Source organism: Furipterus horrens, unplaced genomic scaffold (genome assembly GCF_987537825.1).
Source record: "Furipterus horrens unplaced genomic scaffold, mFurHor1.1.pri manual_scaffold_5, whole genome shotgun sequence".
NCBI classification, from domain to species: domain Eukaryota; kingdom Metazoa; phylum Chordata; class Mammalia; order Chiroptera; family Furipteridae; genus Furipterus; species Furipterus horrens.
This window is the reverse complement of record NW_028327175.1, coordinates 31,819,772-31,891,860: the sequence shown is the minus strand read 5'-3', so window position 1 is coordinate 31,891,860 and position 72,089 is coordinate 31,819,772. Positions and strand designations below refer to the sequence as shown.

The 72,089-nt window shown below is 37.0% G+C and overlaps 1 long non-coding RNA gene and 1 pseudogene across 1 annotated transcript; both read left to right on the top strand.

The window, feature by feature from the left end:
• Nucleotides 1-38,966: 38,966 nt before the first annotated feature.
• LOC150008335 (uncharacterized) lies at nucleotides 38,967-45,576 on the top strand. The gene is made up of 3 exons (XR_016511295.1): nucleotides 38,967-39,077; nucleotides 45,138-45,364; nucleotides 45,444-45,576. It is a non-coding gene; the product is annotated as an uncharacterized LOC150008335 (long non-coding RNA).
• Nucleotides 42,044-43,515, top strand: LOC150008336 (rab GDP dissociation inhibitor beta pseudogene; annotated as a pseudogene).
• Nucleotides 45,577-72,089: the final 26,513 nt, after the last annotated feature.

Here is a 72,089-nt window from a genome sequence, read left to right as displayed (position 1 = left end):
GCTTTTCAAGTATTTAATTATCTCTAGAGTAAGTCCCTGAGGTAAATACATATTATTGTTCCCTTTTTATTAATGAGGGAACGAAGGCTGGGATTTGAACACACTGTCCAGTACCATGTGCAGGGCTCTGTGCACTTTTCCACACTCACAAGAAGGGGGGTAGCTGCCCTGAGCTCTTTCCTGAGCTGTCTCACAGCTACATGAAGCAGGCCCACAGAAACAGACTGATGCTCACCTGCATATCAGCAAAGGCCCGGCTTTCACTGCTCCCCACCCAAATGCCTCACATAATTGTACCACTCTTGCACACACATGGACCCATCAACTACGGTTTTCCAAACCAGAGGCTGGGCTTTGAAGTGACCTGTGCAGGTCCACAGGTGAGCACCCAGAGAGGTGCTGCAGTAGATCATGGTGGCAGTGAAGCCAGGAGGGCTGTGAACTGGACCCATCCTTACATTGGTTTTGGAATCACCTGCAGCATAGAAATCTACTTTTCAGGAGACATGTGAAAATTAGACTGACTATTATCTCCCTGAAAACAGTGTGTTCTTTAACTTTTGTTTGAATTTGAACCTCATCCTCCCAGACTAGCATCTGCAGGTCTAAGAAGACGGGGTGTTGGAACCACAGAGAGAGCTCTTGCCTGCCCGCTGGGCTCAGCCGCTATCAGCACCGCGGGACCCAGCACCCTGCTCTCCTCAGTTCCTGCATCTGTACAACAGAGGGCCTGGCCTGGAACATGGGGAATTTGATCCCCAGCCATTCTTTCCACTGAGTCTCAGTCTAGATTGGGGTGTGTGCCTGCGTGAGTTCATCAAACTGGAGAGACACCCCTGCACCCCTTATCCATGGCTGGGAGCCACGGTGCCCCGCATGCTCTCCCAGGACTCCCAGTGTGATGATCATGGGGTAATCACCCCACTGTGTGCTGGGTTCACAGCTGCAGCTCAAACCTTATAATACCCAGGAGGAGCGATTATCTGCTGTCATGCTTTAATTCTTAATTAAAACAAGACCCAGCACTAAAATAGGATTGGGGAGCAGATTATGCTCCTCTCTGGTGAGACAAGAGGTGTGTGGGCTCCCTGAGAGCTGGGGTCAGGCCCCCAGCCCGCACAGAGCTGAGAGGCGCTCCAGCTGAAATCTTGGTGCCGCATAAACCACTGAGGATTTCCCCCAAAAGCAGAGGTCCTGGGACTTTGCAACGTCAACAGCACTGCAGGGCGCTTACAGGTTCATACTCTTTTAACCTTTTAAGTAGAATTGTGAGCTGTGTTCTCATTAGCAGGTTTCTGTGGAGAATAAAAGGAGGGGCTGGGTCTCATCACACTCATTACAGTAAATTAGAATAACCAGTGTTGTATTTAATACAGGCTGGCCAAACCTGCAATTAAAGAAAGTAATTTTAAACCGTGGTGAAATATTAATATTAAAAGTGTTTCAAGGACAGAAATCTAATTAACACAAGTTAAAGAAAAGCCTTAAAGATTCTAATTTTATGATCTTCTTAAATAAAAATTAACCTGATTAGAGTCCTCTCTTAAAGGTTACATTTATTAAAAAGTTCCAAGCAATTTAACTACAATGGGTTTCGACAAGACAGCTTCCTGTCTGCACAGCCTCTCTATTTTTAAATTTTATGAGGCTCTTCTGGCCAAGTTTTGTAGCAGTTAGGATGAAAATCCAGATGCATAACACCCTTTAAAAAGAGGAGAAAAAAAGAGGAAGAGGAGGAAGAGAGAGAAGAAAGGAAAGTAATCAATTTGGTATCAAATTTATTCCAAAGCAGAGTAGTGCATATATAATTTTATTTTTCTGAGGGTGGAGAAAAGACATGCAGAGAGGTCAAAGGTCACACAAAGAGGAGACAGTATTGTGCAGAAACTGTCACGCATCACCACCTATTTTGACATGCACGGGGCCGTTTGTTGTCTGTCGAACATGCAAATTAAGTGCCTGCTGTCATAGCCGGCCGATATCTGAAAGTGGAAAATGAGACCACCTGTAACCAGTGAATGGAGTGATGGACAAGCATTCAGGGCTCGTCATCTTGGAGGCCATTCACTCCACCTTCGAATTGCATATGACATGTAAAAATCTTTTCTTAATATTCACAACCGGGAAGTTTGGGGAATTATGGAGGCTTCAACTGCTGCATGTAATGGCTTCTCCAAGCAGACAGCTGTGACTGGGAGCCAGCTTGATAATTAGGTGTCCAGGAAGATTTTATGCTACGAATCAGTTAAAAGGAAGAAAAGAAAAAGAAAATAATGGCAAGCAAAACTCGCTGGGATGGAAATTGCATTAACCCTTGTGTGTCTTTTTCTGCTTGTAAGCTTTCTAGGAACCAGTATTAATTTTCTAGATACAGTGTAGTCACACTTCTCTGTTCAAGGCTTTAATTTGTCCACATGCCCTGATATATAGAATGTAATGACCAGAGAATTTGGGCGGCTGTCCAGGAAAGAGACACTCAGCAGTAAATGTGATTCCACTTTCCAAAGTAATGCAATGGTTGTTCACATGCACTTGGATATTTCTGTCAAAATAAAATTTTTGAGAAGTGTATTCTATTAAAATAATAGACAAGAACAGGGCGTGATGGCTGCCTTCATGCAAATCAAAGTGCTTAATACGCAGCTTCAGTTTTTTTTTGCAGTATTCCTTTAGCAGATATCCATGCTTGCTTGTGTGAAAGGGGCACCCCAAGTGGCATCTATGCAAAAAGAACCAGAAAATAGTTTGATTGAGAACTTTGTACTCCATGCATTTATATTGGAGCCGAAATGTGAAACACACTGAGTGACCTTTGAAATGATTCTGGCTAATTTAAATTGGAATGGTTGTTTGTCTAAAATCACCATCCCTTTCCTCCTCAAAGGGCGACTTCCAATTCTAAGCTGAGTGAAATTGGTGAAATCCAGACTCTCATCTCCGCAGATAAGGCTTTTCCCTCCTCCAGGGCCCCTCAGTGAGCCCAGTGCTGACAAGTTGCAGCAACGTTGGCCAGAGATGGGGGTCTGAATCTAAGCGCGAGTCTCCCTGATCCCTTTGTCCCCTGGTCTTTCTATGAGAGTGCTAATATAAGCACTTTGCCCTAATGGTGTGTACATGCTACAAAATTAGGCAATTCCTTCTTTCAAAGAGGCCATGGGAGCTCTAAATATTGGGTTGGCCAGAAAGTTTATTTATTTAATTTTCTTACAATGGTTCTAGAAGTGCTTAGTTGTCTTTAACTTCATTCAAATCAATTTTGTTAGATCGTATTGCAACAGCTGTTATATCAGCATGCATTTAGAAAAATCAATTTTTGTGCAGCCCTTTTAATATGGAAGAAGATTTGCAATGTTTTTAGCGTATTATGCTGTACTATTTCAAGAAAGGTAAAAACATAATTGAAACACAAAAAAAGATGTGTGCAGTGTATGGAGAAGGGGCTGTGACTGATTCAACATGTCAAAAGTGGTTTACAAAGTTTCTTGGTCTATTGACATTTTGGCCAAATAATTATTTGCTGTGGAGCTGTCCTATGCATTGGAAAACGTTTAGCAAAAACCCTGGCCTCTAGACCCACTAGAAGCCAATAGCAGGAGTCAGCCAACATACTCAAAATATACAGACCAATAAAGGTATTGTTGAAAATAAAAAATGTGTCTTTTATTTTATGTAAAAAAACTAAACAGACTTTTTGGCCAACCCAATAGCTTCATCTAGGTTTTCGGTTGATATAAAAGTAAGTGCCCATGTCAGGGTTGAGGGAAGATGATTTCACCTTTCTTCTATCTAAAGATCACAAGATATTTTATTTTTTTAATTGTATTCTGAAAGAGCAACTCCACCATCCTTTCCCCTTCAGCTCCATAAATGACCTTAAGTTTCCTGTATTGTTTAGGAAGTAGGTGTTATTTGTTACTATCTTGATGTTGCTAGTGCAGAAAAGTTGAAGTGCTAATAATGACAATGTCTCTTTCATCTTTGTTTATTGAGGACTTATGATCCACCCAACTATAGGTATCGATGATGCTTTAATGAACAGGAGTATAAATTGCTGCCCTATTGGCACCTATATTCAGGCCTGATTGGGTAGTTCAGTTGGTTAGGGAATCGTCTCCATATGCCAAGTTTGTGATGAGTTCTATCCCTAGTCAGGGCACATATAAGAATCAACCAATGAATGCATAGTTAAGTGGGACAATGGATTTCTCTCTCTTTGTCTCTCTCTCTCCCCTACCACCTACCTCTCTATATATAGAATAAGTGAAAAAATTAAAAAAACAAAACAAAACCCTGTTTTCAATGGTATATTGGAGCTAGGCTACACCAGTGGCATGGTGGTTAAACATAGACATTGTTAAAAAATAAAATCTATAGACTTATGATTTAATAAATTACATTATTGACCTAAGTAATAAGAATGCATATCGTGCTCTGACCAGAGTGACTCAGTCAGTTGGGAGTCGTCTGCAAAGCAAAAGGTCACAGGCTCTATTCCTGGGTGGGGCATATGCCCGTGTTGCAGGTTCGGTTCCTTGTGGGGGCATGTACAAGAGGCAACTAGTTGAAGTATAGCTCACACATCAATGTTTCTCTTCCTCTCTTTCTCCCTCCTTTCCTCCATTTCTCTGAAATTAAATAAAAATATTTTTTTAAAATATGTGTATCACATTTCATTATTTTAGCACATCTTACTGTCAAAGATGTGCTAAAATAATAAAATTATTTTTAATTATTAGGTTGAAGTTATTAGGTTGATTGCTTCTGTGTGATAGAAATGCTGTACCATGGTGACTGCTACTCATCTTTTCCTGTCACTGTGTTCTGTGACCTCATGTCTGCAGATTAAAATTGACCACAGTGGGAGTATTTACACCATGGAAATTGGCAGATGCTACCTGCCAGGGTCCTTCTCTCAGCTCCTGAGAGCTGGCTGATGGCTTCACACACACAACTACATCCCTGTTCTGAGTCCAACCTGCTTTTATACAGCAGGACAAGGTCTGCTATGATCAGGTCCCCACAACCATAGGGCATTTGGTGCACTGAGCAAAAAGGATGTGGAACATCAGGGGAGGGAAGGGTTGCAGCTCATACATTTAGAGGCCTCGGCAATGCTTGCTTTGTGGAACCACAGCCTGCTTTTCAGGAAACCTTCTCCTGTCCTCTAGTGACCGTTGGGCCCTGGGTCAAGTCTCCACCCCCCCAAAAGAGTTTCTGCTCCAACTTTACCAGATGCATCCCCAAAAAGTGTTTGCATTGATAATTTTGATATGGGATGACTTCTAACTGGGAGAAATTTAGAAACTGGGAAGTTGGGCTCTTATGCTTCTGATGGAGCAATGAAGTTGTGTGTCCAGCAGAAGGTCACATGCCTGGTATTTAGGTAGACACTTGGGGTGATCACAGAAAGAAAGTTCTTATGAAATATTACACATTCCCTGATCTGGGTATCCTCGGTGCCTGAGAAAAGGTTATTTAAATGCTCATGAGCAATGTAGGACAATGTGAACACTCCAGGGGACCTGAGAAGTGGCATCTCCACATTTGATGGGTTGCCACAGGCCATGGTGGGACAGCCCAGGCAGTGAGTAGGGCTCTAGAAGTCTGGAAATGAGGCAAAGAAAAGGGTCAGTTGAGAAAGCCTGCAGTGTGTTTAAATGTGAAGATTCTGTGTTAGAATACCCTGTTTGATTACATCCTTCCAACTCTATTTTACTGCACAATTATCTCAAAGGAAATTTAACAGGTACTTGTGTTCATTCAGTCTGGGGGAAAAAAAAGTGACTACTTTTACAGAAATAAATAGAGATACTTTTGAAAATAAAGATTTAGGATTCATTCATTTATTCATTCTATGTTCCATGTAATGATGGAAAAGATGCTGAGAAGAAAGAGGCAGAGCCTCATGCTAATATGTCCCATTTATTTCTTGCATACTCTATTTGGCTTAATGCCTTATGTTTATCAGCTTCAATTATAGGAAACAATTAAACTGCATTCTCCACTAAAATTCAGAGGAAAGCATCTTTAATTATCCCGCTTGTGACAGCCTATGTTCAAATGATCACGAAAACATCAGCTTCACTAATGCAGAAGGAGTGAGTGTGGGAGAAAGAAACCTTGCCCTTAGTGCAGTTGAAGGTATGCCAATGTCTGTGGGAAGAGGCTGGGCAGAAAGACAGTCTGATTTCCCTGAGAAATAAGGAGATAGGTCTTTGGGAAGTGGCAATGTGGCTATCTGTGCCTTGAATTATGCACAGGGTTAATCTGACACTTATTTTTTTGGCGTATGGGCAATTTTGGTTCCCAAATAATGGAGTGAAGTGGGAAAGCTGGGGTGGAATTTGGGAAGGAGTGCTGCGGAGGGAGAGGTGGGGCCATCCAGGAGGGCAGCCTGTATGAACCATTGGCGGCCATGTTATCAACATTCCAGAACCTTATGGGCTTCGAGCATCTCAGAGTGAGGCTGAGATTCCCTGCGACACAGGGCAGCCTGGTGGCAGATCCCTCACTCCTCAGTCTCCATATCCACATGGGTCTGAGAGAGAGATTTACTCTTGAACGATTTGGCAGTTTTATTGTTTTCTAATTTTTAAACATTTCCCTTGTGCCAAGTATTACATGAAGCAGTTATCAAATATTAATACTCCAAACAATCCTAAGAGGAAGGCACTATTGTTTTCATTTTAGAGATGAATGAACCAAGCTCTTCTGTTGCTTTCTGTCTAGTTTATATTTTGATTCCCTCTCAAAATTCTGAAAAATGGATGATGATAATGAGAGTGGTTGTATTTCTTTTTTCTGTAAGAAATTTTAACTCAAAAACTTCAAATGTATCTGGGTTAAAAATTAAAATTCAAGGTAACAATCCAAAAAGATTCTATCTTGCTCCCAAAGATTAATTTGGTCATTTGTATTTTAAATAGGAAACTATTTAAGTAATATTTTTTACTGGTTTTCTTGCTCTATTATGCTAATTAGCTAGGACTTGAACACGGACAGTAATACACACTCACCCATCCCTATTTAGTTGATTCATTTATCCAGCCTTCATTCACTGAACACTTGATGATACTTATATTTACTATTTATATAGTGCCAAACACTGGGCATGAACTAGAGGGAGTTATAAATGGAAGCTGCCTTCAAAAGTCTTAGACTAGAAAGGAGATTCAGTTGAGTTTCACAGGTGTATAAAGAGAATCCATATGGTGTATTGTGGGGACATGAAGTGGGGAGAAGTCTGTCCGCTGAAGACTGAATGTGTCTCAGGGATATTCTTGAAAGGAGCAGGTCCCTAGCCCTGTGGAAGGAGAGCAGTCACCTTCTCTCCAGGGAAGTCGGCTTTTCCAGCAGACCATGACCCTCTTCCCAGACCAGCTCCTGGACAAGGTGCTCTGTAAACTGCTGGAAGTTTGATTTGTTGTGTCCCAAAACACAGCCTCTGATAATATTGTCTTGCAGTCTGAGAGAATGCAAGATTTTAAAGATGAACATTCATATCATTCAACTGAACATATCAGCATTCTTCTTCTTTCATTTGAACTGGAAACGGACTTAGCATGTGTTTACTTTAGTCCATTTAATTTTTCACATGCTAAAAGTCTTTTTGATTAATCTTAAAAAATATCTTGTTAAATGATCCTCATCCCCACTTGCAATCTTTGCTGGTGGGTATCTGCTCAGCTCTAGCAACCAGGCAGCTGTAATTTTTATTTCTTGGTTCTTTTTCATTTTGTCCGTTGTGGAAAATACCAAGCAATAATCATAGAAAATAACTGTCACATGTAAAGTGAAGTTTTTCATGTGAAGTTTTTCTAACCGCTTAATGTTGAACATTTTAGATAATACATTTCTTGCAAATGTGCCTTCATTTTAAATCTACAACTGGATATGATTATTAGGTCAAGGTTTACAAAAGTGTCATATTGTAGGGAAAAAAAGTTGTTTTTGACACACAAGTGAGGCATTTTCTCTACTTTCTCTCTTTCAGGTTGTTTCAGGTTATTTGTAGGCAAAGAGCTGAGTAACTGGAGACTCTTATAAATATTTAATTCTAGTTTCTTACAGCCCTTGGAGAAGGTGCACTATTTTCCACTGCAAAAATGTATTTGAACTGGGGACTCCTGTATTACACTAAAATAAGTAATGTCAGATTATGATATTACAAAAAAACTGAAAATTTTGTACCCTACGTAAGGGTACAAAAATTACTATTTTTCCCACTAACTTTACACTGAAACTCTGACTAATCCTAAAGAATGCCTCCATGATATTTTTTTTTTTCTCCTAGGATTATATTTATAGTCTCTAAAACACAGAGTGGGACAAAAGTAGGTTTATAGCTGTGAAACACAGAGTTTATTCTTTTATCATTATTTATTGATTATTGCATTGTTTTCCATAGGAACAACTATAAACCTAACTTGCCCCACCCTGTATTAGTATGTGTTATTGTGCCCAGCCCTCAGAATTATCTTTAACATTATTTCATTTTAGAAGAAAACAGTAGGGCAATTTTCAGAAGATATCAGGGCTTCAAAAGAGGTTTATAATAGCTGATCTCCTTAAATTGTGTTGGAGAATCAGTGTGTATCCCATGCTGCTAAGAGGGGATTTACATTCCTCCATGTCTTTAAAGACATCAGGACAGGCAGTTCTTAATCAAACATTGTTCAAGGGGGGAAAAGTACCATGATGATCTTTCTACAGGAATGCTGGCAGGTACAAAATCAGTGCACGTGGTGTCTCCATAACATGAAGAGCTCAATACACAACAGAATAAACAGTCTTTCCAAAATATGGGAAAGCTATGGGATTATTGCATCAATATAATAGGAACTAGTGATTTTCACTTCTGAATAGGAAAAAAAAAGATGCTTTTCTTGTCTTTAAAAAAATATATGTCAAAGCCTAAATAAAGGCTTCTGATCGACCAGGCATGCCTAATAATGGGCAGTCTGGCAGTACCAGTGAAAGGCCTTTCCTGTGGACAGGTTTGAAAAATATATATTTTAATACTCCCACTAATATGCTTAGTTTGCAAAAGTTTTGACAAGATTTTTATTATCTCTAATTTGCAATTTTTATTTTAAGTCTATGTGACTTGATGATAAAAGTCTTAAAAACACTTTATTCTTTCAACAAAGTTGTTTTTCTTTTCCTCTCATATAGTCTTTCTTCTTCTTTTGTGGCAGTGACTATTATTTTTTTCTTAATATCATGTACAGATATACTGTAGAGGAGTTGACTTGACTTCATGGTTCTATACTATATGAAACCAATTATAGTCAATAATATATAAAAATATAAGAAATGAAAGTTTCCCATTCTCTTCAGAATCCCAGACTCTTTGTTGCATTTCAGTCTTATTTGAAATGGAAGATATACTTTCTTCAAAATATTTCTATTCAAAAATGTCTTTAGTTTTTTGTTCTTTTTTTAATTTTGTTGGAAATTTTTTCTACTATATTCTTCCAGGGAAAAGCAGAAGGACTAAAATTGCTTCTACCCTGTATCTTGCTTTTGGCACATGTGGCAGCCAGGGCTGCAGAGAACATAGATTTTCTATTGAAAATACCAACAGCTTCACCTGCATATATAAATATGCAAATACAGATACAGCCATATGTGCTTTCTATAGGGTGTTACATTAGGCCTTCAAAGCAGTAAAACAGAACCTGGTCTGGAAATGGTGTATTGATTAGGATCATGATATAGGATTCCTCTCAGCCCTGTAAAAAGAGTACCTTCAGCCAACTTACAATACATGGTTTTATTTAATAATAAATGATGTCATTAAGATTTAAAATATTAGATTAGACTTATTGTATAATTTTAATTCTATATTTTTGCAAATTTTAGTAATTTGAATTTCATATTTAAACACCAAATTTCCCAATTAGTTTCTTTCTAGAAGAAACTTGGTAAAGCCTCTGTTTTCCCTAAAGAAAGTCTTGTTTAAAAACTGACCATTATAACATGCTTAATAGAGAGAAAAACTCTGAATATAGCAATGTAAAAGAAAATATACTCTAAAATAAAATGTCCTTCCAATGGCTATTTTGTTAGAAACGTACTTTCAGAATTAAAGAATTTATTCCATTTTAATCGATAAAAAATATTTGGCATTTATTTTTGTATAATAATATAAACAAGTGAATAGTATCGTGATTCTGTTTTTGCAAAGCCTGTAAATAACATTGAGGACAGAGGCCCACAGTTAAAAATACTTACCTAAAAACCACTCATGCAAATATTCAGAGTGAATCATGAAATGTGACAGGAAAAACAAATACCAAAAATGTCAAGTGTGTTTTGGGGAGTATTTTCTATATCAGTCTTTTTTTTTTTGTTCCTTTCACAGTTTAGCAGAGATATTTTGATAATTACTTTCAGAAAAGTTTTCTACCAGTTTTAATAGAATCAGTTAAAAAATTTAGGGACAAAGCACAGTATGAATATAAATTATTTGTCAACATATGGGGACAGAGGGCATTGCCGACCTGAAAGTCCTCACAAAGAGCAAGCATTGTTCCTCATGATGAAGTTCTCAAATTGAAGTTCTATGGTGGCAGCCAGAAGTTGCTTGCATGTTCTGGGGTTACAGCACTTGGTAAAGCAAGGGACAGCTGCACCAATTGTGTATAATTAGTCAAGGTCAGACACGGCAAATGGAGGACATTCACCATTTGTCAGGAGGACAATGGAGGGAGAACTGAGCATTCTCAACTGGGAATGACTGTGAGAGAGACTCATTCAATCAGGGTGAAGCGAGCCTGCCCTTTCTTGTGCTCACTGGAAGGGGGGCAGCCACTCAGGACGATTCAAATGCAAGCACTAGCCAGGCTAACCAATGTCACAAAACACAATCTTGTTTTAACTACCAGAAGCATATGTTCATTGACACAGTGTAATGTTGGTGACACTTAAAGGAAACGCTGAAAGAAGAAACGAGAGAATAAATGTATTTCTTACATGGCCTTGGGATTTCATGTTTCCTTCCTCCATTCAATGGTATAATCTTTTAAGTTACCAATTGATGTAATGTAATCCTCTAAATAAAGGGATGATTACTTTCAAATGAACAGCAGAGCTTGGAATAAGGAAAAACATGCTGACGTAGAATGAAATGCTTTTGTCTTAATGAAGACTTAGAGAAGTGCTTTATTTTCAACAGGAGAAATTAAACATTGATTCACATGCCTACCACAATAAGTTAAGATAAAGGAAAATTTTCAGTACTGATAGATATCTTTGACCCACTAAGAAAATTTAATCTATCCAATAAGCAAGTATAGAATGTGATTTTTGAAAGCTAAAAGTCTACACCACTTTTAAGGAAAACAGTATAAGGACATTAATGTTTAAATTAAGATTCACAAAGGTTTAAGAAGCGAATTTTTTAAATGCCTGCACCACATCCTGGGAAGACAAGGTCTGCCTGGCTTGTGCTGCTTTGGTGTGAGGGTGGGGGTGGGGGGGTGGGGAGTGAGGCATGCTCCTGCCTGCAGCCGGGTGCACCCTGGAGTGCACAGCGTTTTCACTGGACATCTTTCTTCCCTCCCTGGAGCCGCCCTGTGGGAATCAGCAAGGAGGGGGCAGAGGACAAGCTGGCACGGAGGGGACCGTTGGGCCTGTGTACCGCACTGATTTCTCATTAGCTCCCTCACCCTGATCACAATTTCCAGGTGACATTCTTTCTTTGGACTCCAGGCCCTCATTAGCGTCTCATTATAATGTCTTCCCACATATCAGATTTATTTCAGTCCATGCACTTTGCAGCACAATTTCCACCTGCCGCGGGAGGAAAGAAGTCAAAGAATTACCTGAAAACTAAAAACGATTCAGTTGATGCCTCACACACACACAAGCACATACACTCAAAATCTGTTAGAAATTACAGGGCATCTTGCATTTATAGCAGAAGCTCAAAGAGAAAGATGGTGTACCATCTTTCAATCATAGGTCCTTATAATAGGAATTCATTATCTCATTGTGTACAAAGCAACACATTTCTGATTAGCCTTTTATCACACTTTCATTTTCAAAAAGAAATAAAAATCAGAATAAAAAGAAATTGTACTATAAAATCCCCCATTACTGATAGAAAAGCAAGTGGAATACACATAAAATTCTAAATTTTTTTAGAAAGAAACTGCACATTTAACCAGATTTATATATGCAATGTACACACACACACACACACACACACACACCAGTTTGGGTCATTCTGTTCCATCATTCCAGCTGAACGAACAAATCTTCCTCATCTCTACATAAAAAGAAGAGAAAATAAAATTGTCATCTCTGATAATAGAATTGTTTCTCTCATATTCTTCACATCCTCAAGATTTTCTCCCATGTCCTCTTGAGAAAAGGATAGAATCTGCTGTGTAATTTAGGCAATTGCCAAGTAAAATCTTACAAACGTCACTCTCTGTAAAGTTAATAAAGATAATGACCTATTAACTCCTTTATTTCTCTATAGCGTAGTTTATCCTTGGGCATAAGGAGCTGACAATTTTATGTAAGCATGGCAAAATTATGTTCTTCGCATTCTCACTGGAAAATATATTCAGCAATTAAAAATGAAATACACTATTAACTGAAGTCATCATTTGCAGTATTCCCTGTATGCATGCTTTCTCTGAATTCAGGAGAAATGCCACTGCTTCTTTCTGGCAGAACTGCATTGACTGCACTTCTTTAACGTGGGCTTTTAGAAAAATCCTTGCGAGAGAGCCTGCTGTGCTGGGCCACTGACGCCATCCCTGTGTCTACTAACTACTGTGCTAAGGAGGGTCCTGGTAGTTCACCACGTCGGGGGAAATGATACAGAAGGTACACCAAACTATCCATTGTTCCCATTTTATCCAAAAGCAGAATAATGACTGCTAATGGGAGAAATGATTCAGCATGTTTATTGCAATATCAGTATATCTGATGGTTTTTATTTTAGTTACTAACACATGGAATTAACAGTCTCCAAAGACATAAAGGCAATTCTATATTTATTTCTGATCTTCGGTATGACTAAAATTGATTAAACCAATGTGAAGTTACAATATTTATCATTAAGCATTCACTATTTAAGTCTCAGTCTTTAATAAAATAATTGTTTTATAGCCAGAAGTACATTCAGACTGAACAAATTTATCCCCCAAAATGCAATACATAAGAAGCATATGGACAATTATCCTAATTCTCAATAAATAACAAAAAATGATTTTCATAGGTTAGTCTTTTCTAAATAGAAAGTAGAACAAGTGCATTTCTAATGAAAACGGAATGAGTTTATTATCTAAATACAGTCTACTTTTTGGCTTTAACTTAAATTTAGGAAAACAAATAGTACTTACTGTAATGCTCAAATTCTCGTTTCCTTTACATAGGTAAAGGAATTTCAGAGTTGGCTGTAACACATCATGGAATAACCTACAAATGGGTTAATTAAGTAATGCTGGACAAGAGATATACTTTCTTTTCTCTCTTATATTTTTTCAAAATTGAAAAATGGCTGAAAATTGCCCCCTTCCTATTTAGGTGTTTTGCATATTAACCCCAGAAGAAAAGGGGATTCAGGAGAATTGGTTCTTCTGAGATAAAACTTTCCATAGTTTTTCAAACAAATTCATCTAATTTTCAAATATTAGTTGAAAAACTGGAAGTCTAGGAATCTATAAATTAGTCATATGGCTTTTAAATTTCCTGTGTCATAAAAATAATTGTTTTCCACTTTCAAGTGTCTTAACTCTGTAATTATTACCATTAATCTTTTTTTTAAGACCTGTTAGTGAATTTTAGTAACTACCAGAGTGTACTCAATGGGAATCCCAGTGACCAAAAATAATTAATATCCCTCAGACATGGCCAAAACTGTCCCTCAAAAGCCTGCTGGGAAAATTCTGCAGACCAAACCCCACGAGGCAGGAGACTTGGACCAACAACAGCCTGATTTAGGATTTTCCATTTTGGGGTTTAAATGTGCTTCCTATCTGCTGTGTAAAGATAATCATACTCAGTTGACCGAGGGCCCATGAGAGTTTATTGTAGCTATTTTCATTTGCTTGACCCTCTTGTTTTTTCTTTATGCAAATCACTAATTACTTATCTTGACCCAGATCCTTTTGGTTCACGTTCAGTAAGTTGAGAAGATGTAACTTATGAGAAGTGATGAAGTCTGGCTGGTTGGATGATCACATTGCTGCTAAAGCTGCTGCTTGGGATGATAATAAAGGAGCATGCAGCACCACCCACGTGCAGTTTAGAGCTTTGATGTTCTCTTCTGAAGCCTAAAAAGTGGATTCAATTCTTCATTGTTTCATCAGATGCTAATGAAGAAAAGGTTAACCATTATTATTAAATTTCTACTAAAATCAGATAGTCAAATAGTTCAGTGTCTTCAAAAATCAAAGAACAAAGGAGAGGAATGCTAACTTAACACAATTTTTCATGAGATACTGATTCTGAATTAAGATTTGATATTTTACATTAGACAGCTCCTAAACTATTACCTGAATTATCTGAACACCTGAACATTATCAAATAGAGTTCAGAAACTCAAGGATATACTTAATGAGGGATTCATACATCTAAACAATGCTATTAGTATTATTAGTGATTTGACCAAATTATTTTTCTTCACTTGATATTGGTTTTTATTTCTTTTAATACTGTAAAGACAATTACTATAATCCCTAGCTTCAATAGGAAATATCAAGTGGAAGCTGTTCTGCCAAACTTCTGCCAGAAATTTATAAAAAATGAAAAGGTAATTTAGAATACTAACCCAAGGTGTAAAATGTGGAGTGGTCCAACAGCTCCCTCTACTCCCTCCGAGGAGGAAGTATCATCATAATAGCACTGCACAGAGATGAGTGCACTAGGTTTTAAAAGACACTCCTGTGTTTTCTTGTTCCAAAACGGCCATTGTACGTACAGACCAGGCAGAAACCTGTGGAAACCCTCCCATAAATGCTAAGCAGGTGAAACCTGGCACAAGTTTCTCTTCATTAGTCGACTTGATGACTGGCCGGAGGTAACAATTAAAGTGAGTTATTTTATGGTGTTATTAATGCAAGGGGTATTAAAGGTGACTCCATTTGTCATGCCTTATTAGCAAAAGCATGGGAAAATATTAAAATAGTAATAAACTCACTCCTCCCCACCCCCAATTCTGCGAAATTGATTTGACTTTCCCACATTCCACTCCACAAACCAGCTCCTTCCAGTCTGAAAGTGACCAGGCTTTGGGAGTCTTTGCCAGTCTGGGCCAGGAAGAAATAGGGTGTTGTTAAAAATATTAATGCTATAGATGCCTTCTTTAATTTACAATATTTGCTTCTAAGGAATATATCTAACTCAGCTGATCTTTTCATTCCAGGACTAGTTTGGAGTATTGGCATAGAAAATACAGTCTGGTTTTAACTCCCAAATATATGTATTGACACATACAGCATAAGAGCTTTAGCTGTATGCAGACTCATATTCACAAAGGAGTTTGCACTTTGCTTATTAAAAGCATGGAATACACACATACATATATCGTAACTAAATTTATTATATTTATTATATATTAAATAAATAACATTATTGTATTCATTATAAATAAATTAATTAAAATATTATTATCAAATATTTCTTATCATGTTTATCCAGAATTTTAAAAATACTTATGCTAATTTGTGACTTGCTACCTAATTTAGATATTCAAGCCTCATTCCCTCAGGAAGAATGATTACACATGTGATCAGTACTAGTTAAAAACCATATTTATTATTTGAAATCCTTTGCCCTTGACATATAATGCTACTAAGCCACCTCAATGTGATTTAATTTTCACTTTGAGTAATTTTCCTGGTACAAGTGTGGTATTCATTCATTCACCACCCACTCATTTATTCCAGATTGCTGAGGACTCACTATGGTTTTTCTATGGGCCCTGGGCCACAGGCTGAGAGTAACGGCTTTGAGAAGCACACGTACCCACCTTGCTGGGTGCTGCTGACATGAGAGAGGAGAGAGCTGGCAGAATTACCACCACAAGTGAGGGGTGTGGACTCCCACAGAGGCACAACCTTAGAACTGTGGCTTCATTCCCCTTTTACAAGTGAGCCATGGCCTTGAATAATATATGTATTTAAATAGCCTAATGTTTTCATGTGCATATTTAGGGAGTATGGGCTTTTGCACACAAGACACACAACTCTTATTCCAAGTTAAAAATCTGCTCTCTTTAATAGTTTATTTCTCTCGTTTTCTCTTCCCTGTGCACATACACACATGCACACATGCACATCCCATGTGATACAGTCATTTATCAAATTAAAGCAAAAAAAAGAAGGAATTCATGCACTAGTAACAAAGAAACAGTCTTGTAAAAATACAAATTTATTAGCACCCCATCCTCTGAATGTACATTGATAGAAAATATAACTAAATCAGCATTTTTCTTACTACTCACTCAGCATAAATTGTGGCTAGCTCTGCAAGACTGATACAATGCATTGTTTGTGCCCATGAGGACAATAGTCTTCCAGGAAGATTTTATTTTAAATCTGCAAGGGATCTCCATGCCCAAACCTGGAAAATGGAGGCAGAATGTTAAACAACTTCATCCCCATCATGCCACCCAGAAATTCTCATCATTCCCATTGTCAGCCCACGACATATGGGAAGTGTCCACACACCAATAGCTAACAAATGGATGGTCTTCTATGTCACTAATTATTGGACCTCTAGTATTTCAGAGCAGCTCAATCCCAGTAACTGAGAGACAAAGGCAAAGTATCCTATTACCTGGTCCCTAAACCATCCAGTCTCTTTCAACAGATGCTGTCAGTTAGCTTGGGCTGCTACAGAAAAATACAGTAGCCGGGGTTGGGGGCGGTAAAGAGTGGGGACGTTAAACAAGATTACTGTATTTCTCACACTTCTGGAGACTGGAAATCCAAGATCAAGGTGCCTGCAAATTCTGTGTCTGGTGAGAGCCTGCTTCCTGGCACGGAGACAGTTGCCTTCTTGCCGTGTCCTCACGTGGCCTTCCTCTGGTCAGTGGTCCAGGGGAGAGAGCCCTAACTCTCTTCCTCTTGTAAGGACACTTAGTCCCAACAAGGAGCCCTGCCCTCCTGACCTCATCTAAATCTAATCACTTCCCAAAGGCCCCACTTCTAAATACCATCATGGGGTGGGGGTGGGGGGTTCAACATAGGAATTTGTATAGAACACAAACATGCAGTCCATGAGGGTTACTATAATCATTTTAAATGAATATAACCCCTGAGGTTCATCTCCTCTAGAACCATAGATTATGAAAATGGTTCAGTTTAGTTTTGACAGACTCTTAAAGTAAATAATAAAATAAAATGCACCAAAAGAAACTTAAGCGAAACAAACCAGACTGAGCTTGAAAGGCCCCCATGATATGCCTCCATCCCCAGACTTGTACAACATAAAGAGGACAGAGGCATTCCAAGTGACTTACCTATGTGCAGCTTACTGTGACCCTGAGTTATCCTCCTGTCATGGTTCTAATACTGGCCCTGGAGAAGCCATGGCATCATGTGGTCAAAGCTTCTGGTCCTAAACCCCACAGTGACTTTCCAGGATCACTTCCCAAATTCTCCTGTGCATTTCCAGAGGGACTGCCCTGAATGATTTTCTCAGAACCTCATGATTGCATCAGCGGACCTGGAAGTTTGATTTAAACATTGATTTTTCTACAGACTTCTTTTATTCTCTGAATCAGTTTCCTTTTATATTGCACATGAGCTTCTACTATAAAGAGACAGAACTGCGATGGTGATAGGAACAGCGGCAATGTTCTCTGAGAGACAGGCGTTCCATCTTCCATACAGGAGTCCTCCAGATCAGTGCCCTGCAATGAAGAGTAAGGAGAGCTGGTATCAACTGAAAATCTATGGTGCCCACTGGCTTCTGGCTGAATTTCCATGACCTGGAGAGCTCTGAGAAGGACGTGGACTGAGAGAACTGAGAGAAATATCCTTCCCGCCACTTTTCCCCGGGTAGAAGTTAGAGCAGATCTCCGTGAGAGGGTGTGGCCAGATTTCCCCAGAGACATGAAAAGTGTTAGGAAGTTGTCCCACCCTCTCACAGGATGTGTAATTTCAAGTTTACTGGTGAATTTTTTTTCATCACCCCTTTATCCCATTAAAAACCTAAAAATGAACACTGAGGGAAACAAGACATGAAAGTGGAGCCTTTACATTCATAGGAGGAGTTTTCACACTTGAAGGGTTCATGTTGCTGATGTTAATAGTAAGTTTGGCTGAGGAGCTTCTGGACTCCAGGGCCTTTCCTTGTGTCTGGTGGAGGCTGCATGGTCCATTGTGACCCCTGAGAAGAGGCACTTGACCTGGAATTCTGCTCTTCCAACCCAGAGGAGCTGCTAACAATGGGCACTTCTTTAAATATACATGGATTCTAACATTTCTTGGCTGGTTCAGGAATTAATCAATTAACTGTCATAAAAGTAAAAGGGAACCATAGAATATAAAGTACTTATTGTGAAAACCTTAATTCTCATAACTTTATGTCCTTCTTCAAATTCTGTCCTGATCTCTTTGTAACTGATGCCAATTTGTGGGCGCACTGAGGGGAGCCTTTGTAGACCCCTGACCCACAGTGGTTGGAAATGACTCTCAGCACAGTGTAGGAGTGACCAGAACCTGTCTCTTTTTCTTTCTCTGAATTATGGCATTGCTTTTCTCTTAGCCTATCCATTTTATGAAAAACTCATCATCAAAGCACTCATTCCCAACACATTAATGAAACAAAACTTCTCCAGTCAAGATAAAACTTCTGTCACTGTTCATGCAGAGGACAATGTGGGGCTGGCCTGGGTGATAGAGGGAGAGGGCAAGGGACAGCACAGAGGAGACATCAATGAAGGTACTCTGGATAGATTCCTCTGATAAACTGTGTGGGGTCCAAACACACAGCTGGGCAGATGAGCAAGACTGGAACTACGGTTCCTGAAGAGAGGCAATTCTCACACTACCGTGAGCAAGAGCAGAACATTGGAGAAAGTAAATGAGCCCAGGACTTGGACCCCTGGCTGTACTATCTCTCCAAGAAAAAAAAAAAAAAATGCAGAAGAAGGAGAGGAGGAAAAGAAAGAGGTGGCAACAAAAAAAAATAATTTATTTTGAGATTAAAATATAATGTGCCTACATGAAGAAAAGCATTTACATAGTAACAAAGTGAATACTGTATGATTCAATCCATATTAAATCAAGGAATGGGCAAAACTAATCTACAATATGTTAGTAAAAATCAGGATAGTGATACTTGAATAGAAAGATTGATTGCAAAGGGCACCAGGCAACTTTCTGGTTGATGAAAATGTCATTTGCTTTATTTTGGTGGCAATTACTTAATTGTATGTGACTGCCAAAACTCATTGACCCAAACACTTAAGATCTGTGTATTTTACTGTGTGCAATTTATGGCTCAACAATAATAATTAAAACAATGCTTTCCTTATTTTATTATGAGACTAATACTTGGTCATTTCAATATTTTTAAACAAACTAGCCTAAGACAGCAGCCTGTTTTCAATTCCAGGTTTCTTGAGCATCCTCTCGTGCCTGTGACACAATGGAGTTGTGAGTAAATAAATAGTAGTAGAAGGCACACATTGGAGCACTCATTTAACATGTGAATCGCAAGGTTATTTTTGTAGCTGTGTCCTGCCTTCCAGTGTGGAGGATGATTTATGGTTTTCAGCTGAGCTTCATCATCATTGTTCTCACCTTTGTTTCCATCATAGTTAATTAAAGGGAAGGTCATTGTCACCTTATGTTTTAAACCTTCTTAACATAATATATCACCCCTGGTACACTTTAATAAGGGGATTTGTGAAGGAATGGTGTAATAGGAAAAAAGTTTACGGCATAATCCATCCTGTTCACAATTACACTTTAGTGATTGCACATAATGAAAGTTAATAAGTAGACAAAATGAAGGTCCGTCTTGGGAGTCATTCGAGTGTTGATTAATTGGCTGGGTGATGTAATGGAACAGGAAGATACCTAGCTTTTCTAAACGGCAGGCAACTGTGGCCAAAACAAACTCTATTTAAAGGACAATCTCTCCTTTTTTCCTCACAAATTGTCACCTCCAAACAATATAAAATTAATTAAACTACTGTTTATGAAATGCCTTCCATGTGCCAGGCACAATGCGAAACCTGGGATGTAAAGGGTGAAGCAAGATACCATCCCTGTCCCCACGGGGAACATAGACCAGTGTTGGTTGAGATTCAAAGGAAGGACAAATTATTTATTCTAATGGTTACTCCCGAGGATACTAGAATTAGTTAAGATTCATAAGAATGACTGAAATAATATTAAGTACGCCAAGCACATCTGCCAAGAAAATGTTAAACCCTTTCTCCAAAGCCATTTATTTTATTTAACAAACACTTATAAAGTACTTACTAAAAGACAGGCATTGTTCTGAATGTTCTCCAAATATTAAGTCATTTAATACCTACAACATCCCTAATGAGGAAGGTATCATTATTTTCCCTATTGCATAAATGAATAAACTGAGGCACAGGGCAATCAAGTAATTTACTCACAGTTGTGTAGTTCTACAGTTCATATCCACTAAGCTATGCTAACTGTAAAATAAGATCCTTCTGAAAGTTTCAGAAAAATCATGATTTTGTGTGCAGATTTTTTTAATTAAAAGGGAGTTTGTACAAAGATCTGATAAGATTCTGTATCTGTAATAGTAATTCTGGTCCTGTTAAATAGCACAGCTCACCTATTGACCCAGTTAAAGTAAATTCCTGACCCAGTTAAAATTTAGGAGAATGTGAAGCAAGATAAGAAAATGTATTTTGAAACATATCCTCCTATGCACTTGCAAAAGGAAAGTGGTATGTCACATCCAGTATGAGGAGTATCTGAAGTGAAACTTCACACAGCAAGAAAAATGTCACAGAGATTAAGATAGAAGGGGTTCATCAATGACACGATTTATCATTCAAGTTACCAGCAGGCCCATCTTTGATCTGTGTTCCCCTAGGATAAAGATGCATGCAAGTTGCATAATGCAAAAGATGAACGCAGACTAGAAAAAAAAATCTCAAATGCCCAAATAAGAAGTGAGATAAACAGTGTAGTGGGCAGTTTCTAAGCTGGATTGTCATGGTTCTGCTTCCTTGTGTTCACACCTGTGTGTAAGCTCCTGCCCTTAGTGTGGGCTGGACCTAGTGACTCACTTCTGACAAACAGGATGCCCCAAAGGTATCAGAAGTTACCTTGGAGATTAAGTTACAGAGACAGTGGCTTTAGTCTTCTGAACTGTCTCTCTAACTTCTTCACTCTGAGGAAGCCAGCTGCCATGTCCTGAGATGCTCTACCAAAGGATCATGAAACGCAGGCTGAGGTGAACTCTGGCCAAAGGCCAACAAGAATGTGGGGTCCCAGACCAAGACCCTGCAAGGAACCAAGTCCTGCCAACAATCACAGGTGTGAGATAGGAGGTGGATCCTTCCCCAGTTGGGTTTTCAGTTGAACACCCTTGCTACAACTTCACGAGATGCCGGGAGACAGAAGCACCCACATAGGCTGCACCCACACTCCTGAGCTAACACATGTTGGTTGTTTTAAATCATTAAGTTTTTAGCATTATTTGTTGTGCAGCGCTAGGTAATAAACACCTGTTCTATCAATACACACTTATTTTCTATTATATTCCAAGGACTAGGGGAGATAGTAAAGCAGAGGTGAGATGAATGCTCTGCCTTCAAGGAGTTGGCAGCCTTAGTGGAGGGCAGCTGACTCCATGATAATAAATATTTTCTGATAAAGTATTGTCACTGTGGCAACAGGGAACAAAGGGACCTCTATAAATTTGTGCAGAAAAGGGTACTTGATATTTATCAGTATATTTACGCTTCATTTGGTGTCAATGGAGCATAGAGGGATACACCTGATAAATTTGGGTGTGTCACCTGGATATCAGAAAACACTTGAGCATGCTTGCTTCTTAATTCATCTCCAATCTTTTTCTCTGCATTTAAGCTTTAGTAAAATAGTGAAAGAATAAGAATGGCCAGGGAAAGAACAATTTGAAGAATGATATGCCTGCTTTCCTTTCAACAAATACTAATTTAGCAGCTCTATGTACCAGTCCCATCTTACGTTAGGCTGCCTGATTTTGTCCACCTATTATATGTATAAATGCTGTAAAGAACACTAAGTAGGCTTAGTATGAGTAATCCCAAGCTCCTTAAAAGTTATATTAATACTTCTTGTCTTGTTTTCTGTGTATGACAGAAAATCAGTAATTCCTAATTGGCATCTTCAAAAGTTCCTCTTTATACAACAATTCTAAAATAGAAATAGGATACTGGGTATACATCTGTTTCTTTTTTTAAAATGTATTTTATTGATTATATTGTTACAATAGTTCCAATTTTCTCACCTTTACTCCCCTCCACCCAGCATCTCCCTCCCCCAGCAATACCCCCCCAAGTCCATACCCCTGGATCGTAAAAAATAACTATCCCTCCCTCTCAGATATTAAGATACATCTGTTTCTTTAGGAAATGTTTCCACATTTCAATAATATATAAGAAAAGCAGATTTTAAGATATATAAGCTATATTTTGAAACAGTGGTTCAGTGAGATTCTCTTTCTCTTATTGGGGTAGTATATAGAATAAATATTCATGACAATGGTCCATAGATTGTATTCATCAGAGACAATAAATTTGCCTCATTTGATCTTGCACAAGTCACTTTCTTACTAGAAGATCATTTTATAGCCTGTGAGGAGAGAAATACAAAAATGACCCAATTGGCCTTTGAGACAAAACAACCTCTTGGAGTTTGTACTGAGGTGTACCCTTAACTACTTACCAGCCACATGGCCTTGAGTTAGAGTCATTTTGAACCTTGTCTTTTTTCTATGATTTGTAAATATATGTAACGCTCATCTTATGAGGACTTAAAAAATAACTTTTGCAAAAGCACAAAATCAAACAATTGTCACAGAGTAGGTGTTCAGTTTATAATGTTTATTATTTCTATTTCTTAAACCCTATAGTATTTATATTATTATTGTAGTAGGATGGTTATCCTGAATCTCTACACCAAAGGTAAAATTCTACACCTAAGAAATTAGGATATAGGAAAGTATGACACAGCTTTAAAATCCTTGTAACAATACATTTGTGGAATCAAAACTGCATACTTTGACTCCATTCATCCATTAAAAAAAAAAAAACTAGAAAGACTTCTCTGGCTAAGTTTGTGTTTATTCATCTATCTGCCCTGTCCCTTGGTGGCATAGCTGACATGAGTCAGCACACAGTATCTGTCAAATGACTGGATTCTTTAATGCCTTTTAAAATAGCATTAGAAACTTCATCCCTTTTAATTGCTTCTGGTAAGGCTTTTGGGGATGGAATTCCCCCTGTATTCCTGGCTAGAAGGATATCTCCTTCGTCTTAGAAGTTTTTATCCTTTCCTCACTTTAGGCTTACATTGAGGAACAGTGAAATTATCATAGATGGGTTGAGTTTCAACTTGACTCTTCTTTTTTTTATGGCCGACTTTTTGGGCAACTCTTCTTATTCAATGAACTTGACACAAAGATTAGTGTAACTGACTGTGGTCCTGGTCCCTGAAGATTATGGGACGTCAGATTGTGAACATACATGCTTATATTATGACTGAAATTCATACCTTTATAACAAGTCAGGAAGAAATGCTGAAACCTGGCCCAAAGAAGTAGAAAGTGGGGTTGCAGGTGATGGAATCAAGTTCATGTTGATGAGGAAGCCCGCATGCTTATCTGGCCAACTTAGTTCTTTGTCTATGGTCTTTGTCAGCTTTGTGAACATAATTAGGATAGTTTATTTAAGGTCTGGTAGAGTTTCCTCATGGACAGTTTCTATTAATTTTTTTTCTTTCTTGTAATTGGGCCATATTTTCCTGTTTCTTTGCATGCCTCAGGCTGGGAAACAGGATATTTTAAATATTAGAATGTAGCCGGTCTGGAACTTCTTCTCTGGGGTTTGTTGTTGCTGCCTGTTGTGGGCTGCTGTCTCCTGTTTGGTAGCTTCTCTAGTTTTTTGGTTATGAAACTAAGGTAAGGCTAGTTGAATTTTGTCATTTTCTAAATGTCAATCATGTGTCTCATAATGGAAGTATTGATCAACTATGACTCCAAGCAAGAATAAATAAAGCCTCACTTGCATCAGTATTACCACTCACCAGGGGTGTTTCCCCCATTTAAGTCTGAAGCAAGGTGGGATTTGGTGAACTGCTTTTAGAATCCAGTGAAGAGGTTATATATATATACCTACCTCTGTTTCCATGACAGAAGCAAACATGCATGAGACAATAACCACCACAGAGTCCCTCAGAATGGAAAGGTTGCTTTTAAACATACCTTAGTAAGTCCTGTCCCCTTTCTGTCTTGCAGAAGGTTAACAATGCTCGAAAAGGAAGCTTCTCCAAGTGTCCCAGACTGCTTAATGTCCATGTGCACAACTCTGTCTTTCTCCTCCAGTTACTCACAGGTGAACATCACTGAGCTTCTCAACAAACCCTTGGACACATCATCTCACTGCACACAAAGTAGAAGTTTGTGGGGTCTCTGTTACACAAACCACGTGGTACAAAATCTTGGGGATGATTTGACAATAATCCAAACCTATCATGTAACATTTTAAATTATACTCAATGTAATTTTCAAATAACTTTGTGATTTTTTCATATATTGCTTTGCACATTGTTCAAAAAAATATGTTTTGGGATTATCGAACTGCTTTAAGTAATGACTTACAGAATGTTCTTTTCCTTCACTTATTCCAATTCACCAAACTTTTCTCCAGTTTTTATCTTTGACTTAAAATTTCAATTGGGACATACTTTATCAAGTTCACACTAATAAGAACAACTGACAGCATAATTAATTTATCAGGAAAAATGTCTACTTGGCATTCTGTTATAATGCTGCCCACTGGACTACAAGGTGTTATTTCCTGAGGTTTCCAGTAGACCTAGGCATTAAGTACTGAGCTTTTAAAATATTCTTCATGCATATAAAAAAAATTCAGAGAATTCTCACACAGATAGCTCCTGTTTCTCTCAGTGTCTCCAGTGAGCAAAATTAGTATCTGAAATTTTATGATTGATTGAAATAAAAAGTAGTTTGCATCTTCACTGAATAACCAACTTTCCGTGACTATAAGTCATAATACATTAAAGTTTTTCTGTCCAATCTGAGGGTTTCATGGTATCTCATGGTTTAAGCTAATATTCCCTATGACAACTCAATTCCTACTTGATGGCATAGAATGTACTTTCCTGTTTGAATATTTGGTTATTTTGGCTTTGAGTTTCTATATTTTATAAATGTAATTGTTTCAGGTTGGATATTTGATGTTTTGTTCTCCATTTCAGAGATTGTGAGATATTATGGTAGCCACCAAGAGTACATTTGATGCCTTTGTATATTTGTATAATCAGTTAACTAATACTTAATTCATTTGATACCAATTAGTTTACATTAGAAACGAGTTACCATTGAAAGTAATTGTTTAGGAGTATATATATATTGAACTTTTGTGATAAGGTGATATCTTTATTAATGAGTAAAAATTATGGCTTCTCACATGTTAGAAATTCTATTGAAAGCATATGGATTTTGGCTATTCTACAACATACTTGAATATAAAGTTTTGAACCTAAAATTCTAATGTAAATGAGCCAGATAGCATTTCCAAGAACACAGAAATTAATTAACTACTGTATTTACTTGTTTCTTACTGCTGCTGTGACAAATTACCACAAACTTAATGGCTTAAAACTATGGGGAACTGGTCCACATGGCAATAGTGAATGTAGCTCAGCCCTGGGTCAGAAAACTGACAGGTGTGAGAGGGCACAGAGGAGCCACATTGGCTTTCCCGTGGGAATCAGGCCCGCATTGTACCTGTACTGCTTAAAAGCGTGTTTTTGCTAAAAATCTTCCTCACCCTGAGCTGAAAAACAACAGATGTTTAATGTATAACTTTAAAGTAACTTATCAAGGTCTATTCTGAAATGTTTTAAGGACAGGATGTGACCAATCTCCCATCCTTATCATATCCTTAAATGCACAACATTCTCTTCTTTATTATCTGTAAACCATCTAAAGTAAACTTCGCAAAGAGATTTGTCACTTTGTTTGATGTGATCTACCCAGTGGTGCTCTCACTGATTCAGAGTGGCCGTTCTGTCTCTTTTCTCCACCAGATTAGTGCGGTCCATGTGATTTTGTTCTTCGCATCCACAGCACCGCTGGTCAGAGTCCATGACACAAACAACACAAATGTATCATCTAATAGTTCTGCATTTGGAAGTCTGACATGTTTATAGGAGTCAGGAAAGGAGGAGAGGTCTCTCCTGCTCAGACTCCTGTCTTGGAAAGCTAAGTGAACATGGTACTACTGGCAAAAATGAAGGGAAAGATTTGGAAATGAGGTCAGGAGTTGGTTTGGTTATAGAATCTGACATCTCTCTGGTAAGTACAACCATGGAACTACACCAGTGTTTAATTTGATGTGTGTATAAACTTGCAAATAATAAAAGATTCACGGGAAAGCATGGAGCTAGAAAAGGATAAAGACCATCAGAGATGGTTGGAAGACAGCAGGAAGAAGAGGCCCTGGATCCTCAGAAAAGAGCTATGCATTCTAATCTTAGGAGAAAGACAATGAAAATATTGAAAAAACTTTCAGGGGTCACTGAATATCTTAAAGCCTAGGAAGAATTTAATAAACCCTATGTCAGTGGTTCTCAACCTTCCTAATGTCACGCCCCTTTAATACAGTCACTCATGTTGTGGTGACCCCACCCCTTTAGTACAGTCACTCATGTTGTGGTGACCCCCAACCATAAAATTATTTTCATTTCTACTTCATAACTGTAACTTTGCTATTGTTATGAATCGTAATGTAAATATCTGATAGGCAGGATGTATTTTCATTATTACAAATTGAACATAATTAAAGCATAGTGATTAATCACAAAAAACAATATGTAGTTATATATGCATTTTCCGATGGTCTTAGGTGACCCCTAAGGGGTTGCGACCCACAGGTTGAGAACCACCGCCCTATGTGTTTGTTAATTTATGTCACCTTCAATAGGCCATGGTACACCCAGATAGTTAAACACTATTCCTGGTGTGTCTGTGAGGATAATTCTGAATGACATTAATATTTGACTTAGTCTACTAAGTAAAACAGATTGTCCTCTTCAACGTGAGTCTCATCCAGTTCAATAAAGACCTAAATGAAATAGGAGACTGAGTAAAAAATATTGTCTCTCTTAGGCTGACTGTCTTCAAGCAGCATCAGTGGTTTTCTGCTGTCACACTTGAATTTGAACTGGAACTATACCACTGGCAGTCCTGGGTTTAAACTTCTAAGCCTCCAAAGTCATGTGAGTCAAATTCTTATTATAAACATTATAAACATACATATATACTATTGGTTCTGTTTACTGAAGAACCTTGACTGAGATACCCCGTTTAAAGTTAAAAACAACTACAGTAATGCTATGCTCATATTAAATGAGAAAAAAATCAACTTTTCATTCATAATGCCATAGCCCAAGCTGTTAAATAGTTATGGCATGTAAAAACTGTGTCAGGAATAGAAAACCTTTCTGTATGCATGTTATACTTGATGTATTTAGAGTTCTTACTGAGTAGGGCTCTTAACTGCCATCACTGGTACAGATGGAAAGGTATAATTGATCATGCCTGCTCACTTTCATACTTAACTTATGATCATTGATGACTCAACATTTTCATAAAAAACCTACAGAAAGACAAAGAACAAAACAATGATCTGACTCTTATTTTCACTTGCTAGCTTTGAAATCTCTTGAATGACCATCATGCTCACTACCTTCTTATTTCTCACAGTTTCCTATTTGTCACAACTCCCTGTAGCTCACACCTTACTGTTGGTCACAACTTTCTGTTTGTTACGACTCCCTTCGTATCACAACTTCATCTGTCCCACAGCCAGTGACTGAAAAGACCTAGGCTATGTTCCAGTCACGTCCCACCCTGCACCCCGCACCCTGCCCCCAGCTTCACCCTAGCATCCTTTTCAGCAAAACTTGTTATATCAGAGCACCTATGCAGAATTCAATCCCTCTGTCTACCTCACCTCCTCTCTGTCTCTGTTTCCTGTGCTATCCAAAAATTCCTGCATAATATCCCAATGGCTGACCACCGCGGTATAAAACCCTCACCAATAAAATGCTTTGAAGTTGTAAAAGTCATTGAGAAAGACTAACTTTAATTTTTTCTTAGCTGCAATAAATCGTTCTCAGAGAAACAAATTCTACCACTGAAAAGAGAAAAATAGTAAGGTGCTTACTCAATCCATTTTTAAATGTGGAATCAATAAAACCTACTAGCTTATTGTCTCTGGGTTACCTTTAAAATGGTTCTGAGGGAAGGGTCTATGTACATTAATGCATGCAAATAATTCAGCATTTAACAACAGCATGAAAATTTTCTCAAAGGAAGAAACATATACACATGCTTTCTCATATGCTCTCTAATTTATCATTGTATTCTCCTAAACTCCAAAGTGCTGCATTTTAGGGTTCTATTTAATAAATCAAAACAGCATATTATCTGAAATTAGGAACCAGACAGGACAGCAGCTAAAATTAATTCACCATAGTAATCTCCTCCTAAGAAATTCCCTGAGGGAAAATATTATATGCCCATCTCCATGGGCAGAGATTTAAATATATCTCTCCTGTTAGCTGTATATGCCTAAATCCCTATGCATTAAGTAAAAATGTACCTATCCTCTCAGAAAGAAAACCTAGAAGTCCCTCTAAATGAGTCCAATTAAACTTAATCAAGTGACACATCTACATTTTAGAATCATATTGAATGTTTGAGAGAGCAAACAGGTCTAAAGATAGATGTGCCGAGTACATTTCCAAACATTTCAACCTTTGCCTCACCATTGAAAAGAAAACCCAAACTGAGAGCTATCAACACGACATATGCATATGGAAATCCAATCATCCTCACCCCTTCATCTTGAAGCTACACATGCAAAAATAATAACTGTGTTCAACAGAAGTGCTGTTAAACACTGGTACCCAAATTCCATTTCATTTCACCTCCAGTGGGTTTGGGGTGGGGGGCACTAAGTGGGGTTGGGTTAGTTGAAGATAATGTGATACGGGGCTCGAAGCCCTCCTTGGATTTCAAACAGGTCAACTTGTCAAAGCTTTATGTGGAAGCCAATTACATTAATTTTCCACAGCAGCCAAATACATATTTCATTTCCATCTCCCACAAGAGATGGGGTCCAGGGATCCTGTTTCGAAAAGCTCTTATCACTAAGTAACATTCATACCCCCAAAGGAACCCTTGGCAGCCGGTGGCCCATTGATGTGATTGAGCAAGGCCCAGGCTGCCTGACGCTGCTGCCGAGCCGCTTACAGCTGCACGCGCTGGGAGACAATGGGCATCCGCATCGGCCACATTGTCAATAAATTTCAATTACACTAATTGCCAAGAGTTCAATGAGTGCACTTTGAAAGGGGGGAGAAAGGAATATCAAAAAGGGAGCTTATGCCTCGTAGGGCTAAAGAAAAGGAAGTAATAAATAGTCTGTGTTTTCTAATGGGGGCATTCAAGTATTTTTCAACATGGCTTAACCAGATTTTACAAGCTGTTTCAGCTTCAGGGATCCTGTTTAACATTTCTTTGTTACTGTCTCTAAACAACATATACAGAAACTCAATTATGTGGCATTATATTTCTGGGGAGATTTAATTTCTAAGTTTTTTTTTTTTTTTTTTTTCACATAAATTTGCTCTGCTTGGATGGGCAATGTGCTGAGTGAATTTGGGGAGGCTGTTTTAGGTACAAATGGGACTGCTGCAAATACTAAAATACTAATCCATATGATGGCACAGGACACAGAGTGAAGTGTCCCTGTCACATACATACTTTCAAATAGTTTAAGAAATTTAGCCCTGGCTGGTGTGCCTCAGTGGATTGAGTGCTGGTTTGCAAACCAGAGAGTTGCCAGTTCAATTCCCAGTCAATGTACATGCCTGGGTTCTGGGCCAGGTCCCTGATTGGGGGCGTGTGAGAGGCAATCACACATTGATGTTTCTCTCCCTCTCTTTCTCCTTCCCTTCTCCTCTCTCTAAAAATATATAAATAAAATCTTTAAAAAATAATTGAAGAAATTTAAAAAGAAAAGCCATGTGTTGCTCCAGTGGTCACAAATCAGTGTAGTTGGGTACTGTGCCCTACCTTTGTAAGGTGATGGGATGTTGATGAGTTTTTTGAAATTACATAAATCATTATTATTCACTCACTTTGGTAGTCACAGGAAGGGGCAACGCAAAAAGCAAGAATGGATTCATGCCATTTAGGGGTTTGAGTGGCTTCCCAATGCCTGTTTGTTACCATAGCCCCACTAACATTGGAGCTCTAGAAAGAATATTAGATGTGGAGATATATTCACCATGGGGTTATCATCCAAAGGATCCAAACACTGGAGGCATTCATGTGGACTATCATCTTGCTAAAACCTTTGCTGACCAGGGCATAATGAGAAACCACCTGGTGGCTTCTTCTATAGCTGTGTTTAAAGGGAAATAAGTCAGGCTTCCGTCTACTGGAGGCATCCTTTCTTATGGCTTGTTGCTGCAGGAAGTGTATGGGCATGGAGCCAGCTTTGGTTTTAATCATAGCCTTTAACCTACAAAAAACCAATTCTTCATTTGTGAAATTGAAATAATGGCAAACCCCTTATTTAGAGGACACCGCACCAGGCACTGTACTAAGCCCTTTATAGGTATTAACTCATTTCATCCTCAAATGGAATCCTCAGGGTCATCTCTGCTCATCTTCTGACAAAACCTGAACACCTGAGGAATATGACGTTAGTAAATTATGCTTCAGTAATACTTTTAAGTTATTGTATTGCTTCTCCCAATGATATTTTCATTTTAAACAGTATATCTGTTCATTGGATGAAAAGCTTTGTGCTCTATAAAGGGGTTTTAAGCATCAAGGAGCAGATGGAGAAATTGTAATAGCTTGATCTTTGGAAACATATTCCTAATTACACCCGGAGAGGATTAACAAAAATGAGTGAGGGTCATGACAGCACTTCTGAACACATCCAAGGGAGGCAGTCACTGGGGTTCATTCAATGAAGGATCACGTCCTGGTGACAAAATATGCAATAGTGCGGTACGTGATTTTGTGAATGCTTCATGTGAATGAGCTGTCTATACCAAGGATGAATACAGGGTTATTTTTAATATGGCTCACTGACTTGTCAGGCTCCAATGTGCCTTCAGTTAGTTGTTTGGTTACATGACCCATCCTCCCAATCTCCCCAGATCCTTTATGGTAGAAGGTTCACTTCTGTAGTGAAACAATTTAAAAAAAAAAAAAAAAAAAAACAATGGAATGGGAAAAGTGAGAAAGGGATGTTTAGGGCCACTGGATACTTTGTTCCTCAGAGTGTATGGAACAAAGCTGAGAAGATGTGTGTGTGTGTGTGTGTGTGTGTGTGTGTGTGTATCTCAGAGATTCTTATTTCCTTGTGCTTATAAAAATGTATACAAATATACTTTGAAAAAAATGAGGCAATTCAAAAAAAGGTACAAATGAGATGTGCCTTATTCCTCAAAATCTTACTTACCTTAGCCCTGAAGTTTCTGCTACCCAACAAGAATGGGCAGCGCATTTTATTGAGGGAGGGGTCTGGTCCCCAAAAATGCATTCTCAAAAGGCCATAGTTCTTTCTAGTGATCTCTTATTAGCTTAAGTACTGTGAAAGTAAAACATCTCATCACTTATTTATAGATTTGGGATTAGCCCCTACACATCTATTCACATAATCGACCTTAAAAGAAAGAGTACAGACAAGTTTGTTTGAGGGAGTAGGGAGAAAATAAGTAATTAATGTGTGCATTTTAGCAAAGAATAAAAGGAAACTGAGATTGATTAAGAAAATTCAGGCTGTGAGTGCAAACTTCCAGATGACTGGAGGTGATTGTTCAGGAAGTGATCAGCAAGATATGAGAGAAAATAACTTTTGCATTTGGGGAATATAAGCTCAAAGTTATGTAAAAATAAGAAGAATGCATTGTAGCTTTAAAGAGATACTTTACACTTTAGGAATCAGCTGAGACCAATCCTGCTGAACACAAAGAAAATTAATCCACTCAGTTTATGAAAAGTGAAAATATGAATTAATGTGAAAAGAAAGGAAAAGAAAGACAAAGCAGAAAATGGTTATTTTGATTTGAAATGTAATATATTTATGTTTAAGGGGGTTAAATAGTTTCATCATTGACATTTAGAGAAGTTATTTATTTTTACAAGTTGGGTTTCTTAAGTTTTTTTTTTTTAAGTTGAATTTTCTCTTACCATAGGGCTGTTTTGTCTTTTTTAGTATTTATTTAATGTAGCATACATTGGTGTCATGAGCTATTAAGTATTATGACATTCTGATCAATATCTTTAGAAAAATCCATGAGATAGAATGAAAAAGTATCATCACAGACCTTGATGAGTGTGCAATATTAATTCACTCAAAAGGCTGCACACTTTACTCAGAAGGCAGAATCAACCCTCGGGGAGCATTTACCTACAGGCATTAAGTGATGGCAGTTAAGAATATTGCTGCCTTGGCCTTCAGGAAGGTTAAATGCACCATGAGAACTGTTGTCTTGTGTTATTTCAAGACAAAGAGCAAGTATGAGTTATTATTTCCTAATCTTGACCTTGTTTATTTTTAGAGAAGGCCAGCCCTCTGCTTTCCTCCGAGATCCCAATGATAATATTATCATTGTCTTGTTATAACAATGATGATAATAATGGAAGTCTCACAAAGTGATTCTTACTGAGATCTTCCTGCGTGCCAGGCATTGGGCTAAGTATTTTTGCATGAACAATTCAATTCAATAGTTTAAAATATCCCATGGGGTAGGTATTACTGCTGATTCCATTTTCCAGAGAGGACGTATGAATTTAGAAGAAATATATAACTTCCTTTTAATTACAAGAGTAGTAAATAGTGCAGCAGACTTTTAACCCAGACCACCTATCTGCCCGGGTTGTTAACTACTCAATACTGAGCTTCTTCTGTTCCTTACAAATGCGAGCCAGGAAAAGCAGTCCTATTGCTTGCACAGGTTGGAACAATACAAACTTCGAGTGAGCATCTTTCCCTTGAAACTCATTATTAACTCCAGAAAGTCTGGTGGACTAATACCAAGATGGATTTTTACTATAATATCCCAGTATGGGTGAGGGAACCAGGTTCTGCCAACTGAGTTCAGGTTCTCTATCCCCAAGCACACCTGTGCATGTTGAGGACACCTGCTTCACCTGACATGTGGATCCCAGGTTCCTCTGAGAAACTCAGGTAAGTTTCATGGCTGAACTGAGCTACTTGCTCACTGAGGGAGCTTGAGGGTGATCTGAGTTGCCCTAATAGCTTTGTCTGCCTCTCAATTTTGCTTTGTTTTCCTCCTGGAGAATCCAAAATGTGTGACTAAAATAGGAGCTGAGACATCATTGCTGATGATAACAAAAAAGAAAACCTGAATGAGAACGATGGGCAATTCACCTGAGATCTCTCGTGATAGGGTTCACACTCCAGATACCAACATGCCTCTTCGATGTCCCTTTACCCTGACTCAAGCCCCAAATAGACAGGGTTGTGTCTCTGAGTGCTGAGGTTAATGACGTTATACAGTGCAAATTTTCTTACTTCCATTTTAGAATACAAAAAATCTTATGTCAGTCTTATCCTGTGATTTAATCTCTTGTCCCATTCTAGCAATTTTTTTCATTATATCTCTTAAGAAGTCTGTTAATCAGGCCAAATGGAACAGAAAATTCTCTGCTGATTTCAGTTTCTCAACACACAGCGTAGACTGTTGGCAGGGACTTCTACATAATTACTCAATGATTGTGTACTTCTTTTGAGTGGGAACTTATAGTCCTTTATAACCTTTACAATGGGGAATTCTTCAAAAGATTAAACCATGTTAAATTGTATGCTTTTGCCTTTGTAGGTTTAGATTGTTTTTCTGAAACTTCCAGTGAATGCTTAAGGTGTTTTTGAACTCTGTGAAGCAATGACTCCAGCACACAAGCTAAGTAACCTCCAGAATGTGATGTATTGAACCTGGCAGGAGCCGCTCATTCATCTTTGAAGTAGAGCAGGAGCATCAGTGATTCCGAAAGGCATTACATTAAAATGGAAAGCCCCTGATGGCAATTGAAGGTGGTTTTTTGTTTCTTGTCATCATCCATTTGTATCTGCCAATAGCCTCTAGTTAAATCAATGCTCCTGATAAATATTGCTTGACTGAGGAAATAGAACAAATCATCATTTCTTAGTAATAGCTATTTATCTCCTTTTTGGATAACATTTATTTTTCAGATGTCCACATGCACAACCTGTCCAATTTTATAGGCAATTAACAGTTTAACAGGCAACTTAAAATTAAGACTACTGAATGTGCAAGAGTTTGCTTTCTTGACTGTTAATTTTTTTAAAAAATTAAATTAGAATTAATTATAACCGATTTGATGCATATAAAACATCAAGGACAGAAGCCACTCTTTCCCGGCCCCTTGACTCTGGGTGCCCTGAATTTTTTACTGTCACTCTCACGCTACAGGTTTTCACCAGGCACCGATGCCTACGCTATGCCAGGGGAGCACAAAGCACCTTGATACCTGCAGTCATGGAAGAGAAAGAAATAACAAACATCACAGCCATCAGTGGAAACCACAGGTATGATGAGCGCTGCATAGGAAGGCTAGTGTCTGAGATCACGGGGTAAGGACACATGAACATGGAGGAAGTCTTCCCTGAGCAAGCGACTCTGCAGCTGAGGTTTAAATAATGTGGGCCATTAAGCTATGCCTCACAAGGCAGCTTGTTCCAGGATAACGGAATAGCCTGTGCTGACAGACCTGGAAAATAGCAACCATGAAGAGTGCAAGGAAGGGCAAAGGTGACAAAATAAAGTGAAAAAGGAGTATGGAGCCGATGAGGAAGCTGGAGAGAGACAGACCATGGAAGTGCCTATAGGCCAGACGGTTCGTCTCAGAGTAAGGGCTAACATGTGAGTTGGGGGAAAGTGGTGTTTATATCCCTATTGCTATTTGAAATGGTGCCTCCAGCTGGATTATAGAGAAGGATGGAGACCGTGCGACCGTAAGAGCATATGGCGAGGAGTGGAGGCAATACTGGTGGTGCATTCACATTTCCTTCCAAGTAAGTTTGGTTTTACTCTGAAATCTCCTGGCAGACTGAAAACATTAAATAGTTTCTGGAATAAGACCAACTAGACTGAGACCATCTAGAATGCACACTCCTCTTTTGGGGTTTTGTACTGATGCTAAAAGAAAATGATAAAAATGGACATTTTACAGTTTCCATAGTTTTTTTATGATTTCAAGGACAAATCAACTGCTTCATTCATGAACATAAATAACTTTTCCAAATGACAAAGTCTGCCAGAAAAAGAAAAGGTGACATGACAGAAGTATTTTGACTTCTAAATAGAGATCTAAATTCTAGACTGTGTATGTCTTCTCAATGAATCTGGAGTTGCTAGAAGCAGTGCTATGCTAGTGTAAGCCTGCCCCTGAATGGAAACGCACTGCCCTCTGATGAAGGCATACGTAGCTAGTCTGTGCCATGTGTATTAGTACATAAGTAGAAGTGGTTATAGGTAAATGAATTTGACCATAGTTGTGCTCTCATGAAGCTCGCAATTCAGAATACTGGCGTTGGTCATGAGATCTGGATGTGGTTCATTGAAACAAATTGCCATGCTGATTCTGATATGCATCCTTTTTTAGAAATGGTTATATAACTTTCTTTCCACAGTCCATGTCCTGTGTTGGCAAAGGCCAAAAGGGATAATACTCATATTCTCTTGGTTGTGAGACTGAGGGCCCTATTTTCTTGCTAGCTGTTGGCAAAGGTGGATCTCAGCTCCATGAAGACTTCTGTACTTCCTTGCCACATGGCAGCTTGCTTCTTCATAGCCAGAAGGGAAGACTGTCTCTCTTCAGTTTGATGATATAGAATAGTCATAGAGTAGGTGGCATTCCATCACTTTTGTCAAATTATATTGATGAGAAATTCTGCTCACCCACAAGGAGAGAGAATTACAACAGAGCCTGATTTATTGGGAATCACTTTAGGGTGTGTCTACCACAGAGCATATCCATGAACAAAGTGCCAGATGCTCTTTTCCTCCTTAGCATGAGTTATTTTCTAGAAGGTTATATTGCCATATTTTATTTATGCAGAAATCTTACCACCTACTGATGAGCTTACTAGGCATGTCTAGGTGTTTCCTAATAGCATCACAAATACAACTCAGGACTCAGAGGGAACTCCACTGCACCAAACAAAATGTGTTTAACAATGATATTATTGTATAAAATGAAGGTATTCAGTTTTGCTAAAAAGTTTTTTAAAAGGAGAGATAAATGCCACTTTTAATGTCATTCCTTTTGAAACATTTGTGCAAGGACTCACAGAAAGGAACACAGTATTTATGTTAAAATGTTTTATCTTTATATACTCAAAAGGTCATTACTAGAAATTACACTTTCACATTTCCACCTTAGAATGCATGTATCCTGAGCAGGGCCTCCCTTTTTTATGCTACGAGTTCTCATATTTATATGTATTAAAAATGTGACATGCATTTACTATCATTTAATGAATTCAGCAATGAATCAACTTTGTCTTTTGATTTCATTGTGGCAAAATCACTGAAGTTCATTCATTCATCACTCATTTTTATCATGTTTTTTCTACTTGTCAGGAAAGATGTGTAGGCACCAACATGACAGATATAAATCCTGCCCTTGTAGATTTTATGTGGATCTATGAATCATGTTTCTCGCTCATCAAAATCTGGTCTTGTCACCCTGTACTATGACACTGCAATGCAGAGGTCTACAAGGAGCTCTTTGGCTTGGCAGAACATATGGTGTTGTGTTTAGAATCCCTGTGATGACAACACTCTTATAACTTGCCCACACTGGGCAAACGGGCACCTAGATGTTCTTGCTTTCATGGCTTCTGAGTTTCATGATCCCAACTTTCTGCCTTTTGTCTTGGATTTGGTTTTCATACTTCCTAACACTCCACTTAATCTTACCTGCTGTGCTCTTAAAGGTATATCTCTTGTGCAATTATAGGTGCCCGGGAGTTATGCAGTTTCTCGTCTGCTGTGCAGAAGCTATGGCATCTTCCTGAGTGTTTCTCAGATTTTTTCTTTACCTTTAGTTTCTCAAGCATCATGAGTCTCTCCTCTCTGTTCATGCCTCTGAGTCTTCATGTCCAGCCTTGCCTTGGCTCTCAGCCCCACATCCATGCTGCCCCATGCAACACTTCTGCCAACGAGTCTGGCCCTGAACATCTAAGGAGCCATTCATCATCACATAGGTTCAGGAAGCTCTTAAGTTCTTCCTCTCAACATGACTCAGTAATTGCTGGTTTATAATCACTAATTGCTTTTAAAAATTCTTTAAGGATTGTGAAAGATCACTTCCAATACAAATGACTATGGGAAATTAAGTGAAAAGGAAATTGTGCCTTATTTTAACTTACTTTTCAATAATCCATATGGACATTTGTGAATATCAAGTATCCATACGTGGCGTTAATTGCTATTTTGTGAGACCAATATGAAGCCACAATGGTAACAACATGAAAGTGCATAGAACTCAGGTGACCCTGGAGACAAGAATAATTGACTTCACCATGCTCCAGTTTTGGGACTTGTGTAAAGATTTTAGATAACTTTTATCAGCAGTTCTCAACTGGGGCGATTTTGTTACCCTCTCCTCTTGCTGCTGGAGACATATGGCCAAGTATGGAGATATTTTTGGTTGTCGCAGTTGGGCAGAAAGAATGTAACTGGCATCTATGAAGGGAAACCAGGAATGCTGCTCCATATCCCGCCATGCAGGGGATAGCATCCCACAGCCAAGAATCACCTGGTCCAAAATGTCAACAGTGCTTAGGTGGAGAAACTCTGTCTTACATAAAACAGAAACAGAAGGACTAGTAGAAAGATATCTGAGAGTTACATTGAAATATTTGGAAGAATAATAATTACTTGGGAATATTAATAATAACACAATAAAGTATCTTGTTCAAAGCTGTGTGCAGAGTTTGTGCCTAGTGCCAGATGTATCAGATAAGTATTATAAGATATATAAAACAAAGTCCCTTTCTTTGATATTTCTAGCATGTATTACACTCAGCAGAAAAAGGAAGAGGTGGGTAGGGCAGGTGGCCACAATGCAAGCTTATGTAACAAGGTAAGGGAGAGAAGACAAGAGTAAAAGGCAGCATAAGCCAACCATGGTACTGACTTTCCCTAAGTGCTGAAGGAAACTGGTAATAAAACAATGATGACAAACACCTCTTAAGGTACAATAGCTTACAAAAAGTCATTTTCATGATTTATTCCTCATGTTGATTGTTACTGACTTACAATAAACCATAATTCTAAAACCTACACTTTATCAGTGCTTAAATATTATAAAAAGAAAAAGACACAGTTATTTAAAAGTAACTGAAGGAATTAAACAAGAATCTAAGAATGACATCATTCTCTTCCTGGGGTATGAAAGAAGTATTGACATTTAGAGAACAAGAAAAACTGGTCACGACACTTGTCAACAGCAGCAATGCATAAATACAGACACTTAAATTGTCTACATGTTAACACAGTTACTAAATAAATACTCCCTTTGCTGCCTGCCACCAAGAGTGACCTTTTCTACATCAGAAGGCAAAACAACAGCTATTTATGGTTCCCGTAAAGAGGCCTCTGTGTCGCACCCTTCATGTCCCCAAGTCTCTGGCTGATTTTTCACTCAGACCATCAGAGGCTCTACCCGTTGGCCTGGCCAGCAATACTGAAGATGCATTAGACACCTGACTCAGTCAATCTGCCAGTGATCTGCAGGTATGAGTATCAATTTAATCAGAATTCCAACCAGAGTGCAATGCTTCTCATGGCAATATGTCCCAAGACATGATCCTGACCATTGGGGTGGTCTGGGCCATAAAGCAAACCTCCAGGAGACTGAAGGGACACATGTACCAATGTAACTTTACCAGTCTGAACTGCAGTCATGCTATGCAAACTTGATTCATAAATTACACCGTTCAGTCTAACTATGCGATTAGTTCGGCTAGAAAAGAGCACATAAACAGAATCAAAACTTGTTGTTTTTTATTCATGTAGTTATTTTTCTGGTTATGTTTATGCTGGTTTACACTAAAAATATTAGCTAATAAAAATTTATTGAGTTTACTAATTCTAGAAATAGTGGCAGTAAATTAGAATGAAGCCAAATTGATTAGTGCCTATTACCTATGAAAAGGAGGGTTGCAGGTGAAACAAGGTCCCCGGCCACAGGAAGCTCGCAATAGCCATGCTTTCTGGCATTAGTTGCATGGGAACCTTAAGTCAACTACAGAGCCCAGGCCTCCTTTCCCTCTGAAGGAAGAGGGTGCTTCTCAAAGATACCCACTCAAGAGGCTACTCCCTTTATGGTGTAGTGTGTAGGGCCCTGTGAGAAGCAGCCGGTGCTACAGAAATGAGCTTACAAGAATGGGGATTACCTGCTCCCCTAGGGAGTGAATCAGAGGGAGTTTCAGGCAAGGTGGGGTATTTGGCTGAGTCTCCAGGGAAAGCTGTTGGGGTGTGAGGTGTGGGGATCAGGCATCCCAGGATAAACAATACCATATTCAGAGTCAAGGAGGGAGTAAAGAGCACTTGGCATCAGGGTCTGCCCAGAATCTGGTGTGGCCAAACGTGAGTGTGCAGGCAAATAAAGCAGGAGATGCCCTGGGACCCACCCGCTTTCAGGCCCTGGGCCATGTTCTGCCACTGCTGTGGTTGTGCAGCTGCAGCCCTTGCTCTCAATTTCTGGTTTTCTTCATCTACAAGTTAGGAGCACTAGATCTGAGAGTTTCTTGGGACTTCCTAAGAGGTACAGAATATGCATTATGGTCTCTTTTAAGCCCCACAGCAAATTGGCTCTATAATTGGGAAAAGAACAAGTCTTAGCACAACCCAGAAATGTCTAATATGGTGTTATTGTTAATACTCTGTATATTGGCTCCTAAGGCTCAATTATACATTGTATTAAGCCCAAAGGTACTTACAATATCCTAGTTAATATAAGCAGCATCATTTTTGCTGAAATAGTGATCATTATGACTGGTAAGTGTGTCTTTACCAAAATTGCTTTGTCATATGTTCATTAATGAAACATATTAAGTTCTTGAATATAATAAGATTTACCTTTTAACTCATTCTTTAAAATGATGGTAAAGTATTTATGGAAGGACAGAAAGATAAAATTTACAATTAATTTCATTTTATCATATTGAAAAGAATGATTTACAGGCTAAATAATTTATTGCACTCCTACATGTAAATGTTTTACAAATCTTTAGCTGTAAAGTATATATTTCTCATAAATTGTTAGTATATGAACTTCCATATGTATAATGTAGCCACGATATTTGCATAATTATTATTAATTATGCTATGTATCCCCTGTGTTATTTAGTCTAAATTAGGCAGTGACAAAACTGTCCTCAGAATAAAGAACTGTAACCAATGAGTCTTCCTTAATAGCATATTTCTCTAATTAAATGATGAGGGCCAAAACGCTGAACCTTATTACTGTTTTTTTTTTTTTTTTTCCCCAAAAGTAAGAATGCTATAATTCTGCCATCCATCAGTACCAATGAAACGATGATTACCACTACAAGTTTAATATGACCTGGATTAAAATGTAGACCCAAATTCTCATTTGCATTAGATGGAAGGATAGAAAAATAAGAGAAACAAAATCATGGAGAAATAATCATACAGAAACAAAATGTGGTATATTATATCACTATAGCAATCATTTGACCCAGATCCTTAAATGCTATTATGAAAAAAACAAAAGTTGAAGAATTTTTAGATTAAAAAGAATTGAAGAGATATGGTAACCAACCATGCAGTTCTATTTTAAAACAAACCAAATAAAAAATCTCTCCACTACTTTAGCAAGTGGGGAAGCAGAATACTTTTAATATGGCTGGGATAATAGATTGATGTTAGGTACCATTAACGACTTACTGTTTGTTATTTTAGGTAGGATAATGGCATTTTGATTATGCAATATAATTATTCTTAGGTGAAGCACGCTAAAGTTCCTAGAGATAAATCGTCATTATGTTTAGAACTTATTTAAATTTGTTTCACTGGTTCAGCAAATATATGTGTGTCCATATATGTACAGCTGTGTCTGTGTGTGTGTTTCTGGAAAGAAATAAAACAAAAAAATAACATCAACTATCATAGACTCTAGGACAGTCTGAAGGACTGGAATAATAGCATGTCTAAAAACAGTTAAAAACGATTAAAGGATAGAGACATAAATTGTGACTAATTCTAAATATTTAAAGAGTCCGAAGCAGACAAACACTAACCTGGCTAACACTCTGTGGGTTTCTTGTGTCCCTGAGTCCTCTCTTGTTTAGCTGTGGCATATGTACATTGAAGTGAAGCCCCACTTACAGTGTGCAGGCTGTGTTTCACTGAATGTAATGTCTCTGTCTCTCAGACACCCTCCCTTACTGCAGACTTCGACAGGCCTGAACCACACTAATGGAACCCAGGACAGACACACCACCAATCAGAAATCAAGAAGATCTGGGGCCCGGGTCACCGCCCGCCCGCCCCCCTCCACCCCTGCCCCGCTCTTCTTCCGTCTGAGGTGGCGGCCGACCTCCCTGTTCTCTAGCTCCGTTTTACCTCTCCTTCTGACTTCTTCTTGGTTTCGGGGCCCGAAACCGTCCAGGAGTGCCTCCCTCACATCCTTGGGGTGACCACATAATCACTGGCTCCTAGCATCTTGAGTTTTCTCCTTTCTGTGAGCTTCTGTCCGCGCCTGCCCCGCCATGGATGAGGAGTACGACGTGATCGTGCTGGGCACCGGCCTGACGGAACATATCCTATCAGGTATAATGTCAGTGAATGGAAAGAAAGTTCTTCACATGGATAGAAACCCATATTATGGAGGAGAAAGTGCATCTCTAACACCCCTGGAAGATTTATACAAAAGGTTTAAAATACCAGGAGCGCCACCAGCATCAATGGGGAGAGGAAGAGACTGGAATGTTGACTTAATTCCCAAGTTCCTTATGGCTAATGGTCATAAGGTGAAGATGCTGCTTTATACAGAAGTTACTCGTTACCTGGATTTCAAAGTGACCGAAGGGAGCTTTGTCTATAAGGGAGGAAAAATCTACAAGGTTCCTTCCACTGAAGCAGAAGCCCTGGCATCTAGTTCAATGGGACTGTTTGAAAAACGTCGCTTCAGAAAATTCCTAGTATATGTTGCCAACTTCGATGAAAATGATGCTAGAACTTTTGAGGGCGTTGATCCTAAGAAGACTGCAATACGAGAGGTGTATAAGAAATTTGACTTGGGCCAAGGCATTATAGATTTTACTGGTCATGCCCTGGCACTTTACAGAACTGAGGACTATTTAGATCAACCATGTTGTGAAACCATTAATAGGATTAACTTTACAGTGAGTCTTCGGCAAGATACGGCAAAAGTCTATACCTCTATCCACTGTATGGTCTTGGAGAACTGCCACAAGGATTTGCAAGGCTAAGTGCTATTTATGGAGGTACCTACATGTTGAATAACCAATTGAAGAAATCATTGTGGAAAATGGAAGAGTGATTGGTGTTAAATCTGAAGGAGAGATTGCTCGCTGTAAGCAGCTCATCTGTGACCCCAGCTATGTAGAAGATCGGGTAGAAAAAGTGGGTCAGGTGATCCGAGTTATCTGTATCCTCAGTCACCCCATCAAGAACACCAATGACACCAACTCCTGCCAGATCACTATTCCGCAGAACCAGGTCAACAGGAAGTCAGATATCTATGTCTGTATGATCTCCTCTGCACACAATGTGTCAGCACAAAGGAAGTACATCGCCATAGTCAGTACAACTGTGGAGACCAAGGAACCCGAGAAAGAAATCAAACCAGCTTTGGAGCTTTTGGAACCAATTGAACAGAAATTCGTCAGCATCAGTGACCTGCTTGTACCAAAAGATTTGGGAACAGAAAGCCAGATCTTTATTTCCCATACATATGATGCTACAACTCACTTTGAGACAACCTGTGATGACATTAAAGACATCTGTAAGAGGATGACAGGATCTGAGTTTGACTTTGAAGAAATGAAGCGCAAGAAAAATGACATCTATGGGGAAGACTAACAGTAGACCGTGTTATCATAATTGGGACAAACTTTAAAATTTGGCAAATAGTGCATATTGTATGAAATCAATATTGTAAGGCCTGCTTTTGGAATCCAAACGGAGAGATTGCAGAGTACTGTACCAGTAAATATACCTCCCCTTTCTAATATCGTGTATTAACTTGTTTTCATGGAGTGGCTATTCAGAATTGACAGGTGACCACATTCTATACTGTTTAACAAATGCTGGCTTTTTCTTCTAGTGAAGGATAAGTTTTAAAGAAACATTGTGATACCGATACAGAGAAGTTGATACAGTATTTGTATCTTTTAATCAGTGTAGCCCTTGCAGTTATGTGCTTCTGCTGCTGAAGAGCTGGATCAATACAATTTGTGTGCCATCTGTCTTCTTAATATTAAAGAGATTTGAAATCAAATATTCCACAATTTGGGACAGCATACTGAAGTTTTCCCTATAGCTTTACAACATTTTATGTCCTGTCAAGTATTGATAGTGCCCATGTAGCCTAGCCACAAAGATTGGTTTATGTGGGCCTAAAATTCTAACAGAACTCCAGACTTCAAGAGTTCATTTTGGAGAAAGCCTGTTTGTGGTATTTTAACTTAATGAAATTGATGAAAGCAAAGGGGAAAGACCTATCATAAAGCAGGTAAATGTAGAAGCTTCTTTGTATCCCAGGTGTGGATTCTTCAACGGACCACGCTGCAATGCAGTATTGATTTGACAGAGCCTCTCCTTCAATAATGATGTCTGCCTAAAAATGTCTCCAAAATGATTTCTGTACTGCAAAATAAAGCCAAACTCTGGAAAAAAAAAAAAAAAATCAAGAAGATCCGTGGAGTTCAGTAGAGGCCAGAAGACCAAAACTGATAAAGGACTATAAAGATGAGCCCTCAGTGTCAGCTTAGCCTGAGAACTAACAATGGTAGAAATATAAACATAGCACATGAAGACCAACAGAATTGGGATCAGTAAGGTTATGGTCAGAGAAACAAAAGTCTCTTTATTTTAAAGTTGTTTAACATAAGAATTTGAGGTTATTACCACTATTAGAAGTGATGGAGGGAAAAGTTTCAGAGATTTATCTTAGAACTTAGGGAAGGCATTATTTAGGATCTCAGCCTGAAGCACCAAAGAGGGTCCTCAAGAGAAAGATGGGAGATGCGGAGGAGATCTTAAAGGATCTCTGGGAAGTCCCCAGCCACTCTAACAGAGGATAAAGCCATATTTTTCTTACCCACCTTCTAGACTTCAGGGAAGTGTTTCTCATTGGAAAAGAATGCTGAGAAGTATTGTCCCTTCACTGCAGAGGAGCCCCTAAAAAGGAGAGTAGTGATGCTCAATCAAAAAGAGATGATCAAGTATAATCTACCATTTTATCAAGCCAGCATCCATACACCCACTCTATGTTTACCTTCTAAATAAAAACAATAATAGAATGTAACTATTGCATGCATGATTGAACACATGCTCTCCTTTTCGAAAGGGAGATATATATCCCAACCACAAATGAATCCATCTCCAAAATTGTTCATTCTTGTTTTTTAAAATCACAATTTCTCTTTGAAATATTTACCTATTTATTCACTTATTCATTGATTCATCGATTGCATTTTCCTGAGTGGTATCCTCTCATCCCTTGCCTTCAATGGCATATACTTGTGTTTAGGGTGAAGTGGAGATGCAAACTCTTGCTCAATTTCCCTTTTTTTCTTTCAGGCTTCACCCTCACTATCCCCTGAGTTTATCACCTACAAGCCGGAGGCACAACCATTTCATTTCTCTCTGGAATAAACCTTTGGGACATGGAAGAGCAGTGTGAGACAAGGTGATGGGTTGACTGGGGTGGACATCATATACCATGAAGACTTCAAAGCACCTTCTCTATTCCACCTCAGTGCCAGGCCTGTGGCCACCGCACTATCCTGAGGCTGCAGCTCACAGAGGTGACCAAAGCTCATGTGAAATGATTTCTGATTCCCTTTGTTTTGAAGGGGCTTACAGATTTTTATTTCTTTCTTGTAGTTTTGAGTTTCCTGAAGGAGAGAATATCAACCACACAATCAATCCATAGACAACTAAGCACTCTCAGATATTTGAGAAAAACCTCCACCATGAAGCGTAACACAATGAGACAAAAACTGAAGTGGAAGGAAACCTGAGCAAAGTTTTTCATAATTGTGGATATTCATCTGCATTACTAATGAAACCAGGCAAGGAGTAGTTTCTTGCAAGGTGAAATCTGAACAATGAATCAATTTTTCATCCTCCTTTACATTAAAACTCACTGGTCTTTTTTACACTTTAAATGAATGGGTCTTTTACCCATTTGTGATATTGTAACATCCTTCACTGGTCATTTGGAAAACATTCCTTCTGTGAGGTATGCAGATCTTCCAAATCTTGACACATTTCGTTTTAAAATGTCAAACATTTGCCTTTATTAATAACACTACCGATCTCATCAGAAAAGTCTTTAAGTATTGAGAAGCTGTCAGGCTCATGCTTAAAAACTCAAATTTTATCTTCAGTAACAAATACTGTCAGTTGTTTTCCTTGAAGTGTCAAGCTTACTTGATTTGTTTTTGAGGAAATATCTACAAAATGTTTACCTAAGTCTGTATAATTATAGTTCGTCTGTCAGTTGTTGTTTCAATTAAATATCGTGTTCAATGAAGGCCATGGCTGATTCAACTTTCAGCCGAGTCACAGAAGAGCCTTTGCCATGCCTCAGTGTGCAGCAGAAATGCTTCATGGGAACGTCCCATGCCATTCAACAGGGTCCTGAAAGCAGGGGACTCACAGGTAGGTTGACCAGAACAATGCAGGCAAGGGACTCCTGGGACATGTGGCTCCCCTGCCTTCACAGGCAGTGGGGGAGAGGGAGCCAAAGAAACTATGGTCTCATGTCACTCTGGGTTTTCTTTTTAGAGATTTCTATGTAAGTGCTGCCAGCTTACATTTTTACTGAAAGTATTAAGTATTTTACCTATGATTTTAGACAGTATTGAAATATTTATAAGAACTTGATATTTTTAAGATTTGTTAGATATTCCTGTTTAGGACTATTCTATTCTTGGAGTTGTATGCTTGCCCTGTCAGAAATTTGAAGTGTTCAAAAAGATCATCTAATACAGTAAACTCAAAATAAAGTTTAAATATTTAGGATAATTCATTAAAATACATAATCAACAGTACTGATTGTTTTAAAGAAAATGTTATCTATCTGATAAAATATTAATTTAAAAAATAGTTGATTAATATCTTAAGAAAATTAATGAATTGAATTAAAAATTTCAAGTTACTGAATTTTTATATTAATACATTGTACAGTACCTTAAAACCAAAACTGCAACTGGGGGGATATTAGAGGGTGGAGGGATTGAGCAAAAAGAAGAAAGGACTCATGGCCAACAATGTAGTGATTGTGTTGCTGGATATGAGAAGACTAGATGGTAATGGGAAAAAATACAATTAAAAGTTTTTTTAAAAAAAGAAAATAACTGCAACTATTGCCTTCTTATCTCTTCAAAGACCTGAAGACACACACACACACACAACATTCAATTTAGAACCACAAGCATTTGAAAAAATAGAATAATTGCATAGAAACTTTCATTAATTAAACTTTTAACAATCAAAAACAGAAAATACCATGAAAATAAAAACATATTAAAACAATAAAATGATGTAATGTTTAGAAGTTACAATACAATAAGCAAAATATATAATTTAATAAATGAGTAAGATCCAATATTTTTCAAAAGAAAGAGAGAACTAGTAAACTGGAAGATAGAATTAAGAAAATTACCACACTGGAATAAATAGATTAAAAGATGGAAGATAGTAATGAGAGGTTAGGAGAATAAGAGAATAGTAGGAATAGGTGCAATTTAGATCTAAAATGAAGAAAACAAAGAATAAAGAAAAGGCAGCATGCAAAAATGTAATTGTGAAGTATTTTCTGAATTGATGATGGACAATAAGCTAAATCTGTCACAGGCAAAATGAATCAAGTTAAATTCACACCTAGACGTGTCTTTTTGAAACAGTAGAGCTCCATAAACAAGAGAATTCTAAAAACATCGAAATTAAAAAGAGAATTTATATATAAAGAAATAATTTAGACTGATAGTCTCAAAGCAACTATGTCATTCAGAAAAAAAGAATAAATCAAATGATATAAATATGCATTGACAAAGACAATATAGGGCAACAATTAAAGTAAAAATAATAGAGAAACAGTAAAACTCAAACTTATTTGTTAAAAAACAGTTAAATAAACAACACTTTTCAACAGTTTTTAAGAAAATTAGGAAAGCAAAAATAAACAATATTAGATCTAAAAATTGTGACATAAATAATAAAAACAACATGTAAAAATTATGAGACATTAAAAACTATTTTATACTGATAAGTTGGAACATTTAGACAACTGTACAATTTCCATAAAGTAAAACTTATGAAAAATAAGTTAAGAAACCCCAGAAAAACTTAAAGAGACCTGAAACCATTAAATAAATCTAATTGCTAGTAAATTTCTATTCTCTTTCCTTCCCCCAAACAAAAGGAATACAGACTACTTTACAAATTGATTTACTAAAATATCAAGAAATATATTATCTCTGTTATATACACTTTCAGAGAACAAAGTGAAAAGGAGATCTCCATGACTTATTTATAAAGTTAATATAACCTAGACTAACTATACAGGGAAAATGTTCAAAAGAAAAATTCTAGAACAGTCTCACTTGTCACAATAGGTGTAAGAATACTAAATGAAATATTAACAAAGCAAATTTATCAATGTACAAAAAACAACATTATTACCAAATAGCACTGAAAACTTGAAAAACAATGAAATTTATTGAATGAAAATTATGAAAAAAAATATCAATTCAGAAAAACAATATGGTTAATTTCAATCAAACTTCAAGCCTTATAAAGAATTATATAATGTTTTAAATTTGAAATAGAAAGCATTTTTCTTAACATTATAAAATATTTATTTCATGATACTACAGCATAAACTCATAACGATAAAATATCAAAATAATTTTCTTTGATTTCAGGAAAAATACAACAATGTCAGTTATCACTGATTCTATTCTACTCTGTGCTGGAAGTCCTAATCAAAAATAAAATCTATATAAATGACTACATACATATAAACACACATTCACACATATATACACACATACATTATGGTACCTAGTATTGCATTTAATATAATATAATACAATTAATATTGTGAAACAGTAATAATTGTGAAATGTAATAGAATAAAGCAAGTTCTCATTTGCAGTAGAAATAAAAACAATTGAGCTATTTAGGAAAGTGGCCAACAAATTATGTTAAGAAGACATAAAAGTAGGCCCAAATAAAATGAAAACCCTACCATGATCATTTAGGGGAAGAAAAGCTGTTGATCTTTACCTAATTGATCTATAGATTCAATACATTTTTAAATTTTTAAATTTTATGCAATTCAACAGAATTAGATGGAAATTAATAAGTTGATAGTGATAGACCTATGGAAAAATAAAGCATTAAATAAGCCAAGAGAAGCATTTCCACCTAATCAGAATTCAAGAGGTAAATTACAGTAATTGAAGAGTATATGTTTGTATATGGATACAGAGAGTATGTGACAAAGCAAAAATATTTCTACACACAAGAAAGATCTTGAGTTTCCAATGAACACATAGAAACATGTTCAATGTAAAAATGATACAATAACTTTGGAAAACAGTTTGGTTTGCTTCAAAAGTTAAATATACGTATACTTCTTTCATACTATAGCAGTCCCTCTCTATATCACAGTTCACTTATCATGGCCTCACTGTATTGCAGGATTTTTAAAAATATTATATTTAATTATTTATCATGAATTTTTTACTATATTGTGGGATTTTGTGGTACTGTATACATATGTTGTTAAAGTTACATAGGTTTAAGAGTGTAGAATAAATGTAAGGTTCCTACTTCATGGGGGGTGTGTGGAACGTAATACCCGTGGTAATTGAGGGAATATTGTATCTAGGTATCCTAGATATATATGCTACAGAAATAAAAGCATATATCCACCAAACACACATGCATTAATGTTCCTAACAGCTTCATTAGCATTAGCCAACAACTTGAAACAACTTAAATGTTCATCAAGACAGGAGGGGCTAAACAAACCATGGTGCGTCCATATAATTGAATACTACTCGGCAATGACAAGGAATGAACTATGGATACATTCTACAACATGGATGGTTATCAAAATAGTTCTTCTCAGTGAAAGAAGTAGAAAAAAAGGTACATATCATATGATTCATATTATATACATTTCTATAAGATGCAATGTCATCTGTAGCGATAGAAAGCAGATCAGTGGTTGGCTGAGGCAGAGGGACAAAGGAGAGTGGGAGGAAGGAATTAGAATGAAAGTTTTGGGATGGCCAAGAAATTCAACATATTGACTGTGGTGATGATTTCATAGGTAAACATTTATAATTTTAAAGGTATAAAATTGAACACTTCAAATTTATGTAGCCAATTTCTTTGTCAGAAATACTTCAATAAAGATGATTTTTTTCAAGTCCTATTAGGACCATCACATCAATGAGTTTACTATCCATTCCAGCTTCCATATTTAAACACACACACACACACACACGCACACACACACACACACATCTTTTAATTCTCTCCACCACGCAAGTCTACAGGAGGCTGCTGAATCCGTGTTTTTGACTCAATTGCATTCTTTCTCTCCTACTGGCAAAGTGAAGCCCATCACTGAGCAGGGTTTCCATAGGCACAAGGACACTGTTGAGAGCTCACTGCTGATGTAAAGGTGGGAGCAGAATCTGGGGCACCCGCACAGTGCAAGTGGGCAAGTGTCACAGTAATGTGCCCATTACTTACACTTGTGTGTATGTGTGTGTTCATTTGGGTAACAAAGGGAAAAATGCTGGCGCAATAGTATAGAGATTTCGATCTCAGAAGAAATCTAGGGCAGCATTTCTCAGAGTGGGTGTGTGGTGACAAAGCAGGTCTACTTCAGGAAACTGCAAAGAAGACAGAAAATGCTTCCAGCCCTTTGAATTTCTCTCAAAACTCAATCACTTGTATACTTTTATAAATGTTTCTACTTCAGCATCTGTTTTCTTGGTTATGGTGGGTGGTCTGCTGCCTGACCCCATCTGCTATCCTGTGGACCTTGCCATCTCCACAGCCCAGATGAATATACTCAGCAATAACCTTGCAGCACCTGGAGCTTTCTTGCTTCTAAGTGCCAGCTCCTCCTGTGTGCTGGGCATGTCGTTGCTTCACGACATTATGGTCAGGTTCAAGGAATTCTATTCTTAGTTGACAGTGCAGGTACCAGGATAAACTAAAAAGGGAAGTACAGTAGTCCCTCTCTATATCGCGGTTCACTTATCGTGGCCTCACTGTATAGTGGGATTTTAAAAAACATTATATTTAATTATTTATCACGGATTTATCTCTATATCGTGGGATTTTGTGGTACTGTATACATATGTTGTTAAAGTTATGTAGGTTTAAGAGTGTAGAATATGTTTAAGAACATAAGTAGTGTTTATAAAAGTGTGGAAAAGGTTAATAAGGGAGTGGGAAAGGCTAATAAGGGACTGGGAACAATTTATAAGTGTGGGGGAAGAGTTTATAAAGCCTTAATGTATATATATAAATACTAAAATAAATGTAAGGTTCCTATTTCACGGATTTTCACCTATTGCCGGGAGGGGGTGTCTAGAATGTAATACCCTCAATAAGTGAAGAAAAACTGTATTTATATGTGCAAATGTGTTACTACCTCCCTGCACCCAGGTCAAGATGTGGGTCTGAGAGTTATGGCAAACTCTTCACGAGGGTTATATGCAAACTGTCTGATCTCCAGTGTCCTCATCTTTGAAACTGTGGGCACTGGTGCCCTGGTATTGCTGCACACTCAGGTGAGACTTCATGCATGTGTGAAAAGATCCTGCACAGCACCCAGGTAACTTCTGACTCTCAAAGAGTGTTACTTGCCTGCTCAATAATCACCTTCACCATCTGACTGCGAGATCAGAAGGTATTCACTTAGCAGTAATTAAGAGGAAAAGTTGATTTGTATCAGTTGCAGTTGTTCAAGAAGATTTCATTCACACCATCTGCAGGTGCCCATCATGATATCGGTGCAAATGTTGTCTTCTACTGCCACCCACTGGCCGAATCTAGGGAGCCGAGCGCTGCGCGGCTGTGCAAAGACCTGACGTCTCAACCAGATTCACTCCCACTGTTCATCCTCCACTGGTGACTGTGAAATGCAGCTCACAGAGGAGAAAACGATTTCTCTAAAAAGACGTAATGGTTCTTAAAGTCTCTGGAGAGAAACCAAGTTAGATTTTCAGTACTAAAACAGGAAAGAAAAATAAATGAAATCTCTGTTTATATATATTATTATCAGATATATTTCAGAAGAAAGATTTTAATTAAACCCCTGAGCAGTGATGAGCTAACCAGCTTTTTGCCCCTTTTATACATCAAGAAGAGTAAGTGTAAATCAATGTGTTACAATAAAATAGTAAACCATAAGAATATTGGAGAATCAGGTTTCTTCTTCAATTATAGTGAGGGAATTTTCATTTTATCATGTTAGTTCCACTTTCCCCATTGAAATATAAGCATATCATGCCACTCAAAGAATTTAAAAAGAAAAGATACACTAAGAAAAGCCCTCTAAAATATTCTGAAACGCCCAATAAAACCAAAGAAATTGCTCTTTAATAGGCCATGGAAAATGTTGCAATTATTACCCAGTGAACCAGATAAATTCTTTCAAGTTACATTTTAACTGTAGAGTTTCATTTCCATCCCCTTGCAATACAGAATGGAAGCAAACCCAATCTAATGTTTAGTTTAAATTGAAGGGGGAAAAATGTTGCCCTTGGTTCAGCTGTCTCATATAACTGCATTGGTGAAAGACTCTAACTTAAACATAACTTGTGGGTGCCTTGTCCCAAAATGTGACTTTGGAAAACCCTAAACCTTGCTTCTATTTTTTGTGTTTAAAGGTGAATCTCAGATGAATTAAATGTCTTATACAGTCAGGTTATACAGCTGGTTAGCCATAAGACTGGAGGAAGAGACAGTTTCTCTTGATTCTCAGTCGAGTGGTCTTTTCCCCTTCGCTACACACCTCTCAACCGACCATTAATATTTATGTGGCCATATTCATGAGCATTTTATAATACATACTAAGGAAAAACATATACTTTATAAAATTTTTGGAGAAAATTGATCCTCTTTTGAAAGCAAAAGCAGATAAACTAATTTGAGTTACAAAATTTAGTTCTAGATTTATACTGGTCTTTCTTTTCCATTACAATAGAAATGATATTTTTCTAAAATGTTTGAGAGTGTCATTGGCTTCTTGTCTCTGTCTGATAGATTTCAAAGTCCTGGAACTTTATGGTTTAGCACTTTGCAAATAAAGGAATACAGGTATCCACAGGAAAGCCAGAATAATGTACATTAAGTTGAATCATTATTTGATTCTTATCCTCACGATGATAGTAATATCTGTTCATTAAAATTGTATTCAGTAGGCAAAATATTCAAAGTATAAAAATATAATAAAATCAATCTATAATTCTGTTCCTGGGCATATTCAAGCAAACCATAGTTACAATTTTGGAATACGTCCCTGAGTTGGTTTCTCTGTATGTGTGTCTCTTTCTATATCTAATTTCTCTCCCTCCTTCCCTATCTCCCTATTGTCCATATTGCTTTTCTCATAATAAATGAGGTAAATTCATGATGACTTCTCCTGAAATCTTCATATAGGACCATAAAAAGTGAACAGACACATTTCCAAACAAAAGAGCTGTGAACAGGGGCAGCCTGTCAATTTGAAGGTTCTGGGATTTGCAGGGGACTCTTCACTTGGGACCGAAAATCCCAAGAGTGAGAGAAATCTTTAGCTAGGAAAGTTGTGTGTATGTGCCTGTGTGTTCTTGTGTGTATGTGTGTATCTTGGGGTGGGCTCAGGTCTCTGTAGTCAATATTTCCTGCAATGGGCTCTTCATATTTTACTTTTTAGTTTGTACAATGTTTTATATAAATACTGAATTTGCTAATCTTTTATCTATTCTCTTCTGAAATGTTGATATTGACTTTTTTATTATGGTGTCGTTTTTGAGGTTCAGAAATTTAATATTTCCTTGACAAATCTATCAAAATATGTTCACAGATTGTTTTTCCCTAGCTTTCAGGATTAGAAATTTCCTTCTTACACTGGTATCTGTCTATAATTATTCATCTGGTCTTTGTGGTTTCTTAATAGTTTCATTAAATATATATTCTAGCTGAAATTTATTTTGGAACACTATAAAAAATAATCTCAGCTTATTTTTTCTAAGTAGTTAACCTGTTTTCCAATGCAATTTAAACACATAAAATCAATTTGTAATTATTAAATTGGTAAAAAAATATTTTTGGTTTTGTTCTATTAATTCTTTATGCTCCACCTACTGCCATTTCTCATGTCAGTTACATGTTGTCTAATATAATGCCAGGAGTGATTGATCCTTATTTTTTAAATATTGTTTTCTGAATATTTTATAAATGCCTTGTATAACAATTGAATGGGCACTGATAAAAGAGGGAGTTTTGATTGTAATTAAACTTTAATTTTTTAAATTAAAAAAAATTGTATCTATATACAAATCTGTACAGTATTTTGAGGCATATATTTTTAATATTCTGAAGCATGTCATACCTATTTATTTAAACCATACTTAGCCTTCAGAGAAGATTTGAATTTTTTTATATGAACCTAAATAATTTTTTACTAAATATATTTATAAATATTTTCTACTTTTGTGGTTGTTATGAATGGGATTTTTGGAAACCATTATATTTGTATAAATGGTTATATCTCATATTAAGGAATGCTCTTAATTTTGTGGGCTTCTATTGTACAATAGAACTCCTGACTGCATTTTGCATTGTTTTAAATTATGTTTAGGTTTTTTGTTTTTATTTTTTTGTAGCTTTTTTTTTTTTCACGGGAATCTCAGAAACTGCAAGTACTGACATATTATTTTCATCTTTATGGAAAGTCATATTTCACTTGTTTTTCTTGTTTTATATGATTATATATAAATTAGAAAAATGATAAATTATAGAGAGGAGACATTCTTTTCTATTTTTACTTTGATGGTAATAACTGCATAACTCTAACTGGATTCATAAGATATTGATTCTTTGCATAAAGGGATCTGATTATAATGTTAAGGAACTTTTCACTTACAGCTTTCCAAGCGCGTTTTACTTGTCTGTTTGCTTGTTTGAACTGTGAAGAAATACTGAGTATGATCAAATGTCTTTTTGAGATCTATTGAAATTGTAATATGTGAATGTCAGTCACAGGAGGAGGTATTTGAATATTCACTGATTTTTATATGATTAGTACTTCATCTGCACAGTCTTCTTTTCTTCTTTACATACATGTGTTTTAATCTGTTGTCTTTACCTTTTAAGTGTTTTTCATTTATATTAAGTATCATTATTTATATTCTACTTCACTTTCTTCCTGTGACTGACATGATTAAATCCATTTTATGACTCCTTTAATTGCATCCTATAATTTGATACATTCTCCATTAGAAATTCATAGTATATTTTATTTAATTCATTTTTGTTTAATTATTAAGCTTAAAAGACTTTAAATTTGTCCCTGAATGCTAATATTGTTATTAACTAATATTAAATAACTAATATCAATTAACATTATCCACATCTTATTAGAATTGTTTTTTAAATGTCTTTTTTTTCTGTTTTAGATGTAAAATAGATGTGACACAAATTTTAGAAAATTAACGATTCAGGAGATTCCAAGATTTGGTTTATAAGAGTTCCAGAAATAATATTCTCATTTTGGTTTTCTGTTGGTGCATAACAAATGTAGTGACTTAACCACCTCAGGATAATTATTCTACATCTTGACTGCACTCAATTGGATGTTTTTCTGCTCCGTGGATGGTGTCTGGAGTTAACAGTTATTGGAAAAAGCAGCACTATCTTGTGTATATATATATATATATATATATATATATATATATATATTCTCCACCACAATATAATATCACTTCTGGTTTCTAGAGAAACTTTTTACATAAGGACCAGGGAATATGCGCACAAGTGTTCATAGCAACACAACATAATAACAACTAGAAACAACTTACATGTGAATTAAGAAGAATGGATGATAGTATGTTCTCACAACTGCAAAGTAACCAAGTAGGTGCATGAATTATAACTACATGCAAACATGTGCATGAATCTTGATGTAATCTGAGTAAAAACAAGTCCCAAAACATATCTAGTTTACGTTGTTATTAAGTCCAAAAATGAAGCATGGAGTAATATGTAATAATGTTTGTTTGTTTGTTTGTTCTTAATAAGAGATAGTGGTTAACTTGGGTGGAGGAGTCAGAGTGAGGTAGATTAGAAACAACTCAGTAGCTACAGATTATTGGTGATGTCTTAGTTGTTGAGTGGAGCAGTTGGCTCATTATATCATTAAATCAATTGATTACTTAGTTAAAATCAAAGGGAGCTATGAATCATAGACTGAGGATGGACACAGGAATACCTGTCAGTCTCCTTCTCACATATTCTCCAACAAACTTTTTAGGGCAGCTGTTCTTGCAGCCACTAACTACGCTCAGTGGTCTCTCATTTTCCACAGGTGCATCTCTGCTGTCCTTCCGCTGGACACTGTGCAGCTGATTCAGCCATTCTGACCCATGCACAAACCCCAGAGTGCAAGGGAATTAGCACCTCTTGGAGCATCCCTGGTTTAAAGCAGAGTGGGAGCCAGGGGACTGAGAATCCACCTCTCCATGTCACAGTGCGCTGGTCGGTGCTCACATGGCAGCTGAGCTTGGCTTGCCCGCAGAGGTGTTCAGGTCAGCAACACACCTTTGGTTTAACGTCCCTTGCTTTGCTTCCCTGCTTCTTCCTTGTTCTTTCCCCTGAACACACATTCTTCTTTTAGGCTCTGACTTTGGGCGTAAATAGGCTAAGACAGTTAAAATTTAAAATTATTATAAATCAAATCACGTATGCTAAGGGACATGGTTTTTTTCTGCACCTTCCTTAGTTTACAGTATACTTTGCATATGTTTGACATAATAAGCTGCATGTAAAGTCCGTAATTTAATGAGCTTGTGCATATGAATTCACAAACAAAGCCATAATCACAACTGAAAATATGAACTTCCATATTTTTTGTGCCTCTTTGTCCCAAATTACACCTTTCTTTCACCCTACTCCTCTATTTTTCTGGGAGAGTTGGATAACATTAATATTATTTCTTTAAAATTGCATAATTTTCTATTGCAGCCATTTGGCCCTAAACTTCTCTTGTTGAAAATATTTAAATTGCAAATTAAATTTCTTTAAAAGATTCCTGACAACAATTTATTTCTTCTTAATTAGCTTGGTAGGTTTTTTTTTTTTTTAATAATTTGTGTATTTAATCTAAGTTGGCAAATTTTTAAGCATAAAGATATTTATAATATTTTTGATTATCATTCTAATGTCTATAGTCTGTAATGACTCTCTTCTTTAGTCTTGATATTGGTACTTGGTGGTTTTTCTTTTTTTTTCCTTGATCAAGCTAACTAAAGAGTTATCAACGAACCAGTGTTTTGTTTCCTTGATTGTTTCTGTTGCTTTTCTGTTTTCAATTTAATTAAATTTAACTTTTATTTTTATTATTTCTTTATTTTGCTTGTTTTGGCTTTAATGTACTTTTCTTTTTCTAGTTCTCTAGAAAGACTAGAAAGAGTGACTAGTGTCATGTGTTCTCAAGTGCCTGACGAAAGTCTTCGTTTGGTTAAGTTGATGATTTAAGGACTTAAGTTTTTAGAAGAGTACTTAATTCAAAGGAAGAACTCTGTTGCTATTTCTCTTATTTTTATTATGATTTTGTTTTACACTCTTGGAATCACCTTGTTTTTATAGTTGAAATAATGCAAATCAGTTTACACTCTTGCTTTTTTTCCACCTCTCTGACTGTACAATCTCAAATGAGCTTCTGGGTTTCTCATGAATTTGACCACTTTCCCAATGTCTTCCTGCCCTTTATATAATAGATTTTCTCTTTTGTCTAAAATAGCAACTGAACATATACATCTTTGTGCCTGAAATTATATGTAATAACATATCGGCAGCCGTCCATCTCGAGAGACGATGATGTAGCTTCTTAAGAGTCTATCTGCACCGCCGAGAATGGTTGTGCAGTCCGACTCGGGAGTGACACGGTATCTGTCTCCTCCCGTGTTGAATCGACATCTTGCGATGACGCTGGAGTGTCCTCTCCAGTGAAGCTGAAGCTACAGAGCCTGGGCAGGGTGATATGGAGGGTCTGCTGTTGCCCATGCAGCAGACCCCCCCTCTCTTCGCAGCTGAAGGGTCCAAGGGAAAGACGGAGTCAATACAGCTTGGCTTCAGGTGCGCCGCAGGAGTTGCCGGTGTTGACTACAACGTCAAACCGCCTTAGGGACTCCGGCTCCGGATTTTCTGTCGGGGTTTACTCCCTTAGCCTTTCCCATGAAGAAGTATGCCGCAAGGCAGCAGAGGTTTTTTGGAGTCAGAGTTTTCCTTCTCTGATGTGCCCTGACTGGAAGATCGAACCAGCGACACTTAGCTCGCAGGCCGACGCTCAATCCACTGAGCCAAACCAGCCAGGGCCCGTAATAACATATACCACCATGCTAACAGGGTAACAACACATACATGTTAGACTGTAAAATTCTTCCTTTTTCTGGGTATTTGATAAGGTCTTTTCATCCACAGTTCAGCTCTGTCTTCAGAGAGAGAAATTATTGTTTATAACCTTTACTTTTTATTTATTTGAATATCTTCCACAGGGAAACCAATTTCTCATCCATGAATCTACAAAGCCTATCTTCTAATTCCAAAACTATTTTCTTTTATTGTTTCAAACACTTTAAGATCTAAAGTGCACAAACTGTTTCAAAGTTCTACAAACTAGATTCTACTCTTCACTACAACTATTAAGTTATTTTAATTCCTTCTGTGAATTTTAATCTCTTTTCACAACTCATATCTCATCCTGTTCCTCTGTGATTCTTGCATTCTGTTCAGCTAGGTGACTTCACTGTTGGTCTTCTCTTGTTATTTATTGAGCCAATACTTCTATGTATTTTCTAGTTCTTAATATCTCCAGTTGTGTTTTTTCTTTAAAAAAAAAATCCTTCCTTTGAAAATTTTAAATTAAAGAAGTAATTTATAATTATTGTACACATAATATAAAGGAGTAAAAGGAAAAATTGTTTTTATCCCCATCTAAAGTAAAGAAGGTTAACAACTGGTATGTTTATTTGTAGCATATTATGTTTTTCCCTCATGTGACCACAGCAATGTATCTGATCCTATGTACTAGTCCAGATCTTTTCTGATCTCTATAAGGGATAGCTTCTAATTTACCCTCTCCTTAAACTTGGCAGGTATTTGTGACTCCTTTAGTTAATAGAATGTGGCAGAAGTAATCCAACCTGACTTCCAAGTTTAGATCATGAGTCAATGATTTCCAAGTACTTCTCTCTCTCATTCTTTCTCTTTTGCTCTCTCTCTCTCTCTCTCTCTCTCAACTCTGCTTTTGAAACCCAGTAGCCACATGGAGAAAAAGTGAAAAGTGAGCCCCCCTCCAACAGCCTGAAATCAGTCTAACCTCCCGTCAGTGAACAAATGAGACTTCAGATGATTCTAGACCCAGCGTTCAAGTCATCAGCTGAGACTCCAGTCATCGTAGAAGAGAGATAAGCCATTCACCTTGGCCTTGTCTAACTCTCTCTGTCAATCTGTGAGTGTCGTGAAAGTTTATTTTACGTAACTCTTTCTGGGATGGTTTGGGAAAGAGAAAGAGTGATTAGCTATTTTAAGTTAGTCTTTTGTTTTCCAAAGGCATACTGATCACATCACTCTGCAGTTTAATTTTTTCCTGAGCAAAATATCAAAGAACAATAACATAAATATACTTCCAACTTTAAAGACTCTAGGGGGCACCATTTTTATAGTTTCTCTATATAACTAACATGTGATTGATGACCCCTATAGGGCATAACCTGATAATCTGACAACTAATCACTCTGGGCCTTTTTTCCATCTATACTTCTCCTCATGCTTGTAAAATGCATGCGCATATTTATTAGATAGACAAGTAGATAGACAAGTAGATGGACAAGTAGATGATAGATGAGTAGTAGATAGATGATAGATGATATATAGATAGGAGAAAAGGTGTTTTGTGACATTGTTCATTTTATAAAAACAGGGTCATGTTTTACATATAACAGTTTTAGTTTTCATGATACTTTCCTAGCCTAATATAATGCTTTGGAATGTTATATCTTCAATATATAATTTCATACTAAACTTATAAAGGCTCAGAAGAAATCTGTGCTGTTACTGAAGGCATTATTAAGAGCAAATTTATTTGAAAAGGGAAATATAACTCTGATTTTTCCAATTATAGAGGTTTCTCAAATAACAATGGTAAACCCATAACAAGCACAATAGACATATGGTTGATAGAATTTCTGCCTGTGGGTTCAAAGACATTATATAACCTAAAAAATGAACTCCATATGACAAGGACTGACCAAACCAAGGGGCAAGTGTCAGCCATGTGGATAAGTCCCTCTGAAACAAGTTCATGGTTTGGGTAAGGAAAAGTCACCACCAACTCCTGCCTTGAACAGAGAGTAAAAGAGCAGAACCAGAATTATTCCAGTCACATCAACTACTGAACAAGTCATGCTCATCTTGTGCATGTACTGGCATATCTATTGTTACTATGAATATGATTATTACTTAACATTAGACCATATGCAAGGCATAAATTTGATATGTAAACATCAAGTATAATAATGTTTATGTATCTTTTTTTTCTTTTCTTTCATGTATCTTTTTACATTACTTTCATTCTCCTTTTTGATAGGGTACAGGAGAATTGTTGTCTTTATTGCAATGTACTTACCAACAAGAGCCTGAAGGTAAGTTAGCTGTAAAAGTATCTCATGCCTGTGCACCTTGTAAGGCCATTAGATGGTTTGCATAATTTTGTGGGAACAAAATCAGCTTAAAGTGATTAATGCTACTAAAACCTAAATTTCCTCCAATCCCAAATAATTTTATAAAGCAGTCTAAAAACTTGCCTATCCTATAGCTGAACAAAGCAAACCATATGTAATTATAGAAGTGTTTGTGTTCCTATGTATTCTGGAAGACTTAAACTGTCTCATGTCTGAGAGCAAAGAAGAGAAATGGAGATATCAAAAATAGCAAATTCAACTTTGCTTCTTTAACCTTCTTTTACTTGACTAAATTATTCTTTGTTGTACTGTTCACAATCTGACATCATATTAAGTTTTACATTTCTACTCTTTTTACCCCCATCAGAATATATGACCCATAAGGTACTCAAAACAGGCTTTTTTTCCCCTCACAGTATTATTATATCCCCAGTATCTAGAACCTTAGACAGTCAGCAAATATTTCTTAAGTAAATAAATGAGTGAACAAAGTAAAGGGTACCTCTGTCAAGTGATGAAATGAGCTCTGGTTATCACTGACATCTGAACTAATTCCTTGTAGCAGGTCACGGAACAAATGACAGTAATACCATTTCCCTCCAGGTTACAATGGAGAGAAAGATCCGTAAGTTTAGTGGACCAACTCCTGCTTTTCATTTGTTAGAGGCACTCAAATGACATCAAAGACAAATTCTCATATTTTGAAAAGTTCAAACACATTAATATCATATAAACTAAGAAAAGTTCTTTTGTGAGTCAAAATATCAAGTGAATGAAAATCAAGCCATCAGAAGCCCAGGGGGAGAAGCACTGGTGTGCCCTGACAGGCACCTAGCTTGGTTGCTCTGACAAGGAAAGATGCCTCCTGTCTCACAGCAGCTCTGCCTTCTGCACCTGTGTGTGCTGTGGACGAGGATTCCACCTGAAATCCCAAAGCAGTACATTTAATGTTATATAAATAGTTAACTTCAACAAAGCTAGGACTTTAAATCACCACCTTCTGAAGTCGTGTTACTGAGAAATGAAGCACCCCAGAGGATATCTTCAAGTGTTTGATTGAAATTCTAAGCAATAAGAACAGGAGAAAAATGATTTTATTTAATAGGGAAAAGGCCATTGATGAACTGATAACTTGAAGCATCTCTGGATGTATGAGTAAGGCAAATACTTTCATTAAAAGGCCCTGCAGTCTTCTATGTACAAGCTTATGGAAAACTATTTGGAAGAAGATTGGGGGCAGATAACAATATGAACTCTTCAGGGCTCAGAGAAATCCTGTTGAAGACTCTTTAAACAAGAAAAGTTCTGGTCATTTTTCTGATGGTAGAAATTTAGCCTCTTCAAAACTTTGAAGATCTATTTTCTAAATTTGTTTCTTTGTAGAAGATATTTTCAGTTGAAAAGTGAACTGTGTTAAAGGCACAAATAACAAATAAGGTAAATTCATTGAGTTAAGGGTAAAGAAATAATATGACATGACTTCAACTTCAGAGTCTTGGAAAATTCAGATTTTATTAAAAATTAGTCTCCTCTTTTCTGACCAATATCTTATAATGTTTATGGTTTGCTAAAATATGACTTTAAGAATGTATCTATTTGTTGACATCAAAAAGAAAATTTGAAATTGTTTAGGTGACAAGGAGAATACCCTTAGCTCTTCTTAAAGCATCCTCACAATTAAAAAATTTTGTCTGTTCCAAACATCATTGTTATTCTTATTTTCTTAAATTTATACCGAAGTGAATTTTTATTTTTTTGCAAAATTTATATTTAAGGGTTTTGGGGTTTTTTTTGTTTGTTTGTTTGTTTGTTTTGTTTTTCTTTTTTGCTTTTACAGAAAGGCTGAATCATATATTCTCATGAAAAAAGTGAAACTTAATTTATAACATATTTTCTCACATAGGAACTTAAAATAACACCACTCAAGTGAATTGACAATAGAGACATCCTATAGTTTCCCTATGGTTTTTATGTATATATATGTATATATATATATATATATATATATATATTGCTGTTAGTTGCAAAATCTGAGCTCATTATTTCAGAACTTTATATTATTATTTTTACAAAGAGCTAAGAAAAAAGATCCTCTTCAGATATTGTTAAGAAAATGTATCTGATCCAGCAGACGCAATGTTCAATTTAGTGATAATCCTAATGCCAAATATTGCATATGCTAGACACTGTGAAGAGATATTCAGGTAAGAACGTTATTTTAATTTACAGGTGTCCTTCTATACATAGTAAAGTTTGACACAATTGTTTAATGAATCAGATGTACTCCCTAAGCACCTACTGTTCTGGGCTATACTTTAGACTAAGATTTTAAGAACCTACATCTGAAATTCTCATCCTGAGCTGGGTTTTCCTTTTGCATTTGCAACAGATAATGGACAGGCTCCCAACATACCATCACATTGTGAAAACGGGCAGACCAGTGACAGATGAAAGACTCTAGTGACTGTGTTCTTCCCACGGACGCGTTTTACATTCCTGGTTCTTTTTTATTTAAAATCCATGCTAAGTGGACTTGGGCAACAGTGTGGTGATTGGGAGGTGGGGGTGGAGGTTTAGGGGGGATTAAATGGTAATGGAAAAAATACAATAAAATGTTTTTAAAAAGTAATATTTTTCCTTTGCACCACCAGAGATAGGTAGTATTCTGAAATATGCAAATAATCACTTATTAATGTCAATAAGTGAAAAATAGGTTAAAATACTGCTGATAAAAAACATCATTAAAGAACAGAAGAGAGGAAATATATGTGGGCAGTTTTTTTACATGATTGAAAGTACAGCTGAGTTAAAAGGCTAGAAAGAAGCAGAAACTGGATGATATTCATCATAAAAATAGAAAAGAAAAGAAAAAGAAATGACTTGCTTTTAAGGTTGCACTCAGCAGGGAAAACAAAAATTACACATTGAGGTCAGTCCTGGGGAGCCTCTGAGATTGTTTCAGGCTTATTTCCACCTCTAACTCAGCATTATACTCAATTTGTCCCTGTCCAGAAGTAAAGAGAGATCTTAAAGAGTTTTATTCTTTCTTGCTGTGAGGAACTTCCTCCTTGGAGAGTGCTGCACACAAATTGCAAGATTAAACCTTCTTTTTCGGCTCTGAAACCCAAGCTAATATGGCAAGACTTGGAAATGTCTTACAGAGGAAAATAGTAGAGTGAAACCAGCGAACATAAATTATAGTGCAGTGACTGAAACGAGCATTCACAGCTGATCCTTGAGGCTGGGTGAGATTTTTCTTACATAAGAAAACTTACCCCAATGAGTGATGTCTGGTGAATTCCTAGTATGGTCTAGGAAAATAATAAGATGCTTAAAGATGGTGACAGTATTGGCCATTACAAACAGAGTCAGCCTTAGAAAACAACTCCCCAGTATCCTGGACAACTTGATTTTCTCTGTGTTTTGAACACTATGGGTAAGTGCTTCTTTTAAAAGACTCATGTGAGTCTTAGTATTGGCCTTTCAAAATGTGACACTGAAAGGGAAATTTGCTAGGTTCTTTGTAGCCATGATCTACATCAAAGTTTTCCAAAAATTACAATATTTGAATGATTAAATATGCGGTTTCCACATACTGTCAGATGCTTATGATTTTCAGGTATTTGGAGCAGCAGGAATTAGGAGCATTCTGAAGAGGCTCTTGCCTTTTTTGTTCAACATTAATAAAAGGAAAATGAGTAAATTCGATTGTACCATGCTCCACTTAAAAAGACAATTTTTGTTTTGCAAATGTACCCATCTCTTTCCTGCTCATTTTCTATGTTTATTTGTCATGGATTTCCTCGAACAGCCAGTATTAGAGTTCTTGAAAAGTGAAAGAATCTATTTTCCTCCTGCTTCCTAGGTCTCCAACTCCACTGTAGCTGTCCCAGGACTAGTAACTGTTAACCCCCTTTCTCACCGTTCTCTGACAGTGAGGTTTCTGTGTGAAGGGAGCTTACAGTTATGGCCAAGACTTTCCAAGGGCAGGTGGGTACTGGGACATGCACACACAGACGGAGAGGTGTGAAGGCCTCCAAGGTACCATCTTAGCACTCACAGTCAGATCTGCAACATCAGGCCTGTTTTACTGAAAACTCAAAAACCGAATTGAAGTTCAAGTGCTTGCTAAATCACTCACACATACCTCCAAATGTAAGGAAAGGTGTAAATGTGGCAAAGAAAAGAGTATTTTTGCTTGAAATCCACATTTATCATGTAAAATAATCACATAGGAAACTTGTATTTGTAGTTGCCATTAAAAAAAAAAAAATCCAGAAAGCTTAAGTATAATATTATTGTCTAATAAGTTATTAGGCTTAAAAGCAAAAATGTCAGTTTTAATCTCTTTTTTAAAAATTAAATTGAATAAAAATCTAGACCACATCATGTGATCATATCATTAGTGGTAATGGAAGCAAATAAGTTGATAATACAAATAAACTGCTTTTGGAGCCATCTGGAGATTCCAATAGCTAAAATTTCTGTCTGAGAACATGAATCTATGCCTTTAAACAAAAATTCAGAAGATTAAGTATTCATAGGGTCTTAGCAGAAAGATACCTGGGAGTTCCATAAGTTTAGATAGTTGAGCTATTTATGCAAAGGTCAAGAAAAAATGTATATGTGACCCTAATACATACTAGACTTTTGTACTTATCTTCATACGATTAATTCCGTTGAGATTATGCCCCTCTAACTATTTTCATTATGTATTCATATAGTCAAATCTAGGAAAGGTCAGAGTTATTCTTAAGATGTTTTGGAATATGTATTTTAATTATGTTTAATCAGGTTAGGGTCTATTTCTTTTTATAAGCCTTTTAATTGACATGCCTAAGTTTATGATGTGCTTTTATTTCTGGTTTTTAATGTATTTATGTTGTTTTTCTTTTCTTGTTTAATTGTGCCAAATTTCATCTCAAACTAGTAACTTGAACAATGTTTATCTTTTCTTATAGGTTGTATAATTAGAGTTTATTTTTACTGATTTTCAACAATCAACTAAAGTGACTCTTAAAATTTTTTCTACTCTCCATCATGGAGATCAATCTCTGAACTTACGATTATGTACTAGTGTGGGTGACTCAGGCATTGGTCTTTCGGGTGTTGAGAGGAGAGGCAAATGTTCTCTTTTGACAGAATACAAAACAACCACCCTAGAAATGTCTGCATGCTTATGAACTTGGTGGGAGCAAGGGACCTAGGTGATGATTCTCCTCATGGTTCTTCCCACTATTCAGCAGAATGCGTAGTGCACAGTGAGTTTATTCTTCCAATTATTAAAGTTAGTAAAATATTTGAAAAAAAACAAATATATTAAATTTATAATATGTAAATGGAAATATTTAAACTACACTACTCTGAAAATAAGCTTGACAATAGCAGTAATCATTGAGGTCAAAAGGTCGTCCAATGGTATCTTGAAAGTGTTGATGTAAAATATCTCTCAATATAAAATTGCATACTTAATAAATCAGGACAAAATTAAGACATGTTTAAGTGAAGAATATAACCAAGCCATACCATTTGTCTAAAGGGCTTACTAAAAATTAGATTTTGAAAAAAATGAACAAAGAAAAGGAAGAATAGAAGAGATAAATACAAATACTAAGATTTTTTAAAAATAAATCTAAGTACTATATTGGAAAAAACTCACTATGATAACATTATTTCTCAAACTTTTTTTTATGGGTGAAAGTAATAAAATACTACACAACAGTACCATGAAAAATTGAGGTGTTCAGAGTTTTGTCTTCAATTATTATTTAAGAAGAGATTTACTATACTTATATATTATGTTGATTATCTTTAGAAGTAGCCACACAAGTATGCTAATAATTTAAGGTTAACTAAAATATAAATAATTTAGTTTCAAGCTTATTTTTGGAAAAAAATAGAAATAGATAAATATAATAATGGATCCAGCACATATGAAAAAGCAGAGAAAAAAGAAGCAAAAAACTTCAGTAGAGTGTAGACAAGACAGTAGAAAAATGTATCAGTGCAACTAAAAATGTCTGTGTTCTTCCCACTTTCTCAGCTCTCTGTGACAGTCCACACCTGTGTACCCTTCACCAAAGAGCAGCCCTTTACCAATGAATAGATACATAAATGTAGAAAGATTCCTGTCCATGCTCCTGATTAGACAACTCTGAGCTGTGTCTCCCCATCTCCACATGACCCCAAAAGAAATGAGTTACTTCTCCCTTCCTCCAACTTGACCCCACCCTTGCCCTACATCCTTCCCTTCAAGGATGTGCTCCTGGGGAGCCAACCAAGGGCAATCAGTAATAGTAACATATTGAATGAACTACATATCCTGTAAAGACAAGGGGACTTCCCAATGAGAACCAAAACAATTAAAAATAGATTAATTTTTAAAAATCTTCCCAAAGCCCCAAACATTTTAGAGAGATTTGTTGTTCCACTTATTTATGCATTCATTGATTGATTCCTGTATGTGCCCTGAACTTTTGATCAAACCTGGGACCTTGGCATATAGAGGTGGTGCTCTAACCAACTGAGCTACCTGGCCAGGGACCCCTTGATCTTGTATCATGCAAATACTTAAATAATAAGAAGTTGGTGTATCCATATTATGAGATGACAAAATAGACTAAACAGCAAAGATGTTATGGTTGATGAAGAATGTTATTAGACCATGATACAATATTCATCTAAAAGATACAGCATTACTGGATGTATATGCAGTTAACAAAAATTATAAAAGGTAGACATTAATAGAATTGCAATCAATACAACATAAATGCATGTACAATTGTAGTGTAGATTTTAATATAACTTTCTCAGAAAGTGGTAAGTAAAATAGACAAAAAAAGTAGATATAAAAATTCTGAATGACACACTTAATAGAATAGAGTGTTCTGAATTCAATATTTAAATAATAAATTTATTTTTAAAGCACACATAGAGAATTTACAAAAATTAAACACATTATAGCCTGCTACTTATTTTATAGCTATTATATTCTCTGACTTGGACCCTTTGAAAAAATTGTAGGTTAATACTGAAAACAAAACATAAACATCCTACATTTTGTTAATTTAAAAAAACTTTTCTAAACTAGCTGTATATCAAAGATAAGTCAATAAAGGAATACTGAAAGTTAGAAAAATGTAATTTCCACTGTAACTCAGTTGATTTAAATATTATTGTTCATTTCATAGCTAAGGAAGTTGAAAATTAGAGGCATATTTTAGTGTTTTGCCAAAGGATGTGATGTTGAGTAAATGCCAAAACCAGAAATTAAAGTCAAATCTTTTGATTTTGGAAACTCTTCTTTTTAACGTTATTCCTGTAAGTCTGCACATAAAATAACTAGAGTAGCTAATATGCTAAACAAGACTTTATTTTAGCTAATGAAGGTAATCCTTGTAAATTTAGTGTATCTCCCTAAAATATCCTGGGGTTTGCTTGGTTCATCATGGCAAATATATGCAAGCCTCAAATAATCTAACTGCTGTCACCTTTCAGTTACTGGAAGAGTCAATGTTTACAGTGGAGAAAAGTGAGTAATAAAAACTGAATTATGTGCTAATTTATGTTTACTCTTGTGAAAAATTGCAGTCATTATCACAAATAAACCATATTGCTGATGAGATATTTGATTACATACAAATATGACTGATTCTGTGTAAATGTAGTTAAATTTAGATTTTAAAGATATTTTATAAGACCCACACACTTCTCTGCACTTACTGCCATGGTGAATGTGTGTTTTCTTTTGACTTTAAAATTGCCTCTAACCAAGATAACCCATTTTCTGCCTGCTGAAATCTTTCTCCTAAACTCCAGACATCCCATTGCCCACTCTTTACTCCCATTTTCTTTGCATGCCGAATGAGCACGTCCAAAACTAAAGTCCCCAGTCCTCACCCCTCTTCCCCCAGCCCTGACCTCTTTTATGGTCCCTGCTCAGTAGATGGCAATTCAGAATTTCAGGCTGATCAGACCAGAAAGCTTGATGGCATCCTCCGCTCATCAATTTTCCTGGCGTTGCACCACCAGTGAGTGAGGAGTTGTTGCTTCAACCACCGGCAGAATCTGACCCCACTCGCTACCCCAGAACTCTGAGGTGGGGACCCCTGGTTGCCTGCACCTGACTGTTTGAAATAACTTCCCATATGGCCTTTCTGCCTTTTACGCTTAACCCTCATCAGGCAAAACTCTCCACTATGGATGTTGAAATCCTTAAAATATTCCTCGGTGTGTTACCCACATTTCCTGAGTGCAGCCCATCATTCTGACTTTTCTCCTGCTTTCTCCTTCATAGTCAGGTCCCACGCAACACCCCTACCTTCTGACCTTGAACCCAGGCCTTGGGCAGGGTCCTCTTTTCTTGAAATTATTTTACCTGCATGGCTGACTCTTTGACATTCTTGAAGACTTGGCTCGAATAACTCCTTCCCAAAATTTCCTACCCTGACTACAGGAAACTACAACCTGCCCACCCCTCCCCAGACTCTCATGAGCACCGTGACACATGCTGTTTATTTTTCCTTTCTCTTATGCTCTAAGGTGAGGTGAGATCTCTTTAGTCCTCTTGCCTATTATTTACATTCTGTCCCCTTTTTTCAGAATGAGAGAAGACATTATTTGGGCTCAAAATAAACACATCTGCTAATTTATAATACTGACCTATACCCTACACAGTTCCACCAGCTTTTAGCTAGACTTAAATTACCCACCACATATTAATTACAATCTCCAGAATTGATGTAATTGATGATGTCTTAGCATCCTGAGTCTATAACAGAGCATGCCTTACTCATGTGAAAAACACATCTGATGAAACTAATACCAGGTACTTCTTTGATGCAGTACAATGATTAATGAATCAGTTACCATTTTAATTTTATGAGTAAACTATTTCAGTTATGTTATTTTTAAACTAAGTGAATAGAAACAATTATTTTTAAATCTAATTTTACAGTGAGACTTTAATAGAACATACCCTACAAATATATTAATTTACACATCCTTTGTTTAAGCAAAGGAATATCTAGACAGGCTTTTTCACCAAGTAATCATTAAAAATAGTAACTTAATTACCGAAGCCTCTTGGAAGGAATGGTGTATCAGTAGATACAATGTGGGATGTGGTACACACAGATTGAATCACAATAGGAGGTAAGAAAGGAGTAGAAGAAGACAGCCATATATCTTCCGTGCTTCTTTTTAAATGTCTATTTTTCATTTCAGAGTTTCTCATTCCCTTAGGTGCAGTATGAACTTAAAAGCAACCTAGATTCTTCATAGGACTTTTAGAGTATATGATAGATCAATAATTTGTTGGTTTGTTTATGAAATATGCCAACTTACTAGGACAGAGTCATTTTTAAGAGGAAGCCAAGATCAATATATATGTGCATAGATTTATGGGTGTTTTTGTTACAATCAGAATAAGTCTGTTTAAGGAACTGGAAACGGCAAGCCTGGCTGTTTTCCCTGTGATCTATTGGCTCCTGGGTGCCACTTTAATTCCAGAGACTAAAAATATCACATCTGAGAATTTTATTCTGATAAACTCTCCCTGAATGTAATTAATTTTTAACAGCCAAGACTTAAAATTGCAGACAAATAACAATCCAGCTGTAGTTTAACAGCATAATCTCTAGGATTCACTCTGTCTTGGGAATGTCACAGATTTGTTCATTCCAATGAATGTTAGAGTTGTAGCCATCTGAATTTTCATACTACATTTTCATCTTCAGAGAATTAAAGAAAGGAAGCTGAGAATTATGGCCTTAAATATGTCTTATGATTTAAATATCAAAGCATGAATGTGTTATCATATGACCTAGAACTTACACCTTCTTTGTATAGCTGGTTGGATGGTCTCAGCCATGCAGTTCAAGGAATCAGGTCTGGACGATGACACAAAACACAAATAAGAGTCTTCATTCTGCTTAACAATTTCATTGTTATTTTCATTATGTGGAACTGCTGAACTAAACCAGCTGGTCTCCCCAACATTGTAGTGTTAGTCCAACCACATTGATTGGCATCATATAACCAAGAGGCATTTTGATGTAGGAGCTGCATTTTTAATAACTTCCCACTGATGTAAGGAAGACTTGACAATGGGATAGGTTAATACCTCCAAGCCTCAGGATAGGGAGCCTGGTGATGATCACCAGGTTATTGGCTGTTCTTAAGCATTTTCCTTATAAACTCCTAAGTTTGAATCTCATTTCAGCTTCTCTCCCATGACCCCATCCTCAACATCCATGACTTGTTGCCCAACAATAAGGAAAAGACCCCTTCATTTTACTTCCTATGTGTTAATCATGAATTAAAGGAGAAAGATTGTTGATTTTAATGTCTAAAAACTATTATGACTAATTAAAATTGTGAAGACATAGGGGGGATATGAAATCAAGGTCATTTTAGCAAGAATGATACTAAGTAAGCAATTAATCATTTTTGTTTTAGTTTTCACTGATTTGATAAAAGGGATAGTTTGCCAATTAAACCAGAACCTTTGGATGCCAGTGAACGGATCTGTTCCCTGAGCCACCATTGTGCCCTCTGGGTCAGCGAGTGAGCTCCAGAATGATGAATTCATACACTTGCACATGTTCCTCCGAAAGCAGGTTGTGCTAAGACAGAAAACCACTCATCTGATATCTGTTCAACTACCGTGCAAACACACAACCTTAGTGAGTACATTTAAATATGTATGTACATAAAAACCAGCCTGTTGCACTCTTCATTCTAACAGGGTCTTACCTCAGCCATCCCCCTACATTCCTTAATACTTCCAACCTAATCACAGTAAAAATGACCCCATCCCATTGCCTCTTCATATCTCACCTCCTCCTGTGCTCACACTTCTAATCCCTTGGACACGGCTGAATGTCTGTCTCCTTGGCTGCTACCATTATCATCAACATTACTGGGCACCTGAAACATTGATTTTAGTACAAAATGCCATGAGATATACTCTTCTTCATCCATTAAATAATTTGTATTTTGAATTCTTCACCAAATTGAAAGTCCTGTAGAAGAAGAGGTACACCTGGAAGATTAATCTTATAGAAGAAAAACGATTGCTTTATTAAAAAATTCTGATGGATGGGTCATAAAAAGGAGCCCTGATGAGAAAAGAAAGTTCACAGTAGAATAGTTATACCATGAAGGTTACGGTCAAAGGAGAGGAGGGAGAGAGGAATGAATGGAGTGAAAGGAAGAAGGAGAGATAAGGAATATCAGGAAAAAAGAAGAGTGTGCTTCATAAGTGATTCTTCAGTATCTAATCACTATGCTCATACATACTTACTAATAAGCAAAACTCTGATAATCTCATTAAGTAAGCCAGGGTGTAATTGTATGTCATTACCTTATACATTCCTCCTGGTTGTTAATTGGAAGGAAATGTTCACTAACATTTATTTTCCTTAAGCCAAAACTCAACTACACTCTAATTCTGGGGAGAAAAGTCATAGTGGGGAGTTTCTGTTCTGAATCTAACCTTAGGTTGGGGCATAAGAATTGAGGTGAACTCTGAAAAGTGTGGAAC